General features: G+C 35.8%; 2 protein-coding genes across 4 annotated transcripts; both read left to right on the forward strand.

The window, feature by feature from the left end:
* Positions 1–2,381: 2,381 nt before the first annotated feature.
* LOC121407793 (rho family-interacting cell polarization regulator 2-like) lies at positions 2,382–35,291 on the forward strand. 3 transcript variants are annotated; one of them, XM_041598995.1, is made up of 19 exons: positions 2,382–2,618; positions 13,466–13,629; positions 14,892–15,000; positions 17,720–17,748; positions 19,020–19,093; positions 19,797–19,958; positions 20,381–20,424; positions 21,809–21,934; positions 22,324–22,572; positions 23,104–23,325; positions 24,606–24,736; positions 25,326–25,689; positions 27,499–27,667; positions 29,260–29,418; positions 30,594–30,743; positions 31,225–31,421; positions 32,080–32,163; positions 32,818–32,908; positions 33,427–35,291. In XM_041598995.1, the coding sequence occupies exons 2-19, from the start codon at positions 13,535–13,537 to the stop codon at positions 33,531–33,533; spliced, it is 2,562 nt and encodes an 853-aa protein (XP_041454929.1). In that variant the 5' UTR covers positions 2,382–2,618; positions 13,466–13,534; the 3' UTR covers positions 33,534–35,291. The 3 variants fall into 3 exon arrangements, with proteins under 3 accessions (XP_041454929.1, XP_041454931.1, XP_041454930.1); XM_041598997.1 differs by having other exon boundaries at positions 27,499–27,631; XM_041598996.1 differs by lacking the exon at positions 2,382–2,618 and adding an exon at positions 2,641–2,763.
* An 18,822-nt stretch (positions 35,292–54,113) lies between these two features.
* On the forward strand, positions 54,114–55,997 carry LOC121407794 (alpha-(1,3)-fucosyltransferase 7-like). The gene has a single exon (XM_041598998.1). It carries the CDS (start codon positions 54,676–54,678, stop codon positions 55,936–55,938), a length of 1,263 nt encoding a protein of 420 aa, XP_041454932.1. The 5' UTR covers positions 54,114–54,675; the 3' UTR covers positions 55,939–55,997.
* The last annotated feature ends 16,092 nt before the right edge of the window (positions 55,998–72,089 follow it).

Below are 72,089 nucleotides of genomic sequence, written 5' to 3' on the forward strand. Positions count from 1 at the left end.
CTTCCTAGACAATTATGAATGATTTGATATCCAAATGAGATGAAGTATGATATCTCTACTGTTGGTGATTTTTGTAACAATTGGCTTGCCATACTTAAACCACAACTTTAAACCTGAGTTTAAGTTAAACCCGACTTCAGAATACGGGCCATGATCTTTAAATAGATTTACCAAAACCTTTGATGTGCTTCAAATTGTGTAAATAGATATGTATAAGGGGAATATAAAGACAAGTTTGAACGAAATGTTTGAATGGACATCTTCTTAAAGAAACCAAATGAGATCTGCATTTACCTCATAAAAAAATGCTATTATGGTATAAAAATGTGAAAAATCATAGGAGACATCAATTGCTTTGTCAGAAATCTCCCCATGTCAAAATTTGCCAATTTATGATTTCAGAACCTTTACTGATCTCAGTATTTATAACTGCCTCCATTTTGGTACAATTTTCCACTTTGACCATTTCGGTTCTCATATTTCTCCAATTATGCTTCAATAAATTCTGTATCAGTTCATCTGTCAGTCAATGGGAGGATTCGCTTACACTTTGAAGGGATCTGAATGTTCTTGTCGATTTGCAAAGAAATATTAACTGGTTTGATGATATCGGTGATGGAAGATAAGATGTTTATAAAGCTCCTAGTAATTGAGAATCAGAAATGGCTCTTTCTCTTGATGTCTAGATGTCTAAACTTTGAAAATGCATGAAAAAGTAGGAATGAAATATAACTTTATATATATCAAAGTAAACATCATTCAATAGAAAAGTAAACAGAGGTATACGTTTAGTAGAACTGTATTTCATATCTTCCAATTTGCATGTGAAATTTCAAGGAGAGTTCGAAGATATGGTGATCACATTCTTTGTGCATACTCAGTCACCGGAACCTGCTCTTTATTGATTCGGGATGGGCGTAGATTATCTGTAATGGAATTATTTGACAAATGGATGTCATGCAAACTGTTACAAATCCCCTTCTTTCAGCTACTTCATGTTGTTAGAAAATTGAAGCGTCGTCTAAAGCTGGGAATCTTACTTTGTTGAATATTATCATGCATGGATGTTACATTCTAGCAAGACCTGTATTGCATTCACACACTAGAAAAGGAGAGAAGGGTGCCTTTTCAGAATGTAACCACAATCACACGTGAGGGGTAAAAAAAGAGCAAAAGAGTTTGTAAAATAAAGGGTAGTCAATTCAGAGAATAAAATCCTGTAGAAATCATTGTTTCTGCATGATCAAATAAGTTTCTTGTCCTGAACTCTGTGCAGAAAATGAGCAATGCACAGTTCCTATTTAGGGTTATTTTATAATGGATCCTATTTGGTTTCACTGCCCCTGCCAACAACCCCCATACAAGTTATTATTTAATTCTAGTCTAAAGTCAAAGGGAGGGGGTGGGAGGGAGGGTAGTGAACTTGCATTTTACAGTATGTAATTTGGAATTATGTGCTATTGATTGCAAATTTTGAAGATTCATAATTTCATTTTGTGTCAAGAATTTGCTCAAAATTTTACAATTTATTCAATCCATTGTCTACTTTTGCTAAATGAATAAACAAAAAATTTCATTGATAGATGAAGATGAACTACGAAGGGTTATTTTATGCATGAGATTGTAGTTAAGAGATGTAAAATAAGAGGGAAATATAATTTACAGATGTCACTCACTTGGAGCAGTTGCCTTGTTACAAGCCAACTTTTGAGAAGTTCAAGTCCAAATTTGCATTGAAAGACCCTTTTTTTTCAAGAAATCATTGAAACCATGGTTTTGCATTGTGACATTTTTCATTCGACATCAAATTTGTCGATATCAAATCTACAAGTCCTGTTATAATAACAAATGTACATTTTTTCAATGACAAGTTTGCAACAGCCATTCAAATCACATGATTTCAGTAGCTTTAAACTGTTATAGCAAATTTATTATTTTAACAAGTTTTATGAAGTATCTGAACTCAAAATTACTCAAAGATTTCTGGAGAGGAAGGTGTGAGGATAACCATTCCCCATACATTAAAATTTCATTTGGTGAAAAAATCTTAGAGAATATGTGATTTTCACCATAGTCTGTACTCTGTGAACGCTCCAAGCCCAGCCAAAATAAAAAAAAGCTGCCATTTGCCGACATTCAGGTCAGGTTCAGACTAATTTATCCCTTGCACAGGCCTAAGATGATTAGGGACCTTTTCAATAAATTGAAGCATATGTAAGGATTTAGAGGTCTGATACAAAGACTAACAATCCTATTGTAAACAGGATCTTCCTCAGAAAAAGAGAATAGAAAGTGTCTGTAAGGATAGACTAATGTTGACCATTCTTTGTATTGGTGGTATTGAGCGCACACAAGAGCACTCAGCGTGTTGTATGCATAGATGGCTATGCTGTAGTATTGAAGGACTGAGCTGAGTGGAAGGAACAGTAGGATATGATTTCTTCATGGCTACACATAGATTAGAGATCGAATAATAGTACTCCTCGTTACCGAGTATTCATCGTTTATAACAACTGAATAGGGCCAGGGGGAGAGAACCATCAGACTCTGGGACCATACTGGATATAATGGAATTATCGTAATGTAATGTTAATCAAGCAGTGGTGTACTGAAATAGAGTAAGTGAAAACACAGTCTGGCGTAGGTTTTTATGGTCATGATGATGATGGTGGTGGTGAAAGTGTGTTATGAATTAGAGTGCACGCATGTAGTGTGTCCAGTGCAGTGACCTGGCCTAGGTCTCTACAGGTTGTTTTTATACAGGTAGGCCTATATGTGTTTCAATCAAGATGTTAATGAATTTGATTGAATGTTACAACTCACTAGCTTTCATGACACCGATTGATGCAAGTTTGTATTGTATTCGTGTTTATGTTTCATTAGCGATGTCTTTTATTTGAAGTATAATTATCCATGTTTACAAAATAATACATGCACAAATTCTTATTTTCATTGCACTGGCCTACACAGTTGCATCCCTTAGATCTTTATGTGTGTTAAAAAATATAACTTTGATCTACTGGTAGGCCTTCGTAGATTTCTTTTAATTATATGCATGGCTGTCTATAATATTGGGCCTACATATATGGAAAATTATCATTTGAAATGATTGACAAAAAAAGAAAGTTGAGGTTTATTAGAAATTATATTAGATCTGATTAAAAAGCAATGGTACAGTATTATAGCACTAATTCTTGCATCTGCATAAATTTATGTTTCAGAAACTTTCAGACTCTAATTTGTTAAATTTCACCCCTAATTTGGAAAGAAAGTGGGTTTATTATTACAAAGATGTAAATACATTCATCAATTGAACATCAATTTTAATTGGTTCTTCCTTTTTTAACCAATATTCCTTATAAATTCAAAGTAAGTGGGAGACCTGCTTGCATATTTATACACCAGTGGCATTGACCACAGCAAAGGATGAATAATACTACCGATAATAAGAACCATAGAATGGAATATTTTGTAAGTCATCATTTCTCAGTGTAATAGTGGCCAATGAAACCTACAAAAAGAGGAAGAGATTAATACCCCTTTCATATCGCGCTTTTCACCGGCGAAGTTCGCCAGCGAAGGGGAAAGTGTCCAGTATGAAAGGTACACAGGAGAACTTCACCGGTGAAGTTCGCCGGCGAACTTCTCCACCTCTAGAGGTGGAGAACTTCGCTGGTGAGAAGTTTCACCGGCGAAGTTCGCCGGTGAAACAGCCAGTATGAAAGCAAACCGGAGAACTTCTCCTCTTTAATGACGTCAGAGGTCAATTTTTTTTCTCTCCCAAAGACCCCTGTACCGAGATTCCGCGCGCGATAAGTTGCAAGCTCAGCTGAATGCTATGGCTAAGTATATACCCTCGAAAATTTTTTTTTTACTAACATTTAAAAGCACTTTTTACATGTATAAAATGCGCTAAAATATAAAAACAAGGTGATATTGTTTGTTTTTCGTGTAATACTTCCAAAATGTGTTGTAATCAATTTTTTGATACCTTTTTTGTAAAAGGTAAAAGTAATGTTTACAATTTTTTTCGTTTTGTTCTGCAATCGCCCGTTGACTTTCGCCGGGGAAGAAATGTCAGTGCGAAAGGGTACATTTTTTTCTTTGCCGGTGAAGTGAGGAATGCGAGGCGGAGAAGTTCACCGGCGAACTTCGCCGGTGAAAAATGAAAAGGGCAATATGAAAGGGGTATAAATAGTTTTTTTCACAATATGCCGTCAGTAATATTAAATTACAACTGAACATGACATGATGGAGAAAGAAAAAGAACAAAGTATAAAATAGTGATCAAAATTCACTCATAAGAGAAAATTCAAATAATTAACAAAGGTGAATGATTTAATGTGTGTGGAAATCCTTTTGTTTTGAAAAAGCTGAGTATTATTATTGTTTCACTGTACTCAGTTGTTTACAAGCCATAGCAGTGGAAGCATACCAGTAGTAGGCCTATCTCAATATTGACTGTATTTCAGGTCAAAGTTAGTCTAGCAAGGCCAAGGTGATATTGATATTATACTACAGCTTGAGATATTGATATCAAATGTGCATTCATTGCTGAGGTTCTGCAACCCTTCTGTGTCTGGTGCCGTAACCTTTATATTATACCAAGTGATACATGTAAGTTCATAATAAGTCAATAATGAATAGCCTATATAGCAAGTTTTTATCAAAAAGACATTTAATAAGCCTTTAATAATATTTAAATTGTAATTTAGGTGCTGGTAGCATCATAGCCTACATGTATGTCCCGATACTGATACTTTGTATTTTTATCTTTCTGCTTATAATCTGAAAAGGGATTCTTTAGCATAGCTGGTTTTGTGTACATTTGTGACATCATCACACATTATGTGCAAGTGTTGTCTATTAAAATGTACTTAATTGCTTTGCCATGAGTTGACTCTTTATGTGAGTTATTCAGGATAGTTTTCTACAAATTAATTTGTTACAGTTTTTTTGTTAAAAGTCCTTGTGCCATATTTACAAAGTGATATCATCCACCGAGTGACCCTCCTTGTACTGTTCCTTGAAACTGTATAAGCCTTTGATGGACTTCTGAAGAAATGTGTATTAATTTAATTCTGTGACGTAGGCCATACATACATGTATATTCAGGTTTCATAATTACAAAGGGAAATCCATGAAGTACATAATCACAGTTTAGAGAACCCCCCTCAAATAGATGCAAATTTCTTTTCTTATTATTTTCTTAGATCAGACCTTTTTCAATACTTAAACCCTTAGAAGTGTTGAAGTGGATTATGGCATTTGCATGGTCAATACGCATGGGTCTGAAGTAATAGTTACCCAGCTCTACATGTAGCGGACATGGGTGGAATGATATCGCAAGACACCATAGAACGGTGTACTACGTTGGTCAGGGTATATTACAAGGCATGTAAAGAACTCTCATCAGGGCTGGACTGTAAGGGGAGACAGGAAACCTGGCTACCACGCTGACAGCTTTATTAGTTCAGTGTGTCACCTACACCCCTCAATCTATCACCATCTCATTAAGACCCCCTCCCCACCCCCATCCTGGATTTGACATTCATTCTACATGTATTTGTGTAGATTATAATAAATAAAAAAAATGTAACAAGGCTTAATTAGTTAATTATATCAAATCAAGACCCCACCCCATCCTAGAATTGATATCAATCCTAATAGTTTTGATGACAGTTAATAAAGTTTTTACGAAACTTGATTAGATCAAATAAAGACCCCCCCCCCCTCCGTTCCGGGAATCAAACCACCTCTCAGCCCACCCCTCCCCCATGAAATTCTATTCACACTCTGCAGTGTCTCTCAACCTGGTCGAATGCACCTGTCGGTCTACATCTATTCTACCCTTTCCCCTTCCCCGCCCTGAAATTGAATACCCAGTCATTGTAGTTACTGAAGACTCAAATCAAGATCCCATCCCATTAGTAGTTCAACTTGTTTCAGACATTTACCTGATATCATGCATAACAGCACCCCCCCCCTTCAATAAATGATACTATTTAAAAAAAGATACCACTATCCCCCCCATACATACAGATCCAGGGATGGAGCTATCTCACATACAGAACACATATTTTTAACCCAAACTTGTATACATATATAGAATCCTGCGGTATGTGTGTTACCCCCCCCAAAAAAAAAAATATAAAAATTATATGCATATACATGTACATAAAGGTCTTTTTTTAGAGCTAAGATTTTTTTCTTTTACTTTGCTTGTAAACTTATATAACCCTGCTGATGCCCTACACGACCTATCACAATTTCTTCTCAACTTTTTATATAAGTATAGTCCTATTTATTCTAATAAACATATATTTTCCATTGAGCTTTAGGTATGTAAAATTTTCTCTGTATTACCAAGCACAAGATCAAATGCCTCGATAGAATATGAAGTCTGTCATGGGATAATGACTTCGAATAACAAACTGTGAGTCATGCTTGCTAGCTCTATAAATCAATATTGATTATTTGATTTGCCGATTTAAAAAGGGAACTTCCGTTTCAAGTTTAATGCAAACCAACTGTTTCTCTTCTGTTTCTTTTCATAATAACATGTTTATGATTTTCTTAAAGCTGACTTCTGTCAAGAATTGAAAAGAAAGTTTTCCTGACAATCTCATTTATATTGATTATGCATTGAGACTTGAAAGAATCTTTTGATTTTTAACTTTGAAATATACTTCATACTCTTATATTTACTCATTGTTTTTCAATAGAATAAGTAGCAAATTGGGGAAAGGAAACTTCTTTCTCATTAAATCCTCATATTAATGTATGAGTAGCCTACCAAGTATCCTTCATTAAAAATCTTGAATGATTTGATGAAGCCCTACACTGGAAAAATGCTGTTTAAGATTTTAATCTTGTTGTTTAATCCAGTCCCTCCCGACAACAATTTTAAAAAAAGTTTAACCAACTTGTTGTTGAGTGACAGGCTTAAACAATGTGCTATTTTTAAAACTGTGTAGATATATATAATAATATTCAAATTTTGAAATGTATTGAATGGAATGCATCTGTTACATGTGTATGTCTCCAAATGGCCAGTATGCATGCCATTAGAGAAGAGGATAATAAATCATGAAGCAATACAGTCTTGAATAAAATAATTTTCAAGCTTGATACCCCAAACAAAAAAAGAATGGATTGCTGGAGTTGGGAGAAAAAATAAGAAAATTATCCACATTCAAGATCTAAAATTTTCAGTTTCTCTGGAGAGAAACCATCCCTATTTTACTTGCAAGTTTGTTGGCAATGCCAAATTGGCAATGAAAATCTGTTACAATTGAATTTGAGATTGTCTGATTCCTGTTTGGGACAAGGCTGTTCTAACACCTGAACTACTTACATTCATGATAATGTCAAATTATGCAATTTTCACAGAAACATGCATACTATCAGCACGGACTATCATGGCAGAATTTGTGTTTGTATTTAAGCTTTTATCAATTCAAGGATTTTCCTATTCAGGACTATCTATTTGATTGTTTCTACTGTAAGATATGATGTGATTGTCTTTCTCACATTGAAATACCCAAACATATCATCGCCGTCACCACGAACTAGCATATGCTCTAGCATGAAGAAGTTTATTTTAGTGGCCTTACAAGTTTCATTTTTTTCAACTTTATTTTTGGATGTGTTAGTAAACAGAAGTTACACTGAATTTGGTAAGTAATGAATCTACATGACTCAGGCTTTTTATCCAAATGTCTTTTTATGCTTAATCATCCATAATTTCTTCAGAATCAGCTACTGAAGGGAAAGATCACACAGACAGCATCTTAGCTTTATTCAGGGTGGAAAATGATGACAAAACTCTAGTAAAAGAATTATAGACATTTTTTTTAATTTCAAAAATGTCATTTTCTGAGAAAATTTAATTGACTTTACCTGTGTATTTGAAATATAAGACAGATTATTTCATTATAGGCCGACACACCTCTATCAAAACCAATATTTTCTGTCATCATGAACCATTAAAAGTTTGTAATTTTTCTGATTTTTTGACAAATGGGACAGCTGCTCACATGTGACATCACAAAATGAAAAATTGATGAAAAAATCATAACTGAAAAATTCTTTGATGGAATTTTGTCAAACATTCTTTGATATGTTCCTTCCAGTTTCCTGTACTTATACAAATCTACTTGGGTGATCTTCCCCTTTAAAATTCATGGAGAAACATCTTCATTTCACTCATCAGTTAGGAAGATCCATGATCTGGTCATTGAATGGAGGTTGGTCACTCAGACCTAATCAAACATTGAGATGGTTTACTTGGTAAACATGACCATGTTTGATATGCCCTTTTTTAATGCCTAGCAATAGGGTCAGTTGGCTTTACAGCTCTATTTTCAGTGTGCTATCATTTTATCAGTAGAAAGGTGGCGAAAATGAAAGAATGTTTGCAATATTTGAAAGGTATCAAATTGTTCATCATATTTACATTTATTCATGATGATTTTTAGTCGGGTATTTTTTAGGATGTTTAGTTACTCATCAAATCTCATCTTTCATTGGCCCGTATGCACAAAGGTGGTTTTGAAAACCCATGGTTGAGTCCATGGTTTATGCAGATTTCCTGTTTAAATTACGCTTAATTGAGCGCGTATCAGGCGCGTGTATAAAAAATGTCTAATTCTGATGCGCGCTTCTGTCACAGTGCGCCAAATTGACGCCTGTTACCATGGTTAGATACGCTATTTTATTCATGAGTCCACTGTTTTTATTCATGAGTCCACTCTTCAGACAGTGGACGCATGAATAAAAAAGCGTATCTAACCATGGTAACAGGTGTCAATTTGGCGCACTGTGACAAAAGCGCGCATCAGCATTGGACATGTTTAATACACGCACCCGATACGCGCTAAATTAAGTGTAATTTATATAGGAAATCTGCATAAACCGTGGACTCAACCGTGGATTTTCAAAACCACCTTTGTGAATTCGGGCCATTGTGTTTGATTGAATAAAACACACGATTGAAATAATATTTAATTGGCAATGTCAAAATTAGTAGTACCGGAAAGTGCATTTTGTAAAACATGAAGGAGTCTTGGATAAATGTTGCTGAACTGCTGGAGTATGCATTAAAAACATATGGAACATAGAAGCTATAAGTGGGCTACAATCTCGCTTATAACAACCCCCCCCCCCCCCCTCAACAACAAACATACATCTGAACAAGTAATTTTCAATACTTTTAAATTTTTAATGAGACCCATGATCCTAAAGCGTCTTATGCTTCCTATGATTAGAAATTTGATAACTTCTGCTAAAGACCAAATGCTGTGCTCATGTTTATTGTGAAATGGTGATGCTGTTGGCTCTGTTTAGTATTGTAGTGTAGTTATATAGTATTCCAGTATTATGATAAATAAATATGTGATCAGATACAAAATACACCATTTTGTATCACTTGATGATTCATCAAAATATATTATGGAAAAAAGTCAAAGACCATGAAATGATTTCTCAATGGTGGTGAAATGATACAACTGAATGGTATTTCTATTCCCAATGAGTTTTTTTTTTCATCTTGGTTGATTTTATTAAAGAAGCATGAAAACTGATCATGCTTGTAACCTGACTAAAAATATTGATATTGATACGGCTGACGGATTTTGGTTTCTTGTTTTGCACCTGTATTCTAATATTCAGACATATTTGCATTTGTTATAACAAAAAATTATGTATAATACATGTGCATTAAATGCAATTTCCGGTACTCGTGTTGTTACATGGTTTTCGACTTCAATGCTCAGGACTATTGATTTATGAATGTTTCATTAATCTCCAAGGATGCAATCGCTTACAACTTGCCATGACAAAAATTTTATTTTAGGGCCATTCTGAAAAATTTTAAAATTCATGAAAAATGTAAAGTTTTGATTAGGTTCCATCTACATCCTCACACCCATTTAAAAATGAACAAAGACATACAATGTACCGGTAGTAATGTACATGTACTTGGTACATGTACATGTACCATTTTCATTTCCGCCCAGTGGTGGAAACTACCTGATCTGAATAAAAGCGGAATGCAATTTCAAACGATTATGTCACAGATTTAATTTGGCTGTGGATGATGCTACAGCAAAGTATTTGAGGGTACAATATATTTGTTGTTTTGTATAGTCTAGGCATTTGAAGTTTAAAATAAAGGTTCTCATCATCAACATACAGCGGATGGATAATACATCATTGATCGTGTAGGCCTACTGTGCAACAGTTAAAAACATAAACAGGCTTCCGGGTCAAGTTTGTTAAAGGGGAAGTTCACCCTGACACAAAGGTCATTGTAAAAATAGCAGAATAGATAATGATAAATATTGGCAAAGGTTTGAGGAAAATTCATCAAAGAATATAAAGTTATTAGAATTTTAATTATTTGATTTGTGATGTCATACATTGTATATGCAAGCAGCTTTCTTACATATCGTATAATAAAAAAATAAATTTTCTTAGGAAATTGAAAATGTTTTTGATTGTACGTTCAGTATATCAATTAACAGATTATTTCAAACCTAACCTAAATGGAAAATAAAAAATCAGTCATCTCAAACTATTAAAAAATGAAATTTACACATATTTTATTACATAAAATAGGGAGCAGCTGCTCATTCATGTTACAATTCCAAAACTTAAAATTCTAATAATTCTTTTATACTATTTAATGGATTTTCCTCAAACCTTCACCCTTTTAAATTATTTTTTCCAAGTATTTTACAACAAACTTTTCTTGAGGGTGAACTTGACCTTTAAGCCATCCAAACCAAAATACATCTTGATGGTAGCACTACAAGTATATCGGAAAAAAATGACCTCATGATAATACTGTGGAAAGAAACCCTGACTGAGCATTGACCTGCTTTTTTGCCATGGTGTTTTAATGATCATAATTTATATTCTCCGGTAGGCCAGCGGAAGAACAAGGACAAATGGAGTTCATCGACTTGTAGGCTTTGCATGATTTTGTCGATCTATTTGATAATTATCTGAAGTTCATTCTGGATCAGTCTGCTCATATAGATGTAGGACTCTTTATGTAAATTGTTATGTCTAGCTGTTTCTGAACGTGATAAGAATGGTGGTAAAATTTTTAAGATGAAAAACTTGGTAACCTTGATATATGTAGAATTTCACAATTTTAAGGAAACCAAGTTTTCTTACAAAACTTTTATTTTACATGGAGTTGTTGATGTCCAAATTACAATGTAATGGCAATAGATTTCGCTTTCGTTTCCATAGAAGAAGTGTGCTTATTATAAACATCATTATGTATCTGTTTTTTTTAGTTTCTTTTACCAGTGAATATCTTAACTTGTATCACAAATACGGCTGAACATAAGCCACGTAAATGTAGGTTGCACAGAAAATATTGCCTTTTAAAACTATTCCTTAGTCAACATCTTGCCCATTTGACTGGATCAGAATCAGTAGCTGTCAAAGCCAAACCTCAGAAAGATTGTTTCTAAAGAGATGAATTATATATTTCTCCTCAGAGGAAATTCCAGACATGAAACATATCTCACCGTTGCCATGGTAACTGTCCCATGATACTCCCATGTCTCTCTATGATTCATAGTCCCATTTTTAGAGCCCTGTTGATATGCAGCAGTGATTCCCCACGTTTCAAAGTGCAAACAGTCCAGACGCATTACCTACTTCCTAGTTTGTTGGAATTTCACTAGCATTTTAAAAAAAAAAAATTTCTGATTTAATTTATGTATTTTTTTCTAATCCTCTTGATTAATGTATTTTTCTATTCTTTCTATGTACTCATTTGTTTATTTTATTCAGTGTTATTCTAATTGGATTTCATTGATTCTTATAATTGAATGAATGAATGAATGAATGATTGAATGAATGAATGAATAACTTGCTATAAAACATGATAAAATAAAGTTGTTACAATACTAGGCGGTTTCAAACCGCCTCGATCACAAGAATCCCCGTTAAATTACGATAACTTTTTAAGGCTAAAAAATACCCGTTAATTATTCCTGCATTCACACCGCCCCGAAACACATCCTTCGGGATAAGTTCCCGAAGTTACGCGCATGCGCAGTGTGGTCTGATAAGCAGGCAAGGCGGGAGATTCATAATCTCTAGCCCAGCAGCCACCCACGCCGCCGCGCCCAACGACACGCTGGGATAAAAGTTCCCGTAATTTGCTTTCACATCGCCAAAATACCTGCGACCTTGGAAAAATCCCCACGAAAGTTCTCGTAATTTCGCCAAGTACCTACTATTTAGCGGGTATTTTCTTTCGGGGAGATTACGCGTAGTTTGCTTTCACATTACCAAAATACCTGGTATTTTCTGATCAGGGTAAATTTCCCGATCAGAGAATACCTGGAACTGGCGAACTTCGAGGCGGTCTGAAACCACCTACTGAGGTACAACAAATAAAAACACAAACTTGCCTGATCCATGTAAGACAATAAAATTTCATAGCAACTCAAGGCCTTCAAAACCCCATTCTAATCATAAAAATTAGCCAGGCCCACGTGTAACATTATCACTCATAGATTAAAAGAGAATTAAGAGAGCATGAATCCTAGCTTCAGCCCAGAACATGGAATGGCTTCAGTGGATTTTATATTGATATTATGCAGACATATACACGTATTCATGGAGCTAATAGCTCCATGATATTTTAACAGTTCTGCCAATCATGCAGACATGCATCATGCTCAATATTGGTTTTCATTTTTACATTTTATACCTTTTCTGAATTCATTTGTAGAATGCCAGTAATTCTAGTGTCCATTGATTGCTTGGTTAGAAGTATACTTTTTTTCCCTTATGTGTAGTGTGTGTAGCCAGGTCCATGGTGTAGCCATGTTGGCCTCCACAGCATGTCTGCATTTTCTCTGCAATATCAAGCCAAGCTAGATGATAAATGATCACCACTGGTTTGATAATAAATTAACAGCACAGGCTCAGGTGGTTTTTGCACCAGGGGAAAGCCAGTCTAAGCTCATACCTATTCCCTTGTGAATTCTATTGATTAGCAGTTGGTATCTTCAGCATGACCAGATGATATAATCATTGGGTTTCTCCTGCCAATCTTCAGGGGTTTCATCTCAGTTTGAAAAAAGAAATCTTATTCGGTGATGAGCTCTAGTCATTTACCCCAGAGTATATTAGGGGCCTACACCCCCTTACATGTACCAATAATGTGACAGAATGGTAGCCCTATTGTCGTAGGCTTATTTGGTCTAAACCGTGGTTAAAATATGGATGAATTGTTTCCTAGGTTGCAATCTCTGCCTCTTCAGAAGGAAAAAATCACCTGCAGTTTACCTTAACAAGCTCTCGACATGAATTTCACCCAATGAGATTCACTAGTAGTGCAATGATTGCAATCACAACAATATAAACAAGAATCTAAAATATGTATTTCTTACAAAAAACTCAATTGATTTGTATTCATTATATTTTTCAGGGCCTTCGAGGGTTCACCAGCCCGGTGACGCAGCGTAAGCTGCGCGATCGTCGTCGTACTCAGCAAAGGATGCTGCCGCCCCCTAGCAACACTTTGAGAATGCCTCGACAACCAAGACCAGGCCGTATGGCCGTCATTGTTGAATCATTGAAGAATGGACTCCTGTAAGTATTCAAACTTATTGAATTTTTTAAAAGTGAAATCTTGGATCTGTGTCATTTGATTTGCCATAATGTGATCAATTTTAATCAAACGTAACTATGGAAAGCGAGTAAAGTGTAACATAAATTAGTGTGATCAATGTGGTCCTGATTCAATTCTAGGCCGGGAGCTTGATTTTTTTATGGGGGGGGGGTGTTCTGAATCATAAAAAGTAATTTTTTTGTAGATTCAGATCCGGTTTTCGCTGATACTGCTATAGGAGAGTCAGAAAAATATTTTCATCATTAATACCCATTTCATGAATTCTTGAATACGCTATTTCAATCATGACAAGTTGAGGAGTAGAATAAGCCGTATTATTTAAGTCGTCATTTTAGGAGGACTGGAGCTGCGCTCAATCCGGATGGATCCAGTCGTCATTCTTGAAAGTCATGAACAGGAATCTCAAATGCTGTAATGGGGCTTACTCTGCAGTCTTGTTTCCCATGTGCATACAGTGCACTGACTTTTCATGTTGATAAACTACACTTTTTCCTCACTGCACTTGTAAAAAAATAATACAGACTCCTTTTCCATTCATGAATGCAATTTTTATTGACGAGCTGCATCCAGTAGTCCGGATTATTTGAGGGTGAATTCATTAAAAAAGTGGTATAAGTTACGAATAGACAGCTAAATACTGTGAAGGAAGAACAACGTACATCCCATCTAGTGTTGATTAAGATTAAAATTGAAATACACCTGTTTCACTTCCCATGCAATTTAGGGTCATCAGGGATCAAATGGCAGTATTCATAACAAATGGGCCGAGATTAATTGACCAAGTTCTAGACAAGATAAGCCATGATTAATTGATATGCTCTTATTGTTATTTGATAAGTAATAGGTATACATGTACAGTATATATAGTAGTGCTAAAATGTAATGTTAGTGAACCCTACCAGAAAATCAACTCCTTCATGTGAAGTGTTGAACATAGACGACAACGCTACAATGTCCGGCAACCCAGAGAAATCAACCATATTACACATTATGCTCTTCCCGATCTGATGAATGGTGAAGAAAGCCATCTAATTTATCCTTTTCAAACAGTTGAGAATGATTTGAAAGAAAAATGAGCTAATACATTGAAATTCTACTGTTAAAGATTCATGCCACAATCAGCTATCCATAGGTAAACCACAACTTTAAACCAAGGTTAAATTGAAACCTGACTTCAGAATACGGGCCTATTTATTTATTTTTTGTTTGTATGTTTTCCCAGAGATTCAATACGGATCAGCAATGAGAAACTAGAGATGATGAAAGAACATCAAGAAGAGACAAAGACTACAGATAAATCAAGACAAGGATTCCATTACAATTTGGACAAGGTAGGTTCTATCTCTACACCAACGGAGCTACTTAAGGTCAAGTCCACCCTGGCAAAATGTTGGTTTGAATAAATAGAGAAAATCAAACTAGCATAATGCTGAAAATTTCATCCAAATCGGATGTAAAATAAGAAAGTTTTAAAAAAAACAGTGATATACACTACTGAGTGACATGCAAATGAGACAGTTGATGATGTCCCTCACTCACTATTTCTTTTGTTTTTTATTGTTTGAATTATACATTATTTCATTTTTTACAGATTTGACAATAAGGACCAAGCTGACTGAACCATATATTCTTAAACAATGCTGATTCCACATGTTCAGGGAGGAATTCATTGCTTTTTCACTTAACAGTGAATGGAAAATTTTGAATATTTCATATATTAAAATACAAAAGAAATAGTGGATGACGTCATCAGTTTCCTCCAACCAGGATGGGCATATAACTGTTTTGTGAATTTAAGCGAAACTTTATAATGTTATAACTTTCTTATTTTATATCCGATTTTGATGAAATTTTCAGTGTTATGCTTGTGGAATTTTTGTATTTTTATTCCAATTAACTTATAGTTTGGGTGGACTTGTCCTTGAACTTCCATTAAAGTTATAATCGCGTCCCGTGGACTCTTTTTAAAAAAATCTGAAGGATTTTCAGGGGGTCATTTTGTGTGTATCTCCTTTCCTTGGAATGTACAATGATGGTTGTCTATCGTAAATCATGTCATGTCATATGTACAGCCCCCCCCTCCCCTCCCAAAGAACATAAGCATTTATCCTTTGGCTTTCTGCGAATATGAAATGCATGAAAAACCAGTAGCCTCGATTCTAGCATTCAGCAGGTCAAAAGGGGAAACCTTTTCCCGGTTGGAGCTGTCTGCGTGCATGGGCATTTTTTTTACCACACATGGAAACAGGAATTCCTGTTCCCTTTCCTCTGCATAATTATATTGTGGGACTTTTAATAGATGTGCACTTCCAGGTATAAATACATGTAGTTGTAACCATAAAAGGCCCAACATATTTGAAATTGATTACCAAATAATAAAACCTCATAAAAATGTCATCCACAGAAAAGTAACAATGGAAGAACGTTTGCTTTATTGAATTGGTAATTCAACCTTGATAGACGTGCAAACTCGCAGTGTAAACAAATGAATTGTGTTTACACTCTACATGTGTGTCATCCCATTGTTGTTTTAGACTTTGCACCATGTCTGCGTATTGATAGTATTGTTATGGTTCCACCGTAATGTTTCTGTTTCCAAAGATAGGTTTGTTATCTTTTATAATGATAAAGTGTATGTTATTTTACTTTTTTTCATTGCGTGGGGATATTGCCAGAATAATCTGCTTCAATATTGCTACATAATGTGTGTATTGAACATGTGAAATTATGAATACCCGGTGTCCTCTTTGTTGACACTTTTTTTAAACACAAAATTTACCTTTTAGTATGTGACTGTCATTTACATGTATATGTTTATAAATAATACAAATGATTATTGTGATTATTTAATATTTGATATGAACCTTAAACTGAATTTTTGTAGCATTATCAAACTCTTTAGTCAGATATGTATTTCGGTGTCAAAGGCTCCTTTGAGGCTTGTTACTACACAGTTCATCCCTCAGTATTGTTTTGTGTACAAAGGCAATGGTGTATGATGTCAGATCATATGACCGGACATTATTGTAAAGGCAGAAGATATTAAGATGATTTTTATTGCCTGCATACAACAAGCTATGGACCAATCAAATTATTAATGAGATTGCGGATTTAATAGCTTATCTGGGCAATGGCCTATGACATTGATTCACCCTGTGTGACTGTGAAGTATGAACACTTTCGATGAGTTTTTGCTGTGTCATATGTCTGACTGACAGTATCATGGCTATATTGCTGAAGTTAATCTGATCATTAAAGGGAAATGAAACCTTTGGAAAAAATAGACTTGTGTAGAAACAGAAAAATCAAAGAATAAGAATAAAGAAAGTTTGAGAAAAATCGGACAATAATGACAAAGTTATGAGCATTTGAATATTGCAATCACTAATGCTATGGAGATCCTCCCATTGGCAATGCGACAAGGATGTGTGATGTCACTGATGAACAACTTTCCCTTTGGTGGACTATAAAATACCCTCAAAATGTATCTTTTTGCTTTTTCTAATGATGATACAAACTCTTTATCCATGATGTATTCTTAAAAAATATGTAATACATGCCCTCATGTAGAAAGAACACATGATCTATGGATAGATGTGATAAAAGAGGCAAATCAAGTGAAATATATACTAAGTAATGGGGAGAGTTGTTCACAAGTGACATCACACATCTTTGTCGCATTGCCAATTTGCTATCTCCATAGCATTAGTGATCGCAATATTCAAATGCTCATAACTTTCTCATTATTTGTCCGATTTTTCTCTAACTTTTGTTGATCTGTTTCTTTGATTTTTCTGTTTTCACACAAGCTATCTTGTTCCAATGGTTTCATTCTCCTTTAATAGATGCCGTACTCTATTCTACTTACTCATAATCAGTGAAAAATGGTTTCAGCCACGATAGGTTGACCTACAGATGATGCATACATTCCAATTTTTTTTTTTTACTTTCATTTGTATGTAAATAATTCAGCAATGGTTCTATATGGTAATTTTCAAGGATTTTGTTTGATATTAGTGTTTTGTTTGTCTTTTATCCTCTACCATACAGCAAACTAAAGCAGCTGAACGGTTTATAAGGTAAACACAATTCTTAATTTTCCTTTTATCCCGATTTCAATATCTGCATTTGCATGTACCTCATTTTGATTTAAGTGTTTATTCCAGGAAGTGACCTTTGTCCAGTTAATCTGCATATGTTTTATCTTATTATTGTAATATAGTCTTATCGATCTTACTTCAAGATAAATTGCCCTTTCACTTTCAGTAGCTCACTGTGATGTGGAGTTACATTTGAAGAAAAGAGGAAATGAGTAGAATGATCAGGCGAATTTTTATAAGCAAAATTAGTTACCAAATCATGGTGTGAGCATGGTCTTTAAAGAAGTTTCAGGCAAGATTTGAATTTACTCTTCCCACATTTTAGTTTGATGGTTGGATCATGGTCTACTCTCTAGGCAAGATTTGAAATTACTTTTCCCAAGTTTTCATGAATCATTCTTACTGTGCGCACAAAGAAGAGGGAGTGCTCAGTAATTTTCAAAATCCTTATCCCTCATCGTTCTATTACCTTGTAACTACAGAATACCATGCAGATAATACTGTAATATCAATTACATTTAAGGATGTTTAATTTTCTCGGTGATAAAATTAGTGTAGTACATGTACATATGTTTGACCTAGACAAACCCTCATCTAAAGATTTAACTAATACCCTTTTCATAAACCTAGCCTCCATTTAGCCGCCTAAGAGTAATGCGGATAATTCAATAAAAATTGCGTTCATAAACTCCGAAAATAAGCCGCATTATTTTAAACAGGCGCCCGTCCTGAAAAAGGCGGATAATCGCCATGACAACTGGACACGCCCCCTCCGATGCGGTTGTGTTGGAAAAGGGTGACCTTGTGACCGCACCATGGCAATTATCCGCATTATTTGGAAATGCGTTCATAAACTCAAAATCTTATCCCGATGCCACTATTATGTGGATAATAGCAGCATCAGAGTAATGCTGATAACTCTTGTCCTCCTCCAATTTTATGACCAAATTATGCTGCTATTAGCCGCCTAATTCATAGTAATTGGGTTTATGAAAGGGGTATAAGAATGTGTGAAATGTGAAATGGTGTTCAGTCACATTCTGTGATGGCATGATTAGTATGAGTAAGTTATAGATGTCTGATAATGATTTTAATTGAGTGTATTTATGTCTTTTTTTGATTGATTGAATTTTTTATTACATTCCTTGTGAGTAATTAATAATCAGAAAATTGAGCGCTTAGAAACATCTGTATTAAGCGCCCTATAAACCTTATGATTATTATTTTTATTTTTCTGTTCATTTTTTAAGGAAACTCCAATTTCATCTTGCCAAAGTAGAAGAGCTTCAGGAGTTGTATGAGAAGGAGCTTAAAGTCAGAGAAGGTAAAGCGATGAATAGAGGAAATTACGTGATTATTTGTTTTATGTGGGCAATTTCCAGAAAGTATGTACATCCGATGTACTTCTGATATGTGGAACCTTCATGAAATGGTTTGTCTCAGTTTTCTAGTTCATATGGAATGTTGTAATGATCTCAAATTATCATGATTTCACCAGCTCATGAAGTAAGATAAGAATGCATGGATAAACATTGGGATCAAACCGACCGTGCAGTTATTGAATTTCCAATTCGACCTACCCCCCCACAAAAAAAAAGATGGGTTCCAACTTGTATGAAAAAAGGGAATAAGAAACATTGAGAGAAATGAGCTTAACTGGATTAATTTTCAGTAATTGGATTGTTGGTACTCGGCTAGGATTAGGGGAGAAAATAGGGGTAAATGTGACTGCATTCTGTACTATTTATCTAACAATAAATAACTTCTGTTTTGCATCATCAGAGCTCCCCTCCACAATGCTTTACAGTAATGCATATAATTGGGAAATCATTTATATCATTAAGTGATTAAAATTCAGTAACCAAATATCATAGTGTTATCAGTCACATAGTAATGTATTTGAGCCAAGAAACACATAATAATATCAGCTTGCTGAAAATTATATATTTGTTCTATGTTCATTGTCTAGCCTTATATGATTTTTAAACATTATTTGTAATTTTTTTACAACCCATGTTGTGTTATAGGTGCAGTCAACATGGTTAAAGCATATCACGACGCCCATTCACCTAAAGCCAAGGAGCCTGTGAGTGAGGCTAAGGTTGGGGTTCGAGACTGCACGCAAGCATTGTGCCATATGGAGGCTGAATTGGAGGCTAATCTTGGTGCCTTTGTATTAAAGATTGAGGGTGAGGTTCGGTTTTATCAGCATTGGACGATTGGAGTTCTTTTTCATTTTATTGAGATTTGTGTTTTTATATAGAACATTTAAGATCATTGAAGATAAAGTGTGATATAAAGGAGCAGATATGAAAAAAATATAATCAAAATAATTTTTGGCATACAAAGCAAAGAGTTTAGAAATCAAGGTTTCATTTAAAGGCTTATACATGTGTGTGCAGTGTCCCTTTAATACAGAAACTTTGTAATGCAATTTAATTCATAGACTTAATTAGAAGTAAAATGTTTCAAAATAAACACAGTCCATTCTCTAATCAAATCAGAAATTCACCATTGACAATGTCAATTTGACCATGTAATATGTAACCTTTAAGATATTTGTGAAAATTTTTTAGGAATGATGTATGATTTATATATTTTTCAATTGTAGGAATTGCTGGGTTTGCACGAGTGACAAGAGGCGATGTCTTTGAAGTAAGTATCTTATGCTAACTTCAGGGGCCCATTTCATGAAACTTGTTAAAAGAACAAATTAACAACTGTCAAAAGCTACTGAAATCCTTCAATCTGAGTGGCTGATAGTAAATTTGTTATAGAAATCATGCCTTTTTTATTATAACAAGTCTTATTGAAACGGAACCTTGATCCTAACTTCAGGGGTCCATTTCATAAAACTTGTTATAAATAAAAATTTGTAATAATGGATAAAAGTTACTGAAATCCTTCAATCTGAGTGGCTGACAGTAAATTTGTAATAGAAATCATGCCTTTTTTATTATAACAAGTCTTATTGAAACGGGACCTTGATCCTAACTTCAGGGGTCCATTTCATAAAACTTGTTATAAATAAAAATTTGTAATAATGGATAAAAGTTACTGAAATCCTTCAATCTGAGTGGCTGATAGTAAATTTGTAAAAGAAATCATGCCTTTTTTATTATAACAAGTCTTATTGAAACGGAACCTTGATCCTAACTTCAGGGGTCCATTTCATAAAACTTGTTATAAATAAAAATTTGTAATAATGGATAAAAGTTACTGAAATCCTTCAATCTGAGTGGCTGATAGTAAATTTGTAATTGAAACTGTGCATACAAGTCTTCATGAAATAGGACCCTGAACTGAACAGAACTTTGTAAACTTGACATAACAGATTTGGCCATTCATCACTAATACATTGAGTGACATGTAGTTTAGTTGTTATTCCCAGAAATTGTATTGTCTCTAGATCAAGGAATGTTTTACTTTCCTTGTCAGTGGGAATTTTCAATTTAGTTTCAAATTCTTCAGTCAGACATTGTCAGAGCTACATGTTATTATTATTTGTTTGGCGTCACCTGTGCCTCGGAGGCGAAAAGCAAAGTGAATCACTGTGACCCGCAGGTCTCTCCTCCCGATCTGATTGGGGGGAATGCAGGTGGACCACTACACCGGGGTTTCCCCCTACTCTTATACGAATAGTGCAATGGGTTCTTAACGTGCAAAGGTGGTGACTCTCCTCTACACAGGGCCTCCATTTAACGTCCTATCCGAGGGACGGAGTGTTTTCCAATGTAACATAGCCTGCATCTATGAAACATGGGAGAGACGTTTACACACAATGCACTGGCTTCAGTCATCCGCCCGGGGTGGACTCGAACCCACGATCTTTGGTTCGACGGGCAGACGCGTTACCGACTGAGCCAACACCGCACTTGGTGTATTCCTAATGAAGAAGGATGGAATGATATATATTCATTTTCAATTCATTTATTGTTCATAGAATTAAGCCAGTGTAAACAATGATTTTGTCCATTTCTTATAGCATTTTTGTAACTTTGTTTTCATCATTTCTGATACTTTGTCTTTAATTCCGCAGATCACTTTCAAGTATGGCTTTCAAAAGTGGAAGACGAAATGTAAGGTGGAGAAGGATCTAAGTCAGACATGGGAAGGTGATGAGATTGTGCTTTATCCTATGGTTGGAGACTTCCTCACAATAAAGGTATGCAAGCTCCATATCTCCCTATATCAATTAGCATAAAATGGCACATCATTATTCATCATCTACTTCTTCTCTTATAATTCATATTTGGAGTGCTTTACAGATTGAAAGTAATACATACAAATATGTGTGCATTCTGTAAATAGAATCATTGCAATTCAGATAATATAGCTGTTGAAAATAAGCTAGAAATGTATAATTTTTTCCTTTGTATGATATGATGCATAGATCTGGGAGAGTTAATTAATTCATGTGTATGACAATTTCTGGCCACTCACTGTTTGTGAGTTTGTTTGTAAGCATTATATCATTATTTTGTTTGACATTTAACCCATCGGTCACAGAGATAATTATATCATTGTTTTTTTTTTATAACCTTTGACCTATAGGTCACAGAGATCAGGGGTATTGCAAGATCCAACGTCACCATTGGCAACCTGGAGTTTGATACGTCAGATTTCTATGGAGCAGAACCGCAAAACTTGACTATAGATGTGAACGAAACTGGAACAATTAAATTGAACATTATTGTAACATGGAGCCCCTTCCATGTGGATGAAGAAGATCTCAAACAGCTCAACAAGAACTCGTATCATCGGAGAGAAAGAACGCTAACCGATTCTATGATCAATGTTCATGTAAGCTTGGCCCATTTGTCTTCTTATATTAACATAATGTTGCTGCAAATCAAATTGGAACATTTTTTTTCCATCAACTATGTAAGCTAGACTCATTTGCCATGTTTGTTTTTATGTTAACATATACTTATTACATAATTAAGAAAAGAGGATGTGTGTTTCCATTCTGTTACAGGTAATTCTAGGTATGTGTTAGACCACTGTTGAGCTTACTTGAAGTGAAAGTGAGGAAGTGGAAGTTCATCTTTTTTCCAGTCCAAGCAAAAGAAAAAGTGACCTTTCAAAGTTTCAAATTAATGAAAAATCAATTCGTTATACCTGTGTTAATGATTGTTTTGAAGAACCTTTTCCATTTTGCTCCATTATTATATCATTTCATGAAATAAATTGTTTTTTTTAAACAATTGATGAAAGAAAAGTTTGCTTAGAATATTAAGTAACAAGCATGTTTGACTGAAAGCTTTGTCTGTTTCATTGATCATATCTTTAATAAGAGATGTAAAGTAATGTTTTTCTCCCATTTTCTTGCAGCAAAAGAGATTAAGTACAGCATCAACATCCTCTTCCTCCGACACTCCGCACTCACCGATGCGTCCAAAACAAAATAAGCCAGTAGAGATCTCATCGTCACCAACCTTAACATTAGAGGAAGCATTACACAATGTTGTTCGCTTATTAGAGATCTTAACGGGACAGTACAGTGAACTGAGACCATTAGAACAACAGATAACTCATCTAGACTCATTCCTCAAGGTAAATTACTACTACTACTACTAGTACCATTCACCATCAACCACTACATAGGGAAGAACAATGTTCTAAGGAGTCATCAGTGCCTTCTAGGTCACCATGAACTTCTCCCTCCAAGCCAATCTATCCAGTGGATATTGGATACTTTTTTTCAATTTATTTTCCACATATTGAGTAAAAACCTTACAATGTCAATTTAATACATGCATAGATAATAACAATACAAGTATAAATAGTTACTTTCAATCACTATTAAACTCATGTCATTTTGTCTCATATTTGATCACCACTCAATACAGATTCAGGTACATTATTATATTTCCATTCTGCTGTGAGATGGCTCCAATATAATATGATGGCTAGCGGGAAATTAATGATATGCCTAATAATGATCAAGTCTCTATCAAAGCAAACATTAGTCACTAAATGATCAGAGACCATTTCGGTTTCACCGAAAGTCACGTGAATGGTGCCGGCTTATATCCCACTGCTGCCACCACAAAATGAACAGACTGTTCTGGTTTCATCCAAAGTCACTTGAATGGTGCAGGCTTATATCCCACTGCTACCACCATACCATTCAATGAACAGACTGTTCTGGTTTCACCCAAAGTCACTTGAATGGTACCAGCTTATACCCTCCCCCCTCCCCTTCCATCATGCCATTAAATGAACCAAGACCAGTATGGTTTCACCCAAACTCACTTGAATGGTGCTAGCTATATCCCACCGCTGACACCATAAATGAACAGACACTAGTCTGGTTTCACCCAAAGTCATTTGAATGGTACCAGCTTATGTCCCCCCACTGCCATCATGCCATTGAATGAACAGAGACCAGTATGGTGTCATCCAAAGTCACTTGAATGGTGCAGGCTAATATCCCAACACTGCCACCATTCCATTAAATGAACAGACACCCATCTGGTTTCACCCAAAATAATTTGAATGATGCCTGCTTACATCCCACTGCTGCCACCATTTCATTAAATGAACAGAGAGCTGTTGGGTTTACCTGAAGTCACTTGAATGGTGCAGACTTTTATCACACCACTGCAACCATAAAATTAACAGATTCATCATTTTGTAGCCACCGTAACTCATTTAAATTGCCCAGGTTTTTGTCTTGCCCAACAGATAACAATTACAATTGTCTGAGCCTAGACTTTTCCATTTATATTGCATTGTAATCTAGACTAGTTGAAGACAATCTCATGTCTACTGTAATTAGTGCTTTTTCACAGATCAACCTTTGTTCTTTTTTTTTTAAATCTTTTTTGTAGAAGAATCTTGATAAGAAGCGTCGTGAGTCAACCATCAGTCTTTCAGTCAAGAATGCTTTAGATAGTTTTGACTTCCTGAATGAGATAGATGAAGGTCTGAGTGACACAGTTGATTCGTCCAGCATGGAAGAGTGAGTAGATGTGTAGTGATGCCCTGTTCATCATACTTGTCATCAGTAATGAAAGCTGAACATTCTTTGTGGATATTCATATGCCTCAATTTCAGTAGCCTATAACAAGAGCTCTTTCTGTTTGATTTATGAAATAGCCCACACAGATGTTTTATTTTCTTTTATCAAGTGTTCTATAGACTAGGGATGCCACGTTGTAGACTTTTAAAACTTGTTTTCAGCAATAGAAAACAGACTTTTTGTGTAGGCAATGGCTAATTCTAGATGAAGTGGTATCCCTGCACATGACGAGTCTAATTGCAATTTATATGTGCACATTTATGAAAACCAAATTTTGTTGACATGTATGATAATGTTCTGGGTAATTTATTAGTCCAAAATAGTGGCAGAATGAGAAATCGATTTACACAAAAATAATAATGTATATATATTTTTTTCAAATCATACATCAATACATCTTGGGTGTTGGAATAATCTTTAAGTGTTGTCATCTTCTGACCATAGCAATTTATACCTTCATTACCTTGGATGATACTATGTATATTACTTTTATATTTGCAAATGTTTTCAACATTTCTGTAACTTTCAGAACAAATCGCAAGAATGCCTGTGATAATGTTGACGGTGTAGCCGTGTCGTCAGACCGTCTTAGTGACTCGACATGTATAGAAGAGGACCTCCCATCGCAGGTGGAGCTTCGTGGCATCAGGTCACCATCCAGCAACTCGTCTGTCAAGAGAAGCAGCAGGTTTCTGGACCTTAGTGAGAAGAGGGAGAGTCGCATGCTGGAGCTGAACGAACAGCGGGGGAACCGTCTGCTGGAGTCCCCGGCGGATAGTTCTTTCGGGAGCATGAAGCGTCTTCCTGGTTCAGAAGAGAACTTGACGACAGGAAGTGAATCCATTGACGTGACTCTTACTCATCATCTCATGTTTACGGAATACCTGTTGAGTGTAAGTAGTTCACAAAGATGCTTATCCCATGTTAGAACAGTTCAAACTTTACAGCATGACATCTAGTCTTAAGATCAAATTTAGCATCATTTAAGTCCTTTGTGATATTGTAATAATGATAATAGGCATTTATATAACGCAATCTATCTAGAAATATTCTATTCTGAGGTGCGATTTTATTATTATTACCCCGGCTTTAGCTCGAGCTGCCTTTCAGCGCTCCTGCATTAAAGGAATTAATCCTACTGGGTACCCATTCACCTCATCTGGGTTGAGTGCAACCTATTGTACATCCTACATTGCAGTCAAAACTGTCTGTGTTGTTCACAGACCAGTAGCAGTTACTGCAAATCTTTTTGCTATTTGATGTTTCATTGCATATGACCAAGTTCAAATGTATTGTGAATATTGGAGTCAGATTCCTCAAATCTGTTGCAGTTTCATACAAAGCATCATTTACATGATCCTATATTCAGTTCAAATGTAAATTGGGACACTTTTTCTTGATTTTTTTAATTTTTGCATTTCACTTATTGTAAAGTAGTCATTTTTTGGTCATTCATGGTCACTTATGAACAAGTATTGTACTAAATTCACTTGATTTCCATGACCCATTTTGTGACATCTGGTTTATCATAAATTTCCATTTAAAGGACAAGTCCACCCCAACAAAAACTTGATTTGAATAAAAAGAGAAAAATTCAACTAGCATAACACTGAAAATTTCATCAAAATCGGATGTAAAATAAGAAAGTTATGGCATTTTAAAGTTTCGCTTATTTTCAACAAAATAGTTATATGAACGAGCCAGTTACATCCAAATGAGAGAGTTGATGGCATCACTCACTCACTATTTCTTTTGTATTTTATTATATGAAATATGAAATATTTTTATTTTCTCGTCATTGTCATGTGAAATGAAGTTTCATTCCTCGCTGAACACATGGAATTCCATTATTTTAACATTTTGTGCTTCAGGCAAGGAGGTCCTAATCGTCAAATTCGTAAAAATTGAAATATTGTATAATTCAAACATATTGGGCGGTTCGTTCATATAACTATTTTGTTGAAAATAAGCAAAACTTTGAAATGTCATAACTTTCTTATTTTACATCCGATTTTGATGAAATTTTCAGCATTGTGCTTGTCTGATTTTTTTCTATTGATTCAAATCAACATTTTTCTGAGGTGGACTTGACCTTTAAGACCGCACATGATGAAATATATGGGAAACAAAATCTATGTGCTCTGGACTTTTCTCCCTTGCTTTAATAGTGAGAATTTTGTTTTGAATATCTTTTTTTAGATGTAAAAAACCTTAATTAGAAAAAATTGATACTTTCAGAACAAAATGTGCTCATGGTTTGGACTTATACCATTGGGAGATATGTGTTACATGTGGCTCCCCAAATTTAGCCCCACTTTGAGATAAACTGTTTATGTTTGTTTATATTTTCAGTTTGTTCTTTATTTTTTTTTGTTTATTCAAATATTTTATATGTTTCTTGCAATCTAAACAAGATTTTCAGTAATTAATGTTAACCAGGGAGTTGCCTAGATAGGCCTACTGGCTTTTTGCTACTCCCTCACATCCCATCCATTACCTTATATATTTTGTTATTTTGTCCAAATTTTGCAATTTTCGATGTTATTTAACTCTATCATTATGGAATCATTTGATTCTTTGTATCCCGATGTACTGTATCTTGTTTTGTTTTTTATAGATGTGAAGAAAAAATATTTCAATTTGAAAATATGGGCCTATGACTTAACAAATCTATATAATAATCTTCCTTGTCATCTCTGCAGCATCTTGGTGCATTTGGTCCCCTCAAACTGAAGGAGACGATAGCATTGAACAAGCTCCAGCAGCAAGCAGCAATAATCGAGCAGCTGATTGTGTTAGCAGTCAGCGGCGTCCATGTCAGCTCGGCGGACGAAGGTATTGCCGGTCGTACCCAACGTATACTAGGGCTGGGTGAGCAAGGATACTACATGGTCATTCACATATAACCACATCTATTTATCTTTCAACCCCATATTTAATGCCATCAAAAGAATTATTGCAATTACTACAAAATGTATATTCCATTTGCCATTCCTAACTACTGGGATCCCCATGGACATTCATGATATCATATTCTCATCTATATACCGTTTTAACCATTGCTTGAAACAAATTTGAAAAAAAATATTTGCAGCAAAATTTGATAATAAATCACAATAGTTATAGTTATCAACAAAATAAAAAATGAAAAAAACTCAGATGTTTCAGAGGTCTTACACTCATATTACATTCATTATTATGCTTATGACCAAATATGTATATAATATTTGATCTAACAGCACTAAAATTCCTGTGCATGTAGATTTTTAATACTAGTTCTTATAAACATGCAAGGGTTGATGTGCAATAATACTTTGTCTACCCCCCTCCTCCCGGCCTGACCTACTCTTCTCCTTTCTATTTCATTCTATATCTCTTCCTTTGCTTTCTTAAAAAATGTGAGTGACCTTGTAATGCCTAGCTTGCCCAGCTTATTGACCAGCTAATGTTAACTTTTAAGTTGAATTGTCCATTTTGCAAACTCCAATATACTTGGCAAGTGTAAAGAAAGGGCGTGAAAATCTCCATGACCCCATCCTATGTATATCTAGCAATCGGTCCGATAGTTGATTGTACAACTACATGAATATAATCAACAATGTAAGCAATTGTGGAAATCGGCCTAATGATATATTGCTATTTTTTGTTACCGACCTAAGACATGAGTTTCATACCCCCTTTTATTGTAAAGAATGAATTTGCCACACTGAAAATTTCATGTGGCTGTTCTCAAATTAACACCACTTTATTCAAGTCATCAGGGCCATGTTTCATATAAAAATTGCAGATAATTTGTATAAGCTACTGAAATAATGCTGTTTTATTGACCGAAAGCTAAATTGTCACAGATTTCTAGAATTAGTTAGTGAAAATAGTTTCATGAAATGAAGCCAATGTTTTTACACCTGCAAAAAGGGACATCCCTCTTTAATGAACTTAATTTTCATAGGTGGTAACAGTGAAGAGGATTGTATCATAGTAAAGTTTTTCTATGAGAATTACAGCCTGAAAGAAATCATATGCTTATTGCTCTACTTATTTCATAATCATTCATTATAATCATTCAATTTGGTTGCAATCATCTGCTCAAAGAGTATGTTGCATAATCACTTGGTTCATGGTTTCTACAAGTCTTACTTGTCCTATTTTTAAAATTTCCACATCATTTTAGGAGTATCATTGAATTCAAAAGTAACTTAAACAAATTTGTAATGCCACCTATTTGATAAGATGTGATAATGCAGCAATTAAACCACTAGCCAAGTAATTTAATACTGTACTTGTACATGAACAGTATTGGAAATATAATGTAATACAAATTTATGTTTGACTGATTTGCACTGTTGTTCACAATAACTAAGATGCTATGTGTCTAGACAGTTTGACATTCAAATTTCAACAACAATTGAGTTTAAACAAGCAGTGATAAATAGCATTCTGAGACTTTTCTTGTAATCCTTTAGTTCTTCCGGAATTGAAGCTGAATCTACCACTCTTGGAATTCTGGGAACAGTGCAGAGAGAAGGAGGCCCTCTATGTGAATGCCGACTCATTTCTTCTTCAGCTGGATGTGAAGTTTGGAGCTAAACTCCGAACGAATCACCCTGAGATAGCAGATGATGGTAAGCATCAAGAGAAAATAGTTTATCTTTGCTTAAAATGGTATTCAGGGAAGCGAACCAAAGAGTAGCATCAAATGACCAGATGCAATCCCGTGACTGTATAAGACTTTCATCCATTATGATTATTTCGATTGTGGTTGTATTTAGCCTTTTTTTCATAAGGATAATATGAAGGCTTTCATTTACACGTTTATTTAACAGATAAGGTTCATTGAGCAATTGGGAAAGAAAAATGTTAAATATACAGTAATGAAATTATCAATATATGAAGCAATAGTAAAAAGAATTTGTAAACCATAGATCGCTGATCAAAAATTAGTTTGTCTGTGAAAGGATATGGATTGTTTGCTAGTATTTCATCTGTGTCACTCTGCCCAGTGGCTACATGCCTAAACTGAAGTTTACCCTGACATAGCAACATGCATTAGTCATTAACTAAAATTCATTTAACTCCATTTTTTTTTATAAACCCATTATTTAAGACCGAAATAGGTTACAGTGAAAAAATTAATCCAAATGTAGGGTTGTTTTTATATTCCACAGTTTATGTAATCTGGGCTTCATCTTACAAAGAGTTATGATTGATCCAATCAATCGTAACTCTTTGGAAATCCATCAGTGTCATAATTTTTTTCTTTAGGAAAATTGAAAAATGTCCTTTATAGACTAAGGGGAACACACCAATTTGTAAAGAAACAATGAATTAATGAATAAACATCATACCTAGAAAACATTTTGAACTAAAATGTATTTTAGAGTGGGCGTTGGTGGCTTTCAATAGTTAAGGTTGATGGGCCCCGTCTTACAAAGTGTTACGATTGATCCAATCAATTGTAACTATGGAAATCCATCAGTGTCATAATTTTTTCTAGAGGATATTGGCACAATGTCCTTTGTGAACAAAGAGCACAGTGAATTTTCACGAAAAACAATGAATGCAGCAATATACATCATAGTTAAAAAATAATTTGAACAAACATGCATAATACATGTTGACCTTGCTGGCCGTCCATAGTTGCAATTGATTTGATCAATTCCAACTCTTTGTAAGACCTGGCCCAGATCGATTGCAACTCTTTGTAAGATGAGGCCCAGATCTTATACCTTCCAAATTGGGCCTAGGAAAACTAATGAATCTGTGATGATGACGGCACATTTCTTTTTCTTTGTTTCAGTATTCCATAGTGTGTGCAATAGGATCATAGAGAGACCCGCAGACTTGATGAGCCCTAAGACTATTATCACATTATTCCAATACGTCTCCTACTTCACTCAAGAGAACAGACGGCATCCAGAGAAATGTCTAAATGACATCACAAATGAATGTAAGCACACCACCTTTGATATTACTTTGTAGTCCTCACTTTATGGAGTATGTTTCGATACCTGTAATTTGTCAATCAAACCTCAAAACAATGAAAATCTATCTGGAATCATCGTCAGTGTTTTGTCTTTGCTTTAAGCAAACCCTTGATTTATATTTGAGACAGCTGTCAGATGCCCCAAGACCTCCCAAGTAACTTCTTAATGATGCAATTCATTAAGAAAACAAAGAAAGAAAGAAATGAATTGAAATATCTTTATTCAAAAGGACTTTTCCCCAAGTCTTTTCCATTTGTCTTTTCCTTGTTTTTTCTTTCCCCTCTCATTCTTTATTTCTACCTTTCAAATATTTACAAGTGCAATTCTTCATCATAGGTCCTCAACCCAAAATTGATTTCAAAGCTAACAACTTAAGACAGTGCTCTTCTGAAAGAATTAGATGAAATGATTTCATAACTTTCTATTGCATTTTTAATTTCACAGTTGAATTAACGGCAAGTTTAGAACCCGGTAGACCCGAGCTCCTGCGAACCATCAAGAGGATCCCCAAAGGCTTCCTCTTACCAGCGGGTAACCTGAGGGCGCTAGGTTTATTGCTCCTAGAGGACAGTGCCACCGTGCAGGCAGCAGTCAGAATGTATTTAGAATCCATTGCTAAGGAAGAAGATATCAGACAAAAGGTAGCCATTTTGTTCAATCTCATAGAGCGGAATTTGCAATATCCCTAGTTTCAAAAAGCAGTTTACTAAGGGTAGCTAAAGGTGGTAGAAAGGATTTGAAGTATGAAAAATTAAAAAGAAAATATGGTTGATTTCTGATAATTGATTGATAAAGGGAGATGTGATTGATAATGTGAATTTACAAAATGGCACCTAGATGACATTGCAATGACCTTTTTACCTTGAACTTCTTTGGTGCACATCGCATGATAAGTCCACTTAACTGATAAAATTTTGATGAAAATTGATGGAGGAGTTTTTGTTGATTTTGGTGGAACAAGAAAAGGGTGGAAAAATGAAAAATGATAAATAAAAAAGAAAATTTGTACAAAATTAATAGTTGGTCTGTTGATTGACACATCACCTAATTAATAGTTCTCAAAGATCTGAATTTGTGAGGTTGCTTATAAATTTTACTCTTCGAAAATGCATTGAAAATTGAAATTGGATAAGATGATATCTTGAGTCAAAAGAATTCTTGTCATGATCATAAAGAATTCAGGATATAGAGGATATTCCCCAAGAAATTCAAATTGGATTGTTCCATATATGAAAGGAAATGGTGTCCAACTTTTGTTTCTGTTTATATTGATATTAATAAGTTGTATTTTCCTTACAGGCTGTGACAGTGTACCTGGAATGCCTTGAGGAAAGAGATCTGTCGCTACGTCAGGCTGGTTGTGCAGCTCTAGCTGCTATGCAGGTTAGCTATCTTTCATTCTTTCCCCTCCCCTTCCTATCTCTCTTGTTGTATAGTCTCAATGTCCATCTATCTATCCATCTATCCTCCCCATTCTTCTGCCCCTCTCAAGACTCTTCTGTCTTTCTTTTACATTGCCACCACATTCTTTTTTTTTGGGGGGGGGTTTCAGTCCACCTCTATTTTTTGTGATATTTTTGAGGTAAAAGTTAGTAATTTAAATAAATTATTAGTAAATCCAAGGTTTAAAATCCAAATTCATTTTGGTGAACGAAAGGGAATGTCTGGATTTACCCTTGCAGCGATCCCCTTCCCTTTTACCACAATCAGTACATATGATATCAATCATCGATCCTCGAATATCAATCATCAGTCAGTCATCATTCATTATAATTACTATGCACACATCTATGAAATATATTCATATGATTGACTGATCAGTATATACCAATGCAAAAATAATTTTAGTTTTGTAGTTACATTGCATGAAACTTTCCCACTTTCAGGTAATCATATAGAAGTTTCTGTGGGTTGTCTGATATACCACTATCTATTAAAATCTGTTAAATTGTACCCTCTTTTATGATATTATACTCTTCATGTTGTAGAAGTTTTGAATTCACCAATTTCTGAGGTAATGGTTTCTTTTTTTCACAGGCATCAGAGTCATTTGAACAGTTGGTGTATTTAGTGCGCTGTGATATTGACGATGTGAAGACCACAGCCAAGGAAGCTCTTATGGCATTTGGTAAAAATTTTGATTTATTATTAAAGTACCTGTATATCCATTGTAATAATGATATTGGTGATATAATGATGATGGTGATGATGGCGATAATGATGATGATGATGATGGTGGTGGTGATGATAATGAGGATGATGATGGTGATGATGATGCTGATGATGATGGTGATGATGGCGATGATTATGATGGTGGTGGTGATGATAATGAGGATGATGATGATGATGGCGATGATGATGATGATGATCATCATGATCATCATGATGATGATCATCTTTTTGGGAATAATGCTAGGATTGAAAGTTCCCCTCATAATGGTATCAGTTAAAATAATTGATGATGTTGAAGAATTGAGTGATGGAATAAATAACTGCGATACCTTTATAATTGAATTGATTAATATATTGAATAATAGACATTTGGAAACATTACATACAATATATTATTAAACATATAGAATTGAATTGATTAAAGAATTGGTTAATGACTCCTTATCTTTATTTTCTTCCTAAATTCTGCTCCAGGTGAGGAAGGAAGGCTAGCTTATGAACAAGTATCTTACTCTCCATATGTGGCTTATGAACACCAGTATACACCGAATGGTGCTCCATTGATGACAACCGAGTTATAGCATTGGTATGCACTCAACAGTGCTCTGATTTTTACCGAAGCTAAATACACTAGCACCAGTATACGCTCAAGGGGTGTTCTGCTAAAGACTACTGCAATATAGCACCAGTAAACACCCAACAGTGTTTTTGCTAAAGTGTTTGGTGTTATGGTTCCATTATGCACCCAGCATGTTCTGCTGCAGATTAGGGCATCATAGCACCTGTATACACTCAACAGTGTGTGTTTTGCAACTAATTACACCTTCATGGCACCGATGGACACTTACCATGTTCTGATGATGAATATGGCACCGTAAAACTATTATATGCTCAACCAGTGCTTTTCCACAGACTACAGCATTTTAGCACAAGTATACACCTAACAGTTTTAGGGGCGAAGGGTAACAGCATTAAAGCACCAACATGCACTCAACTGTGCTCTGGATAAGACTACAACATTGACTCAACAGCATGACACCACCATCTTACACCTGGCGTTGAACCAGAATAAACAGTATTATATTAACACACTTAAATGGTTACTTAATGATGACTTCATGTTTTATAGTATGTGCCAGATATCTTTACATGAGAGTGAATAAGGTTTCAATTCCCAGTTAAAGTAATTAGTCGTAAAATTAAGAGGTTTTCATAAACCAAAATGCTTAATAAAACACCACTTATTATCCTAAAAATCTACATGGTGGGAGTAGTCCTTCCTGCGATTTAAATCTCAAAATATCCATTCTGATAATATCCATTATCAGAGTTCATCTAAATCTGTATTTTCCTTCTGCCGATATTGATGCATGTGACCTCAACGCCATCACTATTTCTTCCATTTGTTCCTGTTTCACTTATCTATTCATAGCAAAAATGTGCTTTTAACAAAAATTATCACATCTTTCCATGACATTTTTTCTCTTCCACTTTCATCCATACCATCCTCTTTCCGATTTGGTTTATCTACATATGTTCGGAAACACTTGGTCTAATTTCAAGGAGTGTTGTCTTTGAACCCTTTAAGCCCACAATTCATTTGTTTGGCTGGAACCTGGTCCATTTTCCTGAAGTTCTAATATCTACTTCGAGTCTCACTTGATGGAAATCCTTTCCAGACTAATTACCATTTTGTCTTTGCCGGATTAAAGAAGAGCCCGAGTACCTTATAGACTGATAGCGCCAACAAAATTGGATGTTAGACAAACTTGTTTTTAGGCCAGGTGGAATACAAATAGTAAGATGAATTTTTGTAGATTGATTAATTATTGTAGACACAAATGATGGTATTCTGATAGCCATGGGTTAGGTAAACCTTAACTTAGACCACACATTTATGGAATGCCAGTTGTAAACTCATTCACCAATTAAGAAACTTTCTTATCCTGCTTCAAAAATTGTTTTTAAAAAAATCGAGTTAGTCATGAAATGGAAATAGTAGGACAATACAAAGATATGAATTTTAATTAGTTAATTGATTTTGTCATGAATATGGAAGAAATACATGTGTTATGAAGCCAAGCATTCCAAAAAAATGTGGGTTAAAATCCTGGTTTAGACTAGGGTTGAAACTAGGTTTAATTATCAGAATACCAGCCAATGAAGTTGGACCATGTTTAGTTCACCTAGTTGTTAATTAGACCAAGTGGAGACAGAATAATCCAGTGTGCATCCTAAACACATGAACCGTTCTTTTCAATTTCCTTTTTTTATTTCTTTCACAAAGGGTTTCTTTCATACCTCATCTTTCCATGAACTCATATGGTAATATGAAGAAAGAAGGCACAGTTACAAGTATGTGATACCAAATGTAATACTGAACACAATGTCAGAAATGTAGTATATCCAAATCATGTATATTGATGAGAACGCCTGTACACAAGTAATGATTATATGCCTCTGCGTAAAGGATGTCGGATGCATGTGTTTATTCCTAAATATTGGTTATATATTGTTGTTCTTCATGAAACTGTGGTGCTAGCAATCGACTATCCAAATAATCTCTTGATAGATAACACTTGTCATATCTCTGTGACAGTAAGATGTTACAGGGTATTTTGCAAGAGCTTAGATTTTATGTGTGAAACGGGTATCGAAAAAATCTGAAGTAGATTCATATCGGCTTTATCTGTATTATGTAAGGTGTATAAAAACCTGTTTGATTTATTTCGTAGCAATCATCACAATGTGCATTTTCCAGCACATCTTAAATGCCAGGAGGGATGTGCCGAGTTCGATTATATCTGGGATATTTACATTTTCTCTCTGAGAAAAAAAATGTATTTAACAATCGTTCTTCAGGCGATAATGTGAGAGTCATGGTATTGCCACTAAACTAAGGCATTTCAATATGTGAAACAATTAAAGGGGAGTGTGCAGGTTCATTCTTTCGATCATGGTCAGTGAATAGAATCATATTCTTCCAGTTCCGTGTAGGAAGGAATGCCAGAGGTAACCATTTCACTATAAAATAATAATAATGATAATAATAGGCATTTATATTGCGCCATCTATCTAGAAATAATCGATTCCGAGGCACGTTATTATTTTTACCCCAGCTTTTAGTTAGAGCTGCTTCCAGCGCTCGGTGCATTTCAAGGAATTAATCCTGCTGGGTACCCATTCACCTCACCTGGGTTTAGTGCAGCACAATTTGTGTAGTTTTCTTGCTGAAGGAAAACACGCCATGGCTGGGATTCGAACCCACGTCCCTCTGATTGAGAGACGAAAGTCGTAACCACTAGACCCCGATGCCCCCACATGCCTCAGTAAATCAATCAAGCAGGAAGAATATATCATCCCATTTATTACTAATCACTCACGTTAAACTCAAATTATCGGTAAAATTTGAGATTGATGTCAAGGAGTCATTTTTCGGTTTGGTGTCAAACTTACGTCATCACACTGTAATATTGGTTTAATAGCCCAAAACCACAAGGCCACCTTATAAACCATGCTTTGATAAAAGGCATCTTCAGAATCATGAATTAGCAAATGCTATGTAATTGATTAATAAGACAATATGAATTGTAAATATGAAAGTTGAAGCTCTTAGAGCTTAATTTGGAGATATCCTTGCCAACTAGTTTACTTCTATTCCCTATTTGGCAAAGTACAAATGGCATATATTATGTTTATTTATTGAGTCTTATCATTGTGGACCTACGTAGTCTTAATACTATGTACTGATGCATATAATGCATCTTTGGACAAGATGAACTATTTTTTATGAAAGAAAATGATTTGTGAATATTGATCAGTAATTCAGAAAATTTAAGAAATATGAGATAAATAATGTATGTAATTTGTATATATGCAATTGAAAGTGGATTTTATGTTCACCTATGGTCATTCTCTATTCCTATGCATTATATATAGAAATAAGAAAATGCCAACTTACCCTTTTGAATGAGTTAAAGTCGAATCCAATCTCGTGTATTGGTTCTGGCGGACCCCATATATTGCCAAGCTACTTTAGAAAATCGTAAGTATGTAGGTTGTTGTCCGTAACCAATGTCTTCAATAAAGAATGTCGCTATTTTCATATTTGAATGAAGATTTGGCATTATGGAAGATTTCTAGTGATCAGACAAGGTTTGAATACATACCATACAATTAATTTTGTGCATTGATATAAACTATGCACTTTGTAAGTCAGATACACCATTTGTTGCCATATCCATTTCACTAGGCCACGCAAACTTAAATAGATGACCAGAAAAGAAACATTTATATTTCTTATTTCTCCGTAAGCTGCATAAATTCTTTCTACAATTTAAAGCCCAATCTTCTTTGAATTGAATCATGACAATCCAAACCATGTGATTTCATTGTTCCATCTTTGAAACCCATAACTTTCTGACAAATGTGACTTTCTCCTATACTTACATAGTGCGGGATACAAATTTGTTTTTGTTTCAATTTCAAATGAAGTCAGTGGAGCTGTGATCAATACATTCCCTCTTTTTATTTTCTGTGTCTTCAATTAAGTAAAGACAACATGGTACATTCATCTATATCATCATCATCACCATTATTATCATTAACACCACCACCATCATCATCATCACCACCACCACTACCACTACCAATGCCCCCAGCACCACCATTATCCTCTTGATATCATCCCCATTGATTAAATATGCCTTAGAGACAAGAAGTACACATCATCATCATCATCATCACCATCATCACCATCATCATCACCATCATCATCACTACCATCATCATCACCATCATCATCACCATTATCACCTCCACCAATGCCCCTAACACTTCCCACACCAGCATGAGCATTATCCACTTGATATCATTGTTGATCAAGTGTCCTTGGAGAGACAAGAAGCACACAGGATTGTTTTAAGATCTAAGTAGTCCTAGTGGTATGGATAAGTACCATGGACGTTTAGTTGGACCATCTATACCAGTGTACTGGTTCCTACTTTCCTTATTGACAGGTGGTCTTCGGCACAATTACTCAATTCTCCATCATTTTCTTCCACCTATATCATTTTAAATGCCTCCTTTCAGGTTCAATATCCCAGTACCTCAAGTTAATTTCAGTTGTGGTTACTGTCTTGTTTTTAACTTCTTTTATGCAGGTGTCACATCTCTGAAGAATGTTGAGAAAAAAAACATTTTGTGAAGGTGATGATGGGACATACTGCCTTGAATGTAACTATAAATGCATTGAAGCAAAGCTGAGGAAATAAATTTTATAGGCCAATGTTCTTATTCTGAGAAAGTGAAGTGGCGCCTAACCCACTGAATACTCTCTTTATATTCCAATTTTGAAATTTCATGTATTTGCATGAAAGAAGGAAATACGCATGTACCTGTCTCTGAAAAATAAATAAGAAAATAAATCATGAAAGACTTCAGTCCCAAATTTTCCCCAGAAAGAGTCAATGCATTGCTAAAAGCCCCCAAACCTGATGTGCAATACACTTATTGAGCCTCGAGAACTTGTAACCAGAAAGATCACATTTCCACTATTTGTTTTAAGTGACAAACAGTCTTTTGGACGCACTATAATGTTAGATGAGAAAATGTACCGTATATGGACTAACAAGGTCTGTATAACTAGGCATTTGTTAATTCTGTGGTATAACTCTGTGTCAGTAGAGATATCAAACTTCTTTAGGGTGATTGCTGGAGTTAAATATATTTGATCATGTGATTTCCTTTTGACCAATCATATTTCAAAATCCTTGGTATGTATGATATAACTATTCCACTCCCATTACAAATACAGGATTTATTTCATATCTTCTTAAATTTCTTCTTAAATTGTGAAGTTGAAAAATGTTTGATTACTCAATTTTTAAGTGTAAATGTACTACATTATGGCATTGGCATGCAAGGATGGTTCAGGATATTGTAATAGTGAAAACTCACAAAGGGGAGATTGTCTTTACATAGATGAGATATGTGACTTGGGCATACTGTGAACTTTGCGAATTTGCTTTTTACTTTCTTTAAAACTTTTATCCAGATCATACATGCTTGTCTTTTGATATCACATAATTAATGATAAAAGAGACAATATGGTGATATTGTTGCCATGACAATAATATATTGTGTATAAAGTTGTTACTTGTCAAGGTAGATGTAGATCTTGTACATTTTGTAAGAAAACAAATATAAATTATATTTCAGAATAAAGTAAGTTGCCATTTTGAATGCAAATTGTTTAAATTTTAACCACAATGGTTAAAGATGAGTTACGTATCCCTTATGGCATGCACTCTTTATTTTTTTTCTTTGAGATGATATAATGCAGATGAAAGAAGGAATAAAGTCATATGTGAGAGGAAGATATGTTCTAAACGTGTGTTTTGTCATTTCTTTAGAATCAGAGTAAATACGGGTATTTTTCACGCTCAATTTGTTTTGGTTGAGATGGGTTTTTTTGTAATGCTCTTGGGGCCTTTTCACAGGTGAATCTTGAATCATTTTAATGACGATTGCAATTCGTCTTTATAATCATCGGACCTTTCAAACAGAAAATGTGTACCATAATTTGAGTGAAACGTAACTGGAATTCACCTCTGGAGTAGAATTTGAATTTGTGATTGTGTGATCAGCATTCGTAATTGTTTTTTTTTTTACACGTGCTAAAAAATTGATATTCAGACCAGAAAAGGGGCATTTTAAGGACTGTTTTTAGGAATTCATGAAGAGCAGACTTATCTCGCCAATCAGTAATGCGAACATAAGCACAGACTGGAAATGTTTAATATGCAGACCTTAAAAGGGTGCAATCATGAAAAGAAGCATATGTCACAACATAAAACGATGATAACATGAAGTGCGAGGAAATATATTTGGTGTATATTGACTTGAAAACAGAATGTTTTGGTACAACAGGATTATAAATGTACATCTTATTTAACAGATAATGCTAGCAACATGAATGATAAACACATAGGCCCTAAGCAAATTATGTTTCATAAAGTTATGGGAAATATTTCTTGTCATATAATTTTTATAGTCCAATCTGAAGAGCGGACGTTTTGAAAGAAAGAATGAGTTGTGTATGTCAAACTCGCTTGCTGAACATTACAATCTTGTTTTATTTTTGCACATCCGGAAATATTGGGGGGGGGGGCAAAACGATATGTTTGCCCCCCCCAATATTTTCATTGGTGGGGCGATCGCCACCCTGCCCCCCCCCCCCGATCGACGCCTCTGTCTGGCATAACATTAATTTGGCAAGATAGCGACTAGTTCTATTGATAGCGCAAAAGTACGAAAGGACGAGCTGTTAAACTGTGGCATAGGACTTGCAGACAAGATGATTATTAGCCTGCAGGTACAGACCCTGATTGAAACTTTAATCAAAAAGTGAATCTCCACACAAAGACCAGCACATATAAAACTTGCTGTTCAATCCTTGAGCAAGAGGGCACATTCAGACCCTTAACTCGAGTGAAGGGTTTACACTACAGACGAGATGATTAGTGGGAATAAAACGAACACTAACGAGAATTTTAAAATTGGCCATTTGACTCGTTCGGAGGTCGAATTGTTTAAAATGCAAGTTTCCTAATATCTTCGTTCTTTCTTAAAATCTAAATCTAATAAAGCTGATGTGCAATAACGTCGCCATCTCATTATTTTTGTCCTTACAAACTTCAAGTTACATTTTTTCTTGGGGGGGGGGTTACATTGTCAAACGTGTATAGTTTCGTCGAAAGAAAAACGACCAGTCACAAAGTTACACGCATAATTAGTGGACATCCGCCTCCTCGAAAATCAACTCCAAGCTTGTCGACATTTGTCGACTTAAAAACAAATCTGACGAAAAGTGAAAATAAAAAGAAAGATAGGTCGATATATATGTTTATGGAATTTACTTTGTCAGTCCTAACTGTCCCTAAGCATTTCTTTTGATACTATAGATGATAACGAGACATGATAACGATAATTATCCATTTTTACCAGAGGGAAGTCCATTGAAGCAGCAGTTCGAAGGCATTCACGGTGTAATTACCTTAAGTGTCGATGGTTTATCATCAACTTATCAGCCTATATTCGTCATCCTCCTCTTTATCCTCCTCATGGAAGAACAACAAGATAAAGACAGCTCTACAAGAACCACTCAAGTCTTCTCTGACTACGCTGAAAGTACCAGTAAAGTCTGTCTCTCTCTTGACCTAGAAGCTATTTCTCACGATCATCAAGTTGGACCTACTGCAAGAAGTAGAATGATCTTCGGTGATCGGAACCATTGGACCACTGATCTAGTATCAAGGCGGAGAATCTCACACGAAACTAGTGCTTACCGTGTCGTTATGTATGTCATATAGCAGCTACAGGAATCATCGTCATGATAAGGCAGTTCCTACCCTGGAAACATTCTGCAAAGACATTCTTCGCTATGCTTTACGTTCCTCGAAATATATTCATTACTTTATTAGTGGTATCTTCACTTGTGGATGTGTGTGAATATTTTGGTTGACTATGAGGGTAAAGAGATTGCATGAATGGGGATTTGTGCTGTGGTCCGGTGCTGTGGTCGGGACGCTGTAAGCACTGTTAAACAAAATATGCCAGATCAAGTTCCGTGATTCAACCGTTGCCGTCGATATTGGTGCCCTTTATGAAAAGCTGATGCCAGGTTCACTGAGTGAATAACTACTTGTCAACATTACAAGAGTAAGCAATGTAACGCTGAACATTGCGTACATATTTTCGGGTCTGGCTCTCCTATCCATTCCACCCATTATGATGTCAGATATGATGTGTTTTTATAAACCAACACTTCACTACATAACCCGACAGCCCGGCCACACTAACAAGGAGCTGATCACGAAGTTCTTGGTTGATTTTACCCCGCCTTATTCTCTGTATCTTTAACTCCATCCCTACAACATGTACCTTTAAGGATGCTCACTTTGTTTCAGTGCCCAAGATATTGTGGTCTTTTGTCCTGCTTATCCAAGTGGCTATTTGGACATCCATCCACAAGCTTTCGCGACCATTTGTAATGCTTGTTAATAATAGGTTCTCTTGAATAACACTTTAAGTGATTTGTTGCATGGTATTACTGATATTTCGCAACCAGTTTATTTCGAACTTCCGGTTATGCTGGCGTTTTTTTAAATGAAATGTGGTTCCAGTTTCTCCCAGAACACGTCAAATCCCTGATGAAAGACACAAACACGGGTCAGTCTACCATGTGTCTAAAAACCATCATTCGACGTTCAAATCGGATCCCTTTAAGGAATTTTGAACAGAAGAAATTTTTGCCAAAACCTATCTGAATTATCATTATTCAGTAATAATATTGGGATGGAGCCCGTACAAAGCGAAGATTTTGGCAACAGAAAGAGCCATAATTTGACTTCAAGTTGCCATCGCCATCATGGCAAGACGCCAGAAGACGAAACAGTGAGAGTTTTATCAATAACCTTGCTGCTATGTGTCATATACTTTGGAATAAGCAATCACCTGCTATAGCTGGAAACAATGACTTTTAATGCATCATGGCATCAACACCCAATGGTTGATAAAAATTGAGATTTTCGTGCCAGCGTTGTTATGGCGATTCTAAAACAGGCAAACTTATACAGGGCAGTCGAATATAAGACATGATGAAGGCCCTGACCGTAACCCATCAGAGATAAATAACATAATGCTTTTAATTTCTCTCTCTGGAGCATGTCTGTTTGATATGTTCTGTTTCGTGTCCTCTTTAGGGAACCTCGTGTCGGGTCCTGGACTATTATCCCATGATGAGATGGTTCTTAACCTGGTAAGCGTCTTCAGCTATGTCTTCGGTCTTCTTTGTAAATGCATCCAATCTACCTTTATCTTGAGGGTAGAGCATCAGCAACCCAAAGACTACCAGGAAATGAGATGGACATCCCTATGCTTATTGGCTGTAGGAGTGGTCAATGCTACACAGTGGTTATTGGATAGTTTGACTCATGAAGAAGAGTGGCCTGTCTTGAGTATGTTCTTTGAAGGAAATGTAGGACTGGTCATCTGGAAGATGTACAATTTCTTCATTTGTACGAACTCCATATTGCTATCATGGCCTATGAAATTTATCAACACAAACGATGATAAATATCATGTATCCAATTGTCATAATACATGTATATAATCATGGTGCATTGTCAAGTGATATTTTGTGTTTAGGTGTATTATGATAGGGGTCATGTAACATAATCATTCATATAAGGCCTACTATACTCAAGGTTGTTCTTGAAAATCTAAAACTTCCTAGAGGCTTGATATAGTTACTCTTATAACACTTTTTTTCTCTAGATTTTGTTTTACTTATGGAAAAATGTATATTGTACCTACCTATATAACTGGGCCATAACAGAGCACGGCTTTACAACTTCATTCTACCTCTCTCCTTGATCATCTCAATTCTTATCTGAAAATCGTTATGATATTTAGCAAATTTTAATATATATTGGAGAAACCAAATCAGCATAACATCTGAACATTGTAAATTCATCAAAATCGGGGAAAACAAACAAAAAATTGTGACTTTTTGCTTTATTTCACAAAAATGCAAATTAAAGAGTATTCATCACAGATTCGATACATAGACCCACACAATTGTCAAGTCGATCTCGAAAAATAAAATGATTGAAGTTATAACCATACATTCGATCTCTGATAGAATCAGGGACAACTCGATCTGGAATAGTCACTGAGCTCACATATATTGTTCTTTTTTATGCATGAAAACTTTGGGATGTAATCACTCCAGTAAGGACTACATTTCATCTGCTTATATCACAGACCTACAGGACAAGGGTCCAAAATTTACAGAATAATTATGATATAATTTGAAATGTGAAAAAATCAAATCTAATCACTGCACAATGAGACTAGTATCTCTCATTTCATGAGAACAGAACCAGTGAGTCAATATTTGTTTGGGTAAAGATTTCCATAAACTTCCCCTTTTGCTTTTACAGAACAAAGAAAAGGGGAATTTCTGTTGGAATTGAGGTTTGTATACAAATCTTTTGTTTGGACATTTTAGTGAATCACGGACATTACGAAACCCACGTCACTTTGTGATGCCATTGACGTCATTACATGACTGTCTAAACAGAGAAGAGGTCCAGTTCAATGTTACACGTTGTTATTTTTAATACGCAAAGACAGTCGCGAATCCATTCCATGATTTTCATAAAACATTTCCATGCCTGCATTTCAGCATGTAGTAGGTCCATGATTTCAGCAAAGAATATAGCTCGAGATAATAAAACCAGTTGTATATTGTGTTCATTTTGATGTAACATCGAGTTCATAAATATGGCTGCAGCCTTGAAAAGAAGTGACATCCCGAAAGAACATCGTGATTATCATTCTGTTGGCTATTCCAGACGCAAAAACGTGAATGACACGGAAATCTATTTCATTTCCAGGAGCAGAAGTGAACAAGACCGTGACCATTTACTCGACCATGAAGAACAGGAGAGCGACCAAGTTGGGTTTAGACGCAGGACGAACATGCATACTTCTATGGTCATGTTATGTTTATGTGTGTCAATGGGTATTCTTGTTATCTGCGTCCCATTTCTACCAAGGAGAAACACTAATGGATCATTCGACCCAACGCCGTTCATCTGTCGTTCAGTTATCTTGGGAGTAATCGCTATACTATCCTTGATCGTTATAATAGTAATGGTGGTGAGAAGAGAAAGGCTACATGAAAACGGATTCGTTATTTGGCCACGCCATTGTGAACACTGTACATTTGCCATGTCAGTGATAGGAGGCAAGGACAGGTCACAATCTTCTGCAAATCGTGTTCCGATGCATAAAGAAACATACAAAGCGTCCAAATTCAAGTCGACCTTGTACATTACTTATATCTTTTCCGGTATGTCCATCTGTTTTATCATCTTGACATCCGCCATTCCATTAATTTGTTTCAGGAACGATTCACCAAGCACTTCTTCTCAGACCGTCCCTGAGCTCATTGCAGGAGCTCTTCTTGTCACCTGTTTGGGTTTGGCCGTGTACTTTGTCGGTTTTAGATTCATTCCCGTCTATTCGGACGCATATCTTGTAGCTGTCCCAAAGCTTCGTTGGGCCATGGTTCTCCCCGTTGGAGGTGCACTTTGGATGGCGATGTTGAAACTCGTGAGACCATTCGCTATTTTCGCAAACGGTGACAACCGGATGGCCTATCCGTGTGCTTTGAATACGACTCTGGGTGAATTCTTGAAAGGTGTACATGATATATCCCAACCGTTTTACGTGGAGCTAGCTTTTATGATTGCATGGCAGCTGGTGGCGATGTGGTTCAGTTTTCTACCAGTGCATTGTCTGGATGTCTTTAAACAGATCAAAAGAGATCGCTTTAACGATACAGCAAAGGGAATGTTGAAAGTTCATCCAGGTATTATTAACTTTTCAAGTATCTTCCAGTGTATAACCAAAAGGACCAACGATTCCAGGAACATTACTCCTCTCCATTCTACAAGGTTTGACATTAACCATATAGATGATAGGTCTACCCTTTATAACGAGGAGAATGCATTCGATACTGTTTTGTCACATAGAATCTTTCAAACAGACCCCGATGCCCGTGATAGAGCCAATCAAAATACAATCAATGATATATCCGAAACTTTCAACCTATCACAACAAGATACTTGTCTTAAAAGAACTCGTCAAAGAAATGGCAACAATTATTTTGAAATGTCTCTAGCTTTTTCTTTGGTTATTAGCGGAGTTTACTTCGGGGTTAGTAACTTCCTTACCACCCGAAATGATGAATACTTGGAAAGCTTTTTACGTGGACTGTCTGTTCATTACTTCTTAAAAATCCTGTATTTTCTACCCATCTTGATCGTACTAACAATCAATAAAAAAGTTTCACTCGAAGTTGATCACAACGAAACCAAAACACAATCGCTTTTCAGCCCCTCTCATGATGGTAACTACATGATCATTCTTACATTGACGGGAGCTTGCTTGTTTGATATGACTTTCCTTGTAGCATCAATTGGCAATCTTTCCACATTTTCATCACTTTCTGGTGATGATATTATCCTCAATGTTGCCAGCTTAGTCTCCAGTCTGATCGAAATACTACGAAAAAGCTCTGAAACAATCTTTCTTCTGGGTACCCAGCATCAGTACGATGTGACAACACATGATACAGTCTGGACCTTACTGTGTCTGTCCTATATTGGGGTTGCAAATGCAACGCAATGGCTTTGGGACAGCCTCATCCATGAAACAGGTTCCGAACTGGCATGGCCAGTCCTGTTAATGTTTTTCAATGGAAATATTGGCCAGGTTATCGGGATGTTTTTAGTGCCTTTTGTTCATCTTTACGGGATCCACACAGCCACGCTGGCCTTCGAAATCGTTAGGAGAATTCTATAACGTTAAAGTCATTCTTTCCAAAGGGTTCCGTAGACATTTTTAATCGCCTTCTGTATTGTTTCTTTTATTTCTGAAACTGTAACAATATCTTTGTTTGAATTAGTATTGAAAATGGTCGTATACGAAATCTGATATTTTCCAATTTATGTGTGGTGTTTGAACACATTCCGCTATTGTTTTGATTTGGAATTTATACACAGTAAAAAATACCATGCACGTTGTTTAATCCTGTCACTCTAACTACAAGTTGTTTAATTTGTTTGTGTTATTGTTAGAAAAAAAATGTTTAAAAAGTTTTTAACAGTTGTTTTAAAAGTTTAAACAGTAGTTGTTAGAGAGACGGGGTTAAACAACGTGCTTAGAAATTTAAATATTGTTTTTTACAGTGTATAACAATGTTATGTGAGTGAGTGCTAGCGTGGGTGTGTGCGCGTGTGTAATTGATTTTTTTTTACAGATGCTGTATATCAATAATAAGATAATGGTACATGTAGTTCATAAATATAGATAATTGCTGGGTCATAATGGACATTGCTATACGTAATTTAATCATGAGAAAGATAAGGTCTAGTATATCTATGTAGATTATGAATTATAATTATAAGTTCTGTTTATCTTGTATGTATTATTATGAGTTGTAAATGAAAACATTACATAAAACTTAGGCCTATTGAATTTTCCTGTAAAGCTCTCATACAGTACTTTTCGACTTATGTGCCAAAATGAATTATCAGTTAGTTTATGTTTTGTGGGCTTTGCATGCTCAAACAGCATGAAAACGTTATATCATTTAATATTGTGTGATCGACATCGGGATTTTGAAAGGGAGCAACGACTAGAGGAGGCTGAGGAGTGTTTCGTGATCGGACGCATTATCCGACAAGTCCTGTTTTATCCGACAATTACCAGAGTGCTTCTCAGCCAATCGAAATCAAGGAAAGTTTATGATCTGACAACTTTTGGACAATACAGTGCGTCCCAGAAAAAACGAAACCGAGGTTTAGTGAAGATTTATCATAACTTAATCATAAATACGATAGACAAATAACCTACCAATGTAAAGCTGAGAATCTCCTCTTTCATCTGATATTCCTTAGATTATTTCTCATTCACTCATGAGTGAGCAAAAACAATTCGAAGAAAGGATGCCAAAAAGTCATTTGGCGGGGGTATCTGAATTTCGAAAAGAAAACCACATGACTAAAAAGTTCAATATCTGCTCTTTTGTTTGATACCTTAATCACAGTAAACGGTCAAGAAGTAAAGAAGTTATGATCCTTCGAAACAGTGCTTGTATTTCCATAATTTCATCAAAACGTGTTTTCACCGGTTTCCCACAAAAGCTATCGCACGGTAACAAAAGACTTAAATTTAATGCATGGCTGATCGTCAAAAAAAAAACGGATTGCCGAGTGAGTTTGAACGCTAGCCCGTAATACCTCTTCATTTTATGAAATTATTGAATGTCAAGCCTTATTTCAAATAACCAGAATTTTTTTTTCTTGACCAATTTCTGCAATTGAGGTATCAAATTAAAGAGCAGATATTGAACTTTTAAAAAATGTGGTTTTCTTTTTAAAACCCAGATACAGCCCGCCAAGTGACTTTTTGGTATCCCCTTTTCAAATTGTTTTTGCTCACTCATGCGTGCATGACAAGTAATTTCAGATGAAAGAGGAGATTCGAAGCTTTAAAATTGTAGGTCATTTGTCTATTGTTTTTGTAATTATAAGTTATAATAAATCATCGATAGATCTCGGTTTCGTTTTTTGTGGGACGCACTGTATAATGTTGATGAAACGCGCCACGAGTGATCTGTTTCAGCAACATTTTTTTGTCCAAAAAGTTGTCAGATTTTTAGTGCTGCAAACAATCAAAGTGTTTGAACATAGAGCTATTCTGTAATAGCTCCATGGTTTGAATGTGTTCATTTATCGCACAAAATTGGATCAGGTGGTATGGTCATTAAATTAATGAAATTGTTGTACTTCCAACGATAATTCATAATAAGAATACGCAACACTTTATACAGCGCTTATTAATGTTTCTAATACCCCTTTTCCACTAGGGCCAGGACAGCGACAGGACAAGGCGCGGAATGTAATAATTGCAATCCGCGACCCTTCCGCAACCTGTCCGGACATTCCTGGGGGTGTCCGCACGCTGTCCTAAACCCTTCCTGGTGTTCGGGAAATCAAAATTTGTCCGCATCCAAATTGACCAATATTTGGACGCGGATATTGAATTCCTGACACCTTCGGGACCCCGTCCTGACGATGTCCTGCCCTTCCTAAACCCTTCCGCGTCTTCCGGAAACCATCCGCAATCAGGTCAGCTTCAAGAAAGAAAGAAGAAACCGTGCGGAATGTTTCAGGAACGTGCGGATTGGAATAAGAAGGCAAGCGGACAGTTTCAGGAACGCGCGGACAGGAATAAGAGGGCAAGCGGACTGTTTCAGGAACGTTCGGACTGGAATAGGAAGGCAAGCGGAGTGATTCAGGAATGTGTGGATCCAATGCTAATATGTATGGAACGAGAAAACAAGTAGCAAAAGCCATTTGTGGTTAGTGCACTAGATGGGGCAACGGGATAATACAAGACAAGAAAATTACAAAAAGTAACGAAGTGCGGGGTCAAGGGGCCTAATTAGTATATCACACTAAACAAACCTGAGAACTTAAAGGAGAATGAAACCATTGGAACAAGATAGCTTGTGTGAAAACAGAAAATTAAAAGAAACAGATCAAAGAAAGTTTGAGAAAAATCGGACAAATAATGAGAAAGTTATGAGCATTTGAATATTGCGATCACTAATGCTATGGAGATAGCAAATTGGCAATGCGACAAAGATGTGTGATGTCACTTGTGAACAACTCTCCCCATTACTTTAGTATATATTTCACTTCAATTGCCTCTATCACATCTATCCATAAATCATGTGTTCTGTCTACATGAGGGCATGTAATACATATTTTTTAAGAATACATCATGGATAAAGAGTTTGTATCATCATAAGAAAAAGCAAAAAGAGACATTTTGAGGGTATTTTATAGTCCACCAAAGGGAAAGTTGTTCATCAGTGACATCACACATCCTTGTCGCATTGCCAATGTGAGGATCTCCAAAGCATTAGTGATTGCAATATTCAAATGCTCATAACTTTCTCACTATTTGTCCGATTTTTCTCAAACTTTCTTTATTCTTATTCTTTGATTTTTTTTGTTTCTACACAAGGCTATTTGTTCCGAAGGTTTCATTCCCCTTTAATATTTCAAGCAGTGTTTTAACCATATTACGCGAGCGCGAAGCAAGAGTTAATTTTTTATTTGTTTATTTATTTTATTTTATTATTATCATTTTTTTGGGGGGGTTCAGACTTGAAGGAGGAATATTTCAAGCATTTTCTACTGATCCGAAAGTGGACTTTTCAAATATTTCTTGCAATAGTTAAGCTAGCAGTGATGCGAGCAGATTATTTTGTTCTGTACTAAACATAAAAAGATGTTTCATGCAACGTTTCATGAACTAGATTATTTTAATGTACTCGACTGCAAAATGGGACCGTATAGGCAGCGCTTGACTTTATAAATAGGACAAATATCATAACAAAACTAATAATACAGATATAGATTTCAAATTGAAATTCAAGTTTATGTACTTTGATCATGAATGAGATGTCATTAATAAGAAATAATAATAAATAATAGCAAGTTTATAAATATCACTTTTCTCAGAACGCCTCAAAACGATTTACAGCAGGGGCAAAACGATTTACCACAAGATTCATTTCAATCCTGCATGAAAAGTGCACAATTTCCACACCCTGGGAAGCATTCCTTGCATTCATCGCAACCTCTAAGTGGCGCTGGTAAATTCAATAACAATAATAACTTGTAATGGTAATGGTACCCATGTAGCACCTGGGCGGAGAGTGGCAAGGTGTGCAATACATCTTGCCAAAGTACGGTTTATAGACCGCGGTGGGAATCGAACACACGGCTCTCCGTTTACAAGGCGGGAGTCAGAACCACTGCACCAAGACTCTTTACAAACAAATAGGCCTTCCTGAAAAAAAGTCTTGCACAGAACATGTTTCTCATAAACATAAAATATGAGCGCGAAGCGCGAAATTACTTAATTCTTTCAAACATCAAGGACGAAAAAGAAAAGACGAAAAGACCTTTTTCGTAAAAAATGAACATGAGTGCGAAGCTCAAGTTTATATTTTTATCATTACATATATTTTGAGTTGGGACCGGGACATTTTAGGGACATTTTTGTCTTCATATGACAATGATGACTATCTTCCTAAGCGAGAGATGAAAGTTATCGATATTCCATTCTGAAAAATCGGACAATGATTATTAGGAAATCATGAACATATTATTATCTTATTTATTAATCTAATAAGCCCAATTGGGGCGCAAAATTGATATTAAGGTCAGAAAACTGGACATTTCGTAATGATGAATAGGATATATGAGTTAATACATTTAAAAAAATAATGCGAGCGCAAATTGCAAGCTGAAAATTTTGATAAACTGTCATGAAAGAGGAATTTAAAATAATTTGTTACACTTGATACAGTTATACATAACTCCCCAATCAAAATGCAAGCGCGCAGCTTCAGCTGATAGTATTCAGACCAGCCAAAAAAGGGATATTTTTTACAAGAAAATAAAGGAATACACAAAGAGAATAGTTATTTGACAAATCAAATAATGCTAGCTCGTAGCGTGAGTGGAAATTGTTTATATATAGTTATTTTACGGTAAACTATAAAATCTATTTGTAAATCAAACGAACTGAAAACTTAATGTCCAAGAAATGTTTTGTATATTTACTTCAAAACTTGAAGTTTTAAGCTCAATATAAGTCTATTGAGCAAGTTATGTATCTCAGAGATTTGGCAATGCGAGCACAAAGCGTGAGCGAAAATTTAACATAGTGACATGAGATCCCCCCCCCTCTCATCTTATTTAATTCACTCATCTTTTTCCTCTTCATTTTCTCTTCTCTTTTCCCTTCTGGTTCTTTTCCCTCTCTTTCTACTTTTTCTTTTTTGCTCGTTCGAAAAAAGTATGGAGGGGGGCATTTGATATCAAATGCCCCCCCCCTTCCAAAAGGTGAGGGAACGCATCGTCCCTGTCTCCCTGGGATTTCCACCAACATGACCAATGTATACAATTTGATTTTGAATTAAAAAAATCCTACATAGTCTTTGTAGTAAAAAAAAACCCAAATAACACCCCTAAATTCATTAAAAAATATATGAACGATAATTTTCATGGAGTATTCTCAAGTTGTCCGATTGTCCTAGTCCTTGAATTTACCACTCGTGACGTTGTCCTAAATGTCTCCGGTTCTGTCCTAATACGATCTGCATGCTATGCATCGAACGCCGATAAATTTATTTAGATAATCTTGTCCTAGGACAGTTCCAGGAATGTCCTACGACAATACGCAGACAGTCCTGGTCGTGTCCTAGGACAATATCATTTGCACAATCTTTTATGGAATTTGGTTACATGCCGAAATGACAAAAGTAGCTTCCGCAACCCTTTCTTGTCCGCGCCCTAGTGGAAAAAAGCGGGAGGCTCCAATGACAATCGGGAATTCCCCGTGGATTTTTTTCTTTTTTTTTGTTCGATCGTGACTGTATTACTGTATTTTGAGAAGTTATTTAAAGTGATGACTGTAAATTTAACTGAGGAATAAATTCAAGAATGACTGTACAATAATTACCCTCACATCGCATTAGACTTTATAATCTCTAACGCTTTTTATGTGTAAATAGAATTATGTGGTAAATTAATGACGGTATATTATTAAGCAATCGATATCATGCGGACTCCGGCTCCCTGAATAATTATTACACGTTTCGTTTCAACAGTCCTAAGCTGCCAAAACCTGTAAGTGGGGTCCTATAAACACCAAAGTATAGCTAGGATTAGTTAAGCATTAAGATATTCAAGCTCTTTTTGTATGCATGCATTTATCTTCTTTGAGAGTTAAAAGAAATAATAAATTCAACACGGAGCATAATAATCCGGTACCAGACGTACCATTGATCAAAGTGAGCTCGGATTTTACAAGAAACTGGCGTATATAGGTTCCTGTTCTTCCGGAACGAGGTCAGAAGGGTTCACAGAAAATTTCCGTTGTGGTAGGATGCTCGGTTAAGAAATGAAACTTATCCATAGGCCTATTCGACATGGCAAGACGTTCACTAGTGGAATGGAAAAAAATGAATAGAGGGTTTTCACCCCCCCCCCCCCAAAAAAAAGGGGATTTCGTTCACGAATAAAAATGACAAGCAAAAAAAAAGAAAGGTCTAGCTTCACTTTCAAAGAGGGAGGTGTGTACACTTTTATTAATTTTAACGGCATTTTTACATTACAAATTTGGCAAGGGGCCGATTTTGCCCCCACCCTCTACCCCCCCGATCTGTCAGTGGTCATGGTAACCAACTCTAACATGAATGCGAATTGATTTCTTTTGCAATAGAATAATTATGTTTGCGAAACTCGTTGATGTTTCCCAAAGAATATTGGGTCGTACTAAACCAAATAAAGTAAAGCCGACGACCGATCGAAGGACCCGTAACAATAAAACATTCTTGTATTGTTTAGGGGTTCATTTCAATATTTGCCAAGAGTATCGTTTTGTATCCAATACTTGTTAAGGGGTGCATTTTCAGAATATGGAAATTACGTGTTTAGGGTGCTTTTCGAGACCCCATGGCGGGCCCCATGGTCGCGCATGGTATCCACTCGTGAATGGAAGTGGCCACCCGGGGAAGCTTATAAAACAGTATTGAATGGTCAAATGTGTCAAATGCCTTGCTCATGTCCATGAATGCACCAATAATTTGCTCACAATTAGCCAGAGAACTATGACCTGTGAAATCCAAATTCTTGGGATTACGAATGTGGTTTTGTAAAGAAAGGAAATAAATCTGTTATTCTTTCTAATATTTTGAACAACTACTAGGCTAAATTAAACCCAGGACTCGTCCGTGTATAATACTAGGCAGACATGGGTATTTTCCAAAATGGGGTCGCAATAGCACTCCAAATAAAAAGGGGACAAAATAAATCATACACGTACCTCGATTATATGGATGAAGGTCTATTGGGACACAAAATCCTGACATCGAGGCACAAACTTGACCCTCAAAAAAAGGAAAAGTTAGATCTCTATGTGCTATCCCTTTTATGAACAGAAATAACCTTGGCTAGTTTGAGAGAAAAAGGGAACACATCAATTGAATGGAAAGATTACAGATATCTAGTAAAGGATCGAGTTAGGATTGAGCCAATTACTTGCCTTAACAATGCTGAACTTATTCAATCATTATTTGTTTAGAGACTTAACAATGTTTAATCGGGAAATTATGAATTTTATTAAGTAAACAATCAACAAACCAAGCATGTAACACAAACATAGGCCTATCCAAATGAACACAGCAATATGGCACAATACAAACGTATTTGCGAGGAAACATGAGTATGTTTACCTCATAATATACTAAAAAAATGTTTCCTACTATGAAAATATTATGTAGATATAGATTGGGTATACCGAGATCACGACCAACATCATCAAAATAAACTGCTCGATGCAATGGAAGAGAAGGGCGACATGGACCCCCCCCCCTCTCCTAGCTATGAACACTATAAACATAACGCCACAGAGTCCCGGCACAGAGTATATCAAATATTCACACGAATAATACTGTATAACGGAAATGGTTGCATCGCAATATGCTCTGTACAGTGCTGCTATTGATCATTGTCACTCATGGGTTGTAATGGCCCCCTATACCGCTTGCGATATCATAGAGAAGGATGTATATTATTTCATAATAAAATGATACAATCAACCCCGGCCATCAACATCACAGCACGTGTGCGGAGTGTATAACAAAACGATATTTCTCTACGTTGCGGATCACTGGTGGTGAGCGTCGAGACGCCACTGTTGGTTTTGTGTAACACACATTCGTGTGGTTAACGAATATACTGCAGTGAAACCATAGAGATATATACTAAGTGAAAGCATAAAACAGTGGCTTCCCGGCGATGCTCTTTATATCTACAGTTGATGCCACCATTCAGTGTGGTCGACGAACTGGATTATTCTATACACATCCCAGATACATATAATGCAGAATGGCCTTTGAATAACATGCAGTAGTCGGCTCTTCAAATGTGTGAACGTAATTATGTGGGTTCATTTTAGAATAATCTATGGTGATTGTACCTTCTTCATTAGCAACGAGTCATGGAGATAAAGAAGGCACTGATCGTTGGATTATCATTAACTCTAACATTGGTTATATGCCTTTATCTTGCTTTCTCCGAGAATCGTCAGTATATCCGACATGTTTCATCAATTATGCCAAACTTCAACATTGTGAGGAAAGCCTTTCGCATAGAAAGCAAGCCACTTAAAAATGGAGGCGAGGGTTCTTTACTAATGAAAGGGGCAACAGGGAATTTGAGCCACAGTCAGAGTGAGACTCCTTGTTATCGTCAAGTACAGGTGTGGGACGGCAGCAAACTAGCCCAAACACCGAGAAAATCTCAATGTCCTGGCCTCAAATGTGGAATAAGCTTTGTCAAGGATAGAAGTTACGTGACTATGATGAAGAGCGATGCCGTAGTTTTCTTTCATTTATCTCGGTGGAGTTGGGCAGAAGTGCTCAATAGACGGCCATTGAATCAAGCCTGGGTTTTCTATTCCTTGGAGAGTCCTCCATTGACTGGTAGAAATGCATTGCCACCAAGAATACTAGACCATATTTTCAACTATACGATGTCATACAGGCCGTCTTCAACGATTCCCTCTCCTTATGGTATATATGACGATACCCTGCCACAAATACCTCAGGACCAAAATAAAAATTGGGCCGAAGGTAAAACTAGATTAGTGGCCTGGGCTTCATCCAAATGCTTTGGACACGGTGGGATCCAGTCTTGGAGGAGAAGAAACTTTGTAAAGACACTTTCAAAGCACGTAAGTGTCGATATGTATGGCCAATGTGGGGACCAAGTTTGCCCGAGATATTCACAGGGGTGCTGGACCCAAATCAAAGCTCACAAGTTTTATCTGGCATTGGAGAACAACGAATGCCGAGAATACATCACGGAGAAGTTCTGGGTAAACGCCCTCCGTAACGACATCGTACCCATCGTCTACGGACCCCCGAGGGAAGATTACGAGCGAGTTGCGCCACCAAATTCGTTTATACATCTCCAGGACTTCAGGAATATGAGTGAACTTGTGGATTATATTAATCTTCTTGATGCTAATGATACCTTGTACAATCAGTATTTTGAATGGAAGAAACGGGGCTCAGTAAAGTTTGTTGGAGAATACAAAATCTTGCAAGCGCAGTTCATGTGTAAAGTGGTCTCTAAATTGTTGGATGACGAAAATACGTTAAATGGTAATTACCATGCACCAAGAGATGCGAATCCTTCAATACATGACTATTGGTCAACTTCATGTCCCAAACCAAAAGGATTTCCTCATGATTTCTAGAAAGATGTCAATACTAAAGTTATTTTTTTCTTCTACAACTGTATATACAAATGATTGGTCGCACCTTACCGAATAGAAATACAAAAAATTATAATTCTGTCCCGAGTATCATTTACGTAGTATCACTGAAATTGAGTTTAAATCAATTGAATTTGACAACAATCAGTTGGATCAATTTTTTTGTTGTTTATTATTCAAAATAAGCAAACATTGATATGTATGGAGGCTGCATATATAAATCAGTGGGGGTATCCAAACCGGAGTATGAGAAAAAACGTGTAGGAGATGGGAAAATCTGCATAATCGACTTTCAAAGAAACCTCGCATACAACTGATCGAAGTTTCTCTTTTTACAGGGCTTTAATTATTGTCAACACCCTCTTCACGGATTTATCTAATTTTTATACTTCTTATGTTTAAACTGTCTTTGTTTGTTTGTTTTATTTCCGTATATTAAATACAAAGTACATATACATACAATTCCTATAATATGAAATGATAAGGTCAAGGAAGAAAGTATGGTTGTGCCAGTTAACTTGCAAAAAGGCTATGATTACCGTAATGTACAGGTAGTTGACCATCAAAGATAAAAGTGAAAATCATTAAAAACAAAGAAAAACATATAACCTACACCTACCCCCTTCCCCGGTACAAATCAGTGATTAAATTTCAATTAGCGCTGATATATATCAAAAAGGTATTTTTAAAAGAATTGTAAGTGGTGACATTACACACGTACTAGGGGATTCTGTTAAATTCAGAGGCAGCTCTGTAAGAGAAAGATATTTTACATCAGGTTCTAGGTTTAGGCAATCATATGATATTTTCATTTCTAAGAGGGTAGCTTTTGAATGAAACATATTTTTCGTATATTCAGTTGTCATGTTGTTATTAATCTTATACATGAATAATATCAAGTGAGTATATTGTCTCTTTTGAATAGTGTCCCAACCCAGAATAGAATGAATTTGAGAGGTAGAAGTGAATGAAAAGGGGTAAATTTGCAAGATCATTCTTCCAGCTCTATTTTGATTTTTTTTAAGTTGGTCAACCAGAAATTTGTTTGCAGATTGATAATGTCACCATAATCAAAACGAGGTAAAATTCTGACAAATTTACAAAATGCTTTAGCAATATAACCAATCATTCTCCCCAGTTTTTTACATGAATAATTTATGTGATAGTTCCGCTTCATGTTTGCATTGTCGGATTCAGTTGGTCGCTACGCTCCTCGACATATCTTTTGTGAAGTCGACACTATTCAGTCACCTTACACCTCACCTATACAGTATCATCAGTTTTCATTTTTGGTCCCAAGTTTCGCAGCTGAAATACCAACCATTCTTGCCCATGTGCTGAGATTACTCGCATAAAAATAAATGATACCTATTTCAGGAGATTTTAGTATTCTTTTATTTGCTTCTTCCAGTGAAATTTAACATTAACTGGCTTCATAAATTTCATAACTTCATAAATGATACATCATATGTAATCAATTAAGTAAAATAATCAAACAATCAATTCCAGTAGTACTTTATAAACATATAAATAAATTTATATGTTAATCTATTCATTTTCCAATTCACTGAAATAAATCATTAGATGACTAATAATCCGTCATCCTGGTATCCATTACCCCCGACCCCCTTCCCATTTAAAGTATAGCTCAAAGGCATAAATCAATTGGACGAGCTTGATTTAATATAATGTAGTTTAATTATTGTATTGTTAATCAATGACACCCCCAATTTTAAGAGCAAGGTGGACCTATGCCACGGCTACTCATGCTATTACTACTACTACTACTACTACTACTTCTACTACTACTACTACCTTTTCTAGAGGGATCCTAGTTATATAAACAATGCATTTAAGTAGATCCCTCCAGTGGTATCATCAGTCAAACATTTTGAGGGAGCACCCAGTATGGCGTGAAGGACAAACGTTCTAACAAGTTGCGAGTGAGAGATGTTTGCAAGCATAAATTTTGACCTTTCAAAAATGAAATTTTGTGATAGCTTTTGAAGTAAGGATATCATACTATCACACTTTTCTTACAATTTATCATTCTTTCTTCCTCTTTCCTTCCTAATTGGTCCTGGAAGTTTTGCCGGCCAGTGCTCCCTCCCCACACACAAAAAAAGAGTTATACCTAGAATGTACCTCCACAATTGTCATTTTGTTTTAATATTATTCTCTTTACCTATTTATAATATATTTATCATATAATTTATTTCTATTTTGTATCGCACGGAGGACCAGTTTTTTCGTACTGCTGAATGCTTTTTTGTGTGTTCATTATGTCTCATTTTACCATGAACTCTCTTAAAGAGGATTCGTCAAGTGTTGGTGAAAATGTGTCCGACAAAGATCGTCAAAATCAACCAATTTATTGGTTATGATCTTCCAGCATAACTCTGGTTGATATTGACACTTTTTATCGGTCAGACAAAATCCAACGGATTGGTCACTTTGACCAATTCATTTTCAGTGTGTGTCTGTGTATATATTGTCTTGATTTTATACATTGAAATTGAAAATAAATGCTACTTCCACGACTTTTTCTTATCCTGCATACTTCTGTTATCACCATGACTTTAATGCCGGTTTCATTCTAGTATAAATCATGACCAGTATGGCATGTTCCATCCATCACTTCCTTGAAGTAAAATGTAAAACAAAAGCAAACAAAGTATAGCATAAAAGATTGAAAGATACGTTCAAACGTGTGTGTAAAACAACCATTATCTCTCCGGTAGAATTATTATTCAAGTGTCAAAATACACTTCAAATGTTATATATATGTATATATATATATATATATATATATATATATATATATATATATATATATATATATATATATATATATATATATATATATATATATATATTGTGAAAGTGGATAAAGCGAATAAAAAAATGAGTTATGAGTTGTTCTATTCATCCATTTCTTTCACAAAATATTTAAATAAAAGAGTTGCCAAAGCTATTGTACATGTATAATTTCACACATTTATATATATATATATATATATATATATATGATTCTGTCTTATTTCATCTATTTTTAGGAGAGTGGGAAAGCGGTATGGATTCCTAAATGTTATATATTGTGTTGCACCTCTTTCCCTCCGAAAACAACCCAAATATATCAATCTACGGGTATTTTGATTTGATTTGATTTGATTTGAATTTATTGTTTACTTCTGCAATTACATCATTCGTATATAATACATTTTCCATAACATAACAAACATAGTATATTGAGAACTTTTTTTGGCATGAATCATAACTAAATGTACTAAAATTATCATTACAAACAAAAACTGATCTCATACCAAATTAGTTAACATTTACAATTTGCAGGAGAAGGATTGTCATCATAAGCAGATTGCTTGAAAAAATGACAACCCCAGGTTAGAACTCATTGATTAATATAATACATTAATACAGCAGAATCGATAAACAGTTCATTTCATGAAAAACGGCAGTAATGTAATTTGAGCAATGAAGATGGAGATGATAAGGATGAAGATGATGGTGAAATGGTGAAGATGAAGGCGATGGAGAGGATGATGGTGATGATGCTTTAATGATGACACATCGACACAGAAATTTTACTTCAAATATTCTGATATCAACATAGATTTAACGTTTGCCTTAAATGAGTAAAGAGACGTGGATCTTTTTATAGATTCAGGTAGAGAGTTCCACAAATCAGGACCATGGTGTCTTATGGATCTCTGCGCAATAAGCAATTTGCCTAAGGTTGATAGGTTGTCTGAACTAAATCTCTTCCCAACCACTCCACTCAGTCAGACAAGAGGCCAAATTATGTATGAATCTGAATTCTCGACCTCTTCATTATTATTTTTCACTTCGTGTGTATTTATGAACTTCAGATGCCATGATGGCAATATGGAGTTCGTACAAATGAAGGAATGGTACAAATATCATCCCGATGACGAGTCCTACATTTCCTTCAAAGAACATACTCAAGACAGGCCACTCTTCTTCATGAGTCAAACTATCCAATAACCACTGTGTAGCATTGACCATTCCTACAGCCAGTAAGCATAGGGATGTCCATCTCATTTCCTGGTAGTCTTTGGGTTGCTGATGCTCTACCTTCAAGATAAAGGTAGATTGGATGCATTTACAAAGAAGACCGAAGACACAGCTGAAGACGCTTACCAGGTTAAGGACCATCTCATCATGGGATAATAGTCCAGGACCCGACAAGAGGTTCCCTAAAGATGACACGAAACAAAACATATCAAACAGACATGCTCCAGAGAGAGAAATTAAAAGCATTATGTTATTCATCTCTGATGGGTTGTGGATAGAATCTACACAATGCCTTTCCTCGATTCGATTGTCTTTTTTAGTCACTTTGGCATGTTTAATAATCACTAGCAACAGGGGTGTGAAGAAGGCAATTTTCAGCAACCATTGAGCGTAGATGCTATGATGCGTATCGTTTTGAGCTGAGAGGTAATGGCTTATGCCAAAGTACATGGTACACATCAACAAAGTCATTGACAGAACCTTCTCAGTTTCCTCTCTCAGAGTTTTGTCGCTACCACGATAACTACTAGTCAAACAACTGTTTGTACGTGAATCATCACTCCGAGCATTCATGGAAGTGACACACTCCATCTCAATATCATTTTCGAGTAGTAAAGAACGCTCCGATTCACATTGCGAAAGATATCTTCTATTCAAAGTTTTGTCGGTGAAGTCTCTCAAAGTGATCCAATTGGACTGTGGAGTAATGCATTTGAAATATCCAGCGGAACGACCGATATCATTCATCATGGATTCGAAACGCTTCGGAATATTCTGGGACAAGATCTCGATCATCAAAAGTGTTACCATTACCGGAAGCTCAGATGTAAATGGTTCCAAGATGTCTGTGATACCATGAAGCACCTCACCTAAAGTGGAATTCATCGGACAAGGGTATGGTGTGCGGTTCTCACCATTCGCAAGAATTGTAAATGGTCGCAAAAGCTTCTGGATGGATGTCCAAATAGCAACTTGGGTTAGCAGGACAAATGGCCACCAGATCTTAGGAGTCGAAACGAAGTGGACATCCTTAAAAGTGGGGATGAAATAAAATGTAAAAGTATAGACGGACGCATTAAATGTCAATATATTAAGTAATCGCATGATCAATTCCTCGTTTGTCTGTGCTGTGAGGTTATGTGGTGAGTGTTCGTTGAAACATAACATGGTGACAGTCAATTCAGGTATAAAGGATATGAGAGTCAAATCACAAAATATGTAAGTTATGTTTAGTGTCACATTGCTGACCATATTGTTGTCAATCATTTCTTTCATCGAGGAAATGTGAATCATATTTCGTGAAGCAGCATTAACTGTCGGATAGGGGAATTTGACCTGAAGAAAGACGTCCGAACAGTGCTTACATCGTCGAGGCCAGATCATCATTCCCAATTCATGCAATTTCCCTACTCTCATAGTCAACCAAATCACGCCTATAAATGACGATATCATTAGTAAAGTCATGATGACGTTCCGAACTATGTAGAGTATGGCGGTGAAGGTCTTCGCAGAATTTTTCTTAGGTAGGAATGGGACGTACATGACGATGAGTCCTGTAGCTGCCATGACATACATAACGACACGGTAAGCACTTCCCTGGGAGATTCTCTGCCTTGATACTACATCAGTGCTCCAATGGTTCCGATCACCACATGACGTTCTGGTTCCTGCATCAGGTCCAACTTGATGATCCTGAAGATCAATTACCTCTGGATGGAGAGAAAGACGGTCATGACTGATAATTTCAGCATCTTCAGAGAAGTGGTTCGCGATGAGCTGTTTTGGTCTAATTGTCTTTCGATCTCTGTGAGCATGGTGATCTTAATTTGACGAGGACGATGGAGACGTAAGACTCAGATTGACTTAATTGATGTTCTTTTCTTGAATACATGCATCGTTCCATAGAAATAACCGATGACAAACTGTTGTATTAAAAGGAAATAAAATAATTTATCAGAACCATTTTGTTACATTGTTAATGTTTCACGCGAAAAAGGTACTCTCGATCTATACAGACAGACATATACATCAATGGGACGGGGGGGAGGAGGTCCGTCCGAATGCGAACGCTTACCCCCTTCCTCTTGCTGATCCCCCGGGGGCACTCGACAAAAAAAGTGGTGGGGGTGTACGTGCCGCGGGCGAGTCAAAAAACGGGGGCCTTGGAGCGGCTAATTGTAAAGGAGGGTCCTTGAAACGGGCTTCGGAACTACAAATGTTTGTGAAAACGGGGGTCCTTGGAACGAGTCGCCTGCATGTGAGTGCGTACATGCATCCCTATGGAACAGGCATACGTGCATGCAGCTAGCCCGGCGGCACGGGCGCCGGGTGCGCACAGAGGCAATGGTCGGACAGGCGCTCAGCGGCCGCTTTTCACCAAAATTATGACTCATTACATAGCAGATCAATGCGATCGGAACGGCGTAACGGAAAATTTGCGAAGCTTTGGAGCGGATTTCGTTCTTTCTTTCTTTCTCACGAGAAGAAAATAATATGCCTTGGAGCGGCTTTCTTTGTTCTTTTTCTCAATAAGTTTAAATGCTATGCCTTGCCTTGGAACGGAAATTTGAGTGTATAAAAATGGGGGTCCCCCAGCGGCACATACCCACTATGCATTATATACTGAGTGCCCCCGCCCCCCGGGCTATGATCTTGATAGGAACATTTTCTGTCTGGGATTATTCTCAATTTCACCCAGCTGATCATAGCAATAATGTCTACACAATATCTCCTCGAAAAGGGTGGGAGTTAGTATACTATATAGTTGGTGTAAGATTATGTTCCACGCACAAGAAAAAGCTTTATAATAAAACTAAACAAAACAAATAATCGTAGACTCGTTACTCGTTTTTAACCGTCAGTCTACAAAAACAATAGAAATAAACGATGCTTAGAAGATGTTAGATTACTTACCTTGTGAATCGGGAGATTGAATGAAGGCTCATCCACAGTATTCATGAGGATCGAATGTATACTATTATACGTAATTTGATCTATCCACACAATACTAGCAGGAAGTTATTACTCGAAATTCATTCATTCAATTCAATCTTTTGAAAGGTCAAAGCGAAGCTGGATCGACGGTAAATGTTATAATTTTTAAAGCACAACATAAACCCCTCAAAAAAAAATTTTGCAACTCAGTTTTGGGGATGATATCTTTTTGGTTAATGAAGTATAAAAGATGAAACTGGTATCATTGGAAAGCTGAATTATTCTTCTTTACAATGACATGCCATTTGCTGTGATTATGTAATCATGGAATATGCAATCACCCCGAACATCGAGAAAAGTCAGAAGTGAAATGTTGCAAAATGCATTGATTTCTAACAAGAGTCTCCATTTCTATAGAATTTCTACCATGCAGCTAGGCGACAGTGAATGCGCTCGGTCCATCCTCGAAACAATTGGAAATTCGCGATTACAAACGACGCAATTTGCAACATTTCATGTCTAACATTGCTGCGTATTATCAAGTCTGTGTATTTCATGATAATACTAGCACTACAAATGACACATGATTGTAAAGAAGAATAATCATGCTTTCTGGAAATATCACTTTTACACATGATGATGGCACATTAAGAAATTTATTAGCACTCAAACTTGCAGTTTGAGTTGCAGAACTCAAACATGACGTGGCAACGAATTTTGTAACATTTCATTTTTTACATTGCTGCATATTTATCACGTCTGTATATTTCATGATAACACTAGCATTACAAATGAAGCATGATCGTAAAGAGGAATAATCATACTTTCCAATGATACCACTTTCATTATGATGATGGCACACTAAGAAATTTATTAGCACTCAAAATTGAGTTGCAGAACTTATTTTGAGGGATAGGCTGAGATCACAAGACGTTAATGGTTTAACCTGAATCTAAAGTGCTCTGTAATCTTTTAATGATAGACATGTTTATTATGAGTGAACCATAAAGGAATTTCCCATCAGATTTTCATTTCAGTTTCATTTTCATTTCATTTATTTCAATTTCAACAAAATATAAATCAAATAAATACAATCATAGCAAGTCAACATCATAAAAAATATACCTATGTCATAAAATCAACTTGAGAAAGTAAGTAACACATGTTATAAAAAAATTACATATAAAATAATCATGTGTAAAGGAATTGTGATTTATAATTTGTGAAAATGGATTGAAAGACAGGAATACAGATTTTCTTCTAATTTTCAGTTCTTGCAAAGTAAATGAACTATATTGATTTTGTATTGTGGAGTAATATAATCTGATAATATGACAATATTGGTATATTCCCCGTTAGTGCGATTTATCTCAAGTTAATTCTATATAGGACAGGTTTCATCTGCATGGTATTTCGTAATATTTGAATAAAAGAGATAAAGAGCCGGAAATCACCTATGTCAATGTCCATCACATAAAGCTATAATATTATGTAACATGTAATTTTGTGTTCTAGCTTTGCACTGAATTGCTATGATGTTGAGTTATTTGTTAAACTGCAGGGCGCCTTTAGTTTGGAAAGCAGTTTTGCATAGCTGGACAGGCCTACCCTTCAGTATAAAATAAAGAAAATAAATGATGAAATAAAAATAAATGAATAAAAAAACTAAAGAAACCCGATAGGAGTGATTAATACGGACCGAAGCTTGACAAAATTACGGTGATATCATGAAATTGAATAAAATGTCGATGTGTTAAGAATTGGGAAGAAAACCAGTGTGATAGTATTAATGAACTACGATTTATGTTTCTACCTAAATATTTTATACCTCAGTATACACTCTAATACCAAACGGCGAATAAGTGGAAATACTTTTACACGAAAATTAATTACCCAATAACTAGAAATGATGACATTTTAACATTTTAATCAATGCCTTCGAGTGATTAAACATTTGTTGAAAAATAATGATTAATTGCTAAGTATGTACTCGGTGTGAGTCATGGAGTTATGACTTGGGCGTATGGTATACAGTATGTTTTATTAAAATAAGTTCATGAATGTGCAAGTTCAGTATATACAACTACAGGCTCTATAACTTATCACACCTAGGGGCGAGGCAATACTTAAGATGGATGTAAATGACCCATGGGCGGAAATCTGTCCCCAAAGGTAGGGACCAGGGCCTGGAAAATTTGACAAGCAAATAAAAGGTTATCACCCAAAATGGTAATGGTAAGGTGATTTTAACCAAACAAATTTTACAAGCAAAAAAAAAAGGTTATCACCCAAAATGGTAATGGTATTTTAACCCAACAAATTTGACAAGCAAAAAAAAAAGGTATCACCCAAAATGGTAAGGTAAGATGTGCATGACTCAATCAACCAACTGTTTCTCATTTATATGTGAATAATTTTTTTAAGTGTATATATACAATCTTCAAATGTAAATAATATTCAGTGTCAATTTCGCATACATTCGTAATTCCGAAGCTTCGTAATTCCGAAGGTTCGGTTATTCCGAAGGTTCGTATTTCCGAAGGTTCGTAATTCCGAAGGTTCGTAATTCCGAAGGTTCGTCAATCCGAAAACGAAATAAGGTTCGTAATTCCGAAGGTTCGTTAATCCGAAAACGAAATAAGGTTCGTAATTCCGAAGGTTCGTTAATCCGAAAACAAAATAAGGTTCGTAATTCCGAAGGTTCGTTAATCCGAAAACGAAATAAGGTTCGTAATTCCGAAGGTTCGTTAATCCGAAAACGAAATAAGGTTCGTTAATCCGAAAACGAAATAAGGTTCGTTAATCCGAAAATTAAATAAGGTTCGTATTTCCGAAAATGAAAATAATTCATTTTGGTAACAAAAACGATGTTGTCATTACAAGATTACACGATATTATGCAATTATGATAGTAATAACGATCGATGATGTGTGTTCGGGCCAAAGCATGTATTTCATTAAGAATGGCGCCCTGATCAAGCATAGGCTAATTTCGATTTTATCTGAGCAATTGCTGCCTATAAGCAAATGGTTTAATTAAAGATGCAGGGGATCAAGTGTGTTGGAAGCGTGCGAGCAACCTCTAGATAATAGGATTTGTATTGGAGGGGATGTCATTTTTAATAACAGCTTCTGCTGGTAATAAAAATAAAAATAATACTAATAATGATCCTTGTGAGATGTTGAAAGCGCGAATCGCAAGCTGAAACTAGTAGACATTTCATGTAACAAGATGTGAAGTGAGCATTCGGAGCATTTTTTGTAATCATGAGAAAGATGTGTATCCTTCTAAAGAATTAATGCGAGGTCGAGTTGTAATTTGTTTATATACTGACCTGGGGCCCGTTGCATGAAACTTTTTACCTGAGAAAACTCAGGTTGTTTTTACAGGAGTTTTTGCCCTGTGCTAAAGTAATTGGCGGAAATCAGACTAACCTTAGTTTTCAGTTTTTACCAGAGTTTTCTCAGGTAAAAAGTTTTATGCAACAGGCTTCAGAAAGTAATCTTTTAAGGACTGCATTTAGTGACTCATGAATAGAATATATATCTCACGAACTATATAATGAGAGCGCGAACCGCAAGCTTAAAATTTGTGATATTCCAACCTGAAAACTGGACATTTCATACTTCTTTTTTGTAACCAGGAATAGAATGAGTTCCTCAATAAACAATACTTGATGCGAGCGAGAAACGTGAGCCAAATTTTTCCGATTTTCCAACCTGAAAACTGGACATTCTATAGCATTCTTGTAAAAAAAAAATAATAGCTGGGAGAATAGTTTTCAGAACTGAAGTGGCTTCCCTGGGTAAATGATATCTATATCAATATCATCATTCTAGGCCCACATGAAATTTCCAAAAGTTTGAGCACGTGATTCGCTCGCAACATCTCACAAGGATGCCCTTTTCACAGTATTGACCAAAAAGGTGAATTTTACATCTTCAGATTTGACTTTTTCCCCAAACCGCTTGCTCTCTACGCTCGCAGAAATGAAACGTAAATATATAACTTTAGCATGTTTAGTGATCACTTAAAAAATTGTGCTCAATTTAGTTACTACAAAAACACACAACCTCTACACAGATGATAATCTAATGGTGAAAATATCCGTTTGCACCAAATTGCCCCTATTGGCCCCTTTTTTTTACTTTGCCCCCCCCCCCAAAAAAAAAAATACGTTCCGCCGCCATTGGCTAAAACACGCATCGTCTTCATGGCTAACTGCAAAAAGTTCTTAAAATGTCCCCTTTAGATCAGATCAGAGCTTATATATTTAAAAATTCTGTTCGCGCTTCTTGCTAGCAGTTATCTAAATTTAGTTACATAGGCATCTCGCTTTGAAGATCACAAACATATTGCCCATATTAACAAAAATATAGCTCGCGCTCGCATTATTTAAAAAAGGTTTATCATGTTATTACATATTTACTTTATTTTATAAGGATAAAGCTAATTATTGACTGTTAGGACTACCCTTTCAAAGAAACAAACAAAAATCAACTTTAAACTGCCGATCAAGGAAAATATGGCTAAAAAAAAATCCCCCCCCCTCTATTTGACCAAAGTTGGATCCGCCGGGAGGGAGGCAGGGGGCATCAAAAATGGAATAAAAAACAGGGGAATTAATATTTTCCAAAATGGGAAAGTTCCTTTTTCAAAAATAAATATGCCGTTTTTCATGTTTTTTCGAAATAAAATACTCTTTTTAAAGTATACAAGTTAAGTTAAGTTTTCAGGCTGGAATATTGAAAAATTTCAGCTTGCGCTTCGCACTCTCATTCGATTGGTGAAATATGCATCCTAAAGAGGTCACTAAATGCTTTCTTTAACAGGTTCCTTTTCTGGTCAGTATGTTTAAGCTTGCGTTTTGCGCTCGTGTTAATTCTTTAGTTAGATGCACATCTTTTTAATGACAGCAGAAATCTGCTCGGATTTTTAAAAACTAATTTTCATTTTTTATTGAAATAACCTAAAGTTTAGCTTGTGATTCACGCTCGCAACACCTCGCAATAATGCCATTTTAAGAATAACTGACCACAAAAACGTTATACAACTTCACCTTTGAATTTGTTTTACAAAGCCGCTCGCTCATTATACTCTCTCCCGAAAAATAAAGCCTAAATATACATTTTGCCATAATAAGAAGTCACTTAAAAAAAGTTATTCTCTACTTAATCACTATCAAACAGACAATGACTTCAAGCAGATGATAATCTTAAGGTGAAAATATCACCAAAGTCCCAATATTGACGTATGAGTTTCATTTTTTGGCTTTACCCCCAACGAAAATTCGTTCGGCCGCCCTTGCCTTCCCATCCTCATATGATAATTGAACGGCAACAGTGTCCCCCGCCCCCCTCCCCTTGCCTCTGCCTCTGCTTTCCCGGTTTTCATTTTTCGGATTAACGAACCTTATTTTGTTTTCGGATTAACGAACCTTATTTTGTTTTCGGATTAACGAACCTTATTTCGTTTTCGGATTAACGAACCTTCGGAAAAACGAACCTTATTTTGTTTTCGGATTAACGAACCTTATCTCGTTTTCGGATTAACGAACCTTCGGAAAAACGAACCTTATTTCGTTTTCGGATCAACGAACCTTCGGAATAACGAACCTTTTTTCGTTTTCGGATTAACGAACCTTCGGAACAACGAACCTTATTTCGTTTTCGGATTAACGAACCTTCGGAACAACGAACCTTATTTCGTTTTCTGATTATCGAACCTTCGGAATAACGAATCGTCGGAATTACGCCACAAATGTTCGGATTAACGAACCCTTTTTCGTTTTCGGATTAACGAACATCGAGGTATAGGCAATTTACGTGTTTCGGAATTACGAACCTTCGGAATAAAGAACCTTCGGAATTACGAAGCTTCGGAAATACGAAGTGTAACCGTAAATTTTGCACAATTAGTCTTCGGACTACAGCATTGTATTCTGTTTTATATCTAATAAACCGAATTGAGTTGAATTGAATTTAAAAAAAATTATAACCTAAAAAAAGGTTTTCACAAAAAAAATGTAAGGTCATTTTTAGGTCAAAACATGTATTATTTCAAATGCCTATGGTGCAGGCAAGCATGGAAACGAGGTTTTGTTCAAGCCTTCTTTTGATTAATGAGGTTTGCACGATCCAATTATTTTTCAAGGTGTTTTTTTAGCGGTAACAATGATAAATAAAAAAACAAACATTAGGCTTAATATCTTGGAGAAAGTGAAGTAAAGGATTAAGCATGATATTTGCACTTTTTATGGTAAATATACTTAATCTACAAAATCATTTTAATGGGGTGGGATTTCCTTTGAAGGTTAATTTTCATTCATTATAGATTGGTATTTTTGTTCTTTTCATATCCTTTAATGGATCTATCAACCAATAGCATTCACATTCGCATTTAGATTTCGGATTTAGCCAATTGTTTTTAAAATGCAATCGAGGGAGGGAATTTTCAATTGGATTTCGGTTTATGCCGTCTATCACAGATAACTTATGTATAAACGCGTGAAGAAATCGAGCAAATATGTTGAAGTTTTTTTTTTAATACGTAGCAAAGAGACACTAGAATATTGAAGATGTTTAATGTGACTTTGTTTAACTTATTTATTGATGATAATGACACTACCGGGTATTTGTTTGGCTAGCATCGATTAGCATCTTCCTCGTTTGTTAGGGCTATGCCTAATGTTGATTCCATCAGATGACAATTTTACTGTAAATATATTTGAAAATGATATTTGGTAATATTTTCAAGTCAATCCAATTCAAATTCTAACATTAAATCAATATTTCAACGTATATTATGCGATTAGATTGCCGGTTAAAAATAAAGTTGCTTTAAAGTATTTGCCTTTTTAACTAATGTATTTATAGGCCTACATCTATCGTGTGTAACAAGCTTATCCTGGTAATTATCTCTTGTGCTAATTTGATTTGATCAAGTAAATGTGTATCAAAAGAGGAAGAGCAACCCGAATAATTAATTGCAAAACACTGATGGATGTCAAGGGGTAATGGGACGGTGACACGTGCCGGGCTGGGGGCAAAGGGTTTAGAGTTTAGGGTTATAAAATGGAAAGAAATGATGGAGGAACTTTAATCTCACGAATGACCAAAGAAACTACTCGTGAGAGCCTCAGTGGCTTCCATCGTTCATGACTTATGCCGTCGCGACGCCATAAGGTTTCCATGTCCACACCGGCGCCATATTGAAAGGGACGCGATTAACTTCTCCGATATCAGGGGTCCAACCATAGAGAGCTCCATGGTCCAACTTATAAAGACTTGTAACGATGGTAATTTTGTCATTATGGTAAAGGAAAATTTTCCTTACATCGCTCACCCTTTCTCTCTCACACACGCACTTCATCACACACCCCTTTTCACCCACACTCTTTTTATCGTTCGTTTTTCTTTAAGGAACACAAAAACACACTTTCTCCATATCGCCTCTCTTTTTTTCTCTATGATCTCTCTTTCACTCACTCACTTTTTCCTTATCGGCACTCCCTCCGACTTTTACTCATACAAAAACAAACAAACACATATTCCGCTTATAGCCTCTCTCTGTCCTTTTCAATCACACATCCACGCCTCTCTCTCTTTCATCCACACACAAACGCATTCACCCCATTCTCCTTGTCACATCTCACTCTTTCTTTCTTTCACACACACACACACACTTTTTATTACCCTCCCTCTCTTTCATTCAAACACACACTCTCCCTTTCTCAATCACACTCTTTGTTGCCTTATCCCTCTTTACGCACACACACACACCTTCACCCACACTCACTCACACACACACACACACGCTCCCTCACTTCATCATCATCCCTGCCTTTCTCTCTCTTTCACACACATACACTCACACACATGTTCTTTATCTCTCTCTTATTCACTCAAACACACACACACACACCTCTCATCACCCCCCCCCCTCCCTCCCTATTCACAAATCAACACTTGCACACATGAATTAATCAAAAAGGTCAAGATGAATATAAAAGTGTAAAATCTTCAATTGGCCTTTAATTATAAAAATGATAAATGCAAGAAAGATATAAATGGCCTTTTAAAGTCAGGTATATATGCAGAGTTCTAAAAAATTGCTTATTATTATCAGGATTTTGACAGGAAAATAGTTTAAAAATTCATTCAATTTAAATGTATATCTTTTCTGATTGTCAAGTGATAATAAAAGGCATGGAATCGAATGCTCTTTCGATTGGCCTGACCCCTCACATTTACCTTGGATATTGGATGCCCTTTTAAAGGTTTCCCATTTATACTGTAATATCAAACTGTTCCATTTTTAAAAGATGCCTTGCCCTAAAAATATTGAAATTCAACACAAAGATTATATCTACGATTGCACTGCTTTCTACTTATACAGAAGATTGTCATACTGCAGAACTCAGGACATAAAGATGGAAATTACACATGCATGTAGTATTAATTGGACATGATTTAAACATTCAAAAAGAATAATCAAGAGACTCGAATGAATCAGAGGTAAAATTATTGCATAATATCGAAAATCTTAATATGAAAAATTTAAACTCCACCATAAAGAATAAGCCTACATGTCATCTAAACTAACCTAATATTGCAATCACTGAAAAGTGGGATTTCAGAATAGTTTTGAGGTGTCTTGTGAGTAAAATTCCACAAGTTGGCAGCAAAGTCTTAAATGTGAGATGTGGCTTGTTTTCAATAATAATAATAATAGTGAACAGTTCTTGTAAAGCGCATATCACAATTATGAATAATGTCTCTATGCGCTTCCAAAGGACTTGGATATTATTACCCCAGCTGTAGCTTGGCAGCCGAAATTACAAGATTACAGCGCACACGCATTTCAAGGAATAAATTCCTGCCAGGTACCCATTCACTTCACCTGGGTTAAGTGCAGCACAATGTGGATAATTTTCTAGCCGAAAGAAATTACGCCATGGGTGGGATTCGAACCCACGACCCTCTGTTTCAAAGTCTGGAGATTAATCCACTGGGCCACAACGCTCCACAAGTTCATCAGCTGGTTTCTTAAGTATCAATTTAAGCTTTGATCATTTATTCATGTCGAGAAAAAGATTATACATAATGATTTCACAGTTTAGCATTTTGTGAAGTGATTGGTAAATA

This window comes from Lytechinus variegatus, chromosome 2, assembly GCF_018143015.1.
Source record: "Lytechinus variegatus isolate NC3 chromosome 2, Lvar_3.0, whole genome shotgun sequence".
Classification (NCBI taxonomy): domain Eukaryota; kingdom Metazoa; phylum Echinodermata; class Echinoidea; order Temnopleuroida; family Toxopneustidae; genus Lytechinus; species Lytechinus variegatus.

What these genes read in the sequence shown, in the direction of transcription:
- LOC121407793 (XM_041598995.1), top strand. Translation starts at nt 13,535, where the DNA reads ATGCTGCCGCCCCCTAGCAACACTTTGAGAATGCCTCGACAACCAAGA. An exon ending in TCATTGAAGAATGGACTCCT is followed by an intron (nt 13,630 to 14,891) that starts GTAAGTATTCAA and finishes ATGTTTTCCCAG; the next exon opens with AGATTCAATACGGATCAGCA. An exon ending in ATTCTATGATCAATGTTCAT is followed by an intron (nt 22,573 to 23,103) that starts GTAAGCTTGGCC and finishes ATTTTCTTGCAG; the next exon opens with CAAAAGAGATTAAGTACAGC.
- LOC121407794 (XM_041598998.1), top strand. Translation starts at nt 54,676, where the DNA reads ATGGAGATAAAGAAGGCACTGATCGTTGGATTATCATTAACTCTAACA.